This window comes from Chiloscyllium punctatum, chromosome 16 (genome assembly GCF_047496795.1).
Source record: "Chiloscyllium punctatum isolate Juve2018m chromosome 16, sChiPun1.3, whole genome shotgun sequence".
Taxonomy (NCBI): Eukaryota; Metazoa; Chordata; class Chondrichthyes; order Orectolobiformes; family Hemiscylliidae; genus Chiloscyllium; species Chiloscyllium punctatum.
Genome location: NC_092754.1, coordinates 37,241,005 through 37,313,093, shown reverse-complemented (window position 1 = coordinate 37,313,093; position 72,089 = coordinate 37,241,005). Strand labels below are relative to the sequence as shown.

Genomic DNA, 72,089 nt, shown 5'->3' with positions numbered 1-72,089 from the left:
CCTCATTTGTTAATCTGTCTGTCCGTATTGACTGATGCTCCTTTCACCATCTGGAGCTGGGAGTTAACTGTAGCGTGCAGCAAGTAATGTGAAACAGAAGCAGAGGCTACCCATTCCTTGAGTGCCGTTGAGTGATAAAATGGAATCTTGCACTTCCTTTAAGAGCATGAGGCAGGCCTACTGTGGAGAGGTGAGGGCTTACTGGGATTATCGATAGATTATTAATCCAGGGACCCAAGTCTTGGGGCATGCTTCCAAATCGCACCATGGCAGGTGATGGAATTTGCATTTGGTTTTAAAAGAAAATCTGGAATAAAGAGTCTGATGATGACCACGAAACCACTGTTGATTTTTGGAAAAAAAAAGATCTGGTTCACTAATGACCTTTAAGAAAGGAACTGCCATCCTTATCTGGTCTGGCCTACATGTGACTCCGGACCCACAGTGATGTGGCTGACTGACAACTGCCTTCTGGGTAATAAGGGATGGACAATACATTTTGACCAAGCCTGGAAGTCCCTCTTCCCGTTAATGAATTTTAAACAAAAGCAGTGACATTATAAGTTTTGTGACCATGGCGATGGCACTGTCCCCATGCCACTGGGAAACATTGAGTGATCCACTCACTCAATCCTGAGGTGTTTCTGGGCCTCCTTCTGCCACTGCTGGCATTTTACCAACAGCGAGGCATGTCCATGCCATTTGACCAACCATTAGCCATTTTGTGGGCTATGAGTTGTTTCTTATTGTTCACAAACCCCACGTCAAACAGATGTCTCCCCAACGCCCGCATCCTGTGGGACTCTGCACGATCAGCCAGCATGATCATCCCTTGCCCTCACAAACCCAACGCACCCCTGCAGCTAGCCAGGACCAACTTACCTTCACCTCTGACTCAACAGAGCGTCATCGTTAAAGATTACCAGTATTGGTTATTGCACTTAAACTTTTGTCCATTGGATAGTAGAACAGTTAGTGCACAGAAGGAGTCCATGTCAGCTCTCAGCAAGAACCACTCAGCTAGTCCAATTACTGCATGGTGGGCTGGTGCCAATGAAAGTCTTTGCTCTTATCTGGGAATTGGGGATACGGTTAACTTCAGTGACATTGGGCTGATAGAACATGCAATATTCTAACACTTGACTGACCCCACTCTGAATATAAGAGTTTGAATTGTCCTCTTTATAATCTTCTCTCTCTTTCTTTCTCTCTCTCTCTTTCTTTCTGCCAGCTGTGATCCCCATCCTGGGGTTGGGCTCTCAGAGGGATTGAGCTGGCTGTGCCAGTCTGGAAAAGGAGCATTCCTCAACTGGAGAAACTGCAGAAGCAGGTGAATATCCAACAATTGATCAACTTTGGTTGCTTCATCAATGACCCTCCCTTCATCATAAGGTCAGAAGTGTGGATGTTCACCAATGATTACACAATGTTCAGCACCATTTGTGACTCCTCAGGTACTGAAGCAACTCATGCCCAAATGCATCAAGATTTGGATAGAATCCTGGACTGGTTAACAAGTGACAAGTAGCATTCATACAATTGCCAGACAATGACCATTTCCAAGAAGAGCAACTTTAACCACTGTCCCTTGATGTTCAATGACGTTACCATCATTGCATCCTTCACTATCCACATTCCAGAGGGGTTGCCATTGACCAGAAACCTGTATAAAAACTGTGGCTACAAGAGCAGATCAGATGCAAAGAACCATGCAGTGAATAACTCACCTCCTGACTCCCCAAACAGTGTGATGGAATACTCCCCACTTGCCTGGATCAGATCAACCCCAACAACACTCAAGTTGCTTGACATTATCCAGGATAATTCCAGATTGTTTATTGGAATTGAATTCCATTTCCACCATGTGCCATGATGGGATTCAAACTCAGGTCCCTAGAACATGACCTGGATCTCTGGATTAATAGTTGAGAGTGCGTTGCCGGAAAAACACAGCAGGTCAGGCAGCATCCGAGGAGCAGGAAAATCGATGACGGACGCCAGCCCGAAATGTCAATTTTCCTGCTCTTCGGATGCTGCCTAACCTTCTGTGCTTTTCCAGCAACACACTCTCATCTCTGGGCTAATAGTCTAGCGACTATACCACTAGGCCATCACTGTCCCTAGGAGATGAGGAGGGTAAAGAAAACTCGCTGCTGAGATTGAAGTGGAAAGGAAGTCTGATTGTTACGGCTAAATGTCCAGGTGGGTTACATAGTGCATGAGGGGCCCAGTACTTGGGGTAATTTCAGAGCTGTTAACTGTTGTAGATTGTAGAAACCATTGCTTCATTGTTACAGCTCGGCTGGCCTGTCAGCCTCAGTACGAACATCATTTCACACTTGCATTTGTCACAGTGCATCAAGCGTTTCAAATGAAAAGAATAATAAGGCAGCAAATTGTCATCTATTTCCCCCGGAACACACTCAGGATCAGGAGATGCACCGAGGGATTTAAAAAGGGAAGACAGCAATTTCATAGAACATTAAGTCAGTCCTTGCTCAGTGATAAACAGTCATCCTGATGCTGTGTGGAATTTGGGGATTATCCCTGATGCTCCAGAGAATATGCGGCTTATCCCTTCAATGGGAAGAACCTCATGAATTTAGTGACATTGGATGTGCATAGCTCAGTGATTCTGTTGATAGTATTTTTTGATATTGAACTGGAGAAAGTCCTCAGGGGAGCAGTGGAGATTGGGGCCATGACTTATCTCAGGTGTTTTGTATATGATATTTTCAACAAAAAAAAAATTTCTATTCTTAAACTGCTGATGGAAAGAAATGATCCATTTGGCAACACAACTATTTTTGTTGTAACATTGGAGTGATTGTGACCAGAAGGCAGATATACAGTGAATAAATAAAAGCATTTTGTCATTTCTGAGCTGTGTTGATCCATTGGGTCCTGGTGCTAACCATCCAGTTAAAATCCAATTTCCACGTTGAACAAAAGGCAGCCCTTTGTCAGTGAAAAGGAGTGTATCTGAGTCAGATTTTCATCTCCGGTGATGTCCACACATGCTCCTTAGAATCTGTATAGTGTGAAAGCAGGTCATTCGGCCCATCAAGTAATCACACCAACCTTCCAAAGATGCATCCCCCTATCCCTGCATTCCCCATGGCTAATCCACCTCAGGTGCACATTCCTGACAGTATGGGGCAATTTAGCACGGCCAATCTACCTAACCTGTACATCTTTGGATGGTGGGAGGTAACCAGAGCATCTGAAGGAAACACACACAGACATGGGGAGAATGTGCAAACTTCCCCGAGATGTTGCCAGAAGGATGAATCGATCTCGGGTTGCTGGCACTGTCAGGCAGCACTGAGCCTCCTTGCTCATCTTTATCTTTATGGAATTACAAAAAGGAGCGAGATTCTGCAGGGATCTAATTCCCCTCATTATCCCTCATGGTCAACAGTCGCGCCTTAGTTGTCATCCTAACTGGAAATGGTCTGATGTGTTATTGATAGACATTACTGGCAGTCATTCTGTTATCACAAGGGGATCAGTGTGACTCACAGTCAGAAAGCAGTGAGAGCGTGAATGAGAAAGCTCATTATCTCTACATGAGGACATCAGTTTGATTTCCCAATGGGTAAATTAATGTTAAGTTCCCCACCTGGGAAATTAAGCTGGATTTTATGCTGTAACAGGTTGAATTTTATCTGCGCTAAACCTTGAAAGCGATCAATTGAGAACAGCCCCCATGACCCCTCTTTCTTCGCCCCCTCCTTTAGCTTTGTTCATCGAACTTTAAGTTACTAATTCCAGTGAAGGCCCAACTGCTCTTTAGGTGAATGCTTTGCATTTGGGCAACCTGTGCCTTTTGATCCAAATAGAGAAAGCTGAGTTTTTCCCTCTCAGATATGGCCAGAGCAATGGCAGATGTGATACAAAATGGAATATGAGAACTGAAAATCATTTGAAGTCAAGAAAAGTTCATTAGTTTTCCTCTCAGCTTTTAAATTTCAGAATCTCTCCTCTGACTTGCGATTAGTTTATTCCCCTGCATTTATATGTCATTAACATCCTAACTCACAGTTCACCCTATTCACAACACAACTCCAAATCTCATAGAACCAGCACAGAAACAGACCTATTGGTCCAACCAGTCCATGCTGACCATAATCCCAAACTAAACTAGTCCCAACCACCTGCACTTGACCCATGTCCTTCCAAACAGTCCTTATTAATGTAATTATCCAAATATCTTTTAAATGTTGTAACTGTACCCACATCTACCACTGGAAGCTCATTCCACACACGAACCACTTTCTGTGTGAAAAAGAAACAATAAAAATTCGATAGGTAGAACAGAGGAGGTCCCTTTTGGCTGCAGCTTACTGAATCCCTGCCTCGACCATCAGGGATCTGGTTCTTTTGTACAATGTACCTACGCGCTCTGTGGCCATCATCCTCTCAACCCTTCGCTCCAGCAACTAGGAAGCCCACCAGTCTCACCATCTCATCCTGCTCCCTCTCGGCCTGACTCAGGCGCCAGCTCAGACCTTCGACATGTTTCTTTGGAGTTGATGGACTCCTATGACTCTCATGCTTCAACCAGGTCTCTTAGTGCACCGGGACAGCAGTACATTCGTGTACTGAGGGTCCAGGGATGGGCCAGTCTTCCTGTGGTGGGACAAAGGAAGGGATCGAGGATGATAGAAATGGACATAATGGCCAAGCAGCAACAGGAGAGGTGGAGAGCTGTCCCCCTCGAGCGAGTAGGAATTTCAGAGTACAGAAATGATTGATAGTTTGGGGAAATGAGGTGGCTGGGTGGACCTGATGCACGCAATCATGAGGGTTGTTAATCTGTGAACCTGGATGAGGTGCTTGTGCAGTAACAGTGGGGAAATGGTGGCCCTCAATATCGCAGCAGAGGCGTGGAACCCAGACAGGACTGAGCTGATGAGCTCCTCTATCTTGATGGCCAGGAAAGGTCAACAACATGGCTGCACAATTAATGAGGTGGCATGAGAAAATTCACCCAGGGCCATGGTAGACCAGAAACGTACTCACCATTCTCTGATTTATCTGCATATCAGAACATTCAACCCAGACAGCTTGGTTAACAGACAGAATGATTATGTCACTGGGTGGGACCTCTGCATAATCAACATCTATAGAAAGGGACTCCAGAGAATCAAAGCAGAGACAGAGAGTATATCGGGTATCCAGATATTAAACCAGTGGACAGATACAGACAAACTCAAAGAGGCTTAATTGGAGATTGAGTTCTATTTCAAATTGAGCTGACATTTAAAAGAGAGAAGGTTCTGTTTCAGTTCTCCGTGAGGATATTCTGTCCCAGAGGGGGTTATGTGTGAATTCACCTGAATGAGACCAGGAGTCAGAGGATTGAGTGAAGAGGATGAGGTGCATAAGCTTGCATTTGTTGAATATGAAAAACCGAGAGGGTTGTTTATAAAGATAAATCCTCACAGGCCGGCCTTAAACCTGGACATTTTCAACTGTATGTGACTTTTGTCACACGTATATTTGCCCATTGGATCATCAGGGGAGGCTGAAAAACATGTATTTTTAAGGCATCGGAGATCAAGCTTGATCCCAATTCAATCAGTTTTTGATGTTGTTGGTGTAAGGTAGGATCTGTTGCCTGGTAATGGTATTGATATAACTCCAGAGAAGCTGGTATGCCATCTCCAAGTCACCTTTCATTTACACATGGACAGTCCTTAACACTGATCCAGCTCCCCCAGAGCCAGCTCTCAGAGCAAACAGAACCTCTGGCACTCCTGTTTATATCTGTCAGCCAGGGCTCTCTGATTGACCTGGTTAACAGCCCCAGTTAGGGAACTCATATTCTGTGAGGTCTTTCTGGCCAACCTGGTTACAATTACTCCCCCTCTGAGGGCACAGGCTGGATGTTTTGTTTTTGAAGCTCCTCTGGGATGTTTTTGCACCAAATCAGGTTCTTGTGGTGTGGGTGGTGTGTTACACACAGTAGCTCACCTCTTGCACCCGGAGGGTCTCAGAAAAAATTCATTCTCATCTTCAGGTGGCAAAGGCATTGAGGCAGTGACATCCCCTGTATCCATCTCAGATTCCGAGGTATCCTCATCACTTGACGGAAAGGGAAAACCCACTGGGCCTGGAATAGTTGGAAAGGCTCTAGAGGAGCTGGGCACACTTTGCTCCTGCACCATTTGTGGGTTTGCAGCTTTCATATGGTCTATGTGCTTACTCAGCACTGTGGCACCTACCCCAACTCTATACATCACTGGAGCTGACTGCAGGTTGACCATGCTTCTTCTCCATGCAGAACCATTCCCACGGTTTCTAGACCAAACTTCGCCCCTGATATAAACCGTCTCTCTCATTGTCTTGTGTCAGACACTGGTGTTGCTGATGCTATTTCACCCTCCCCCTTCAAGTCCAGGAAGATCAGATTTAACTTGATGCTGAGCTTCTTCCCATGAGCAACTCTGCTGGAGCTATCCCTGTAGTTGAATGAGAGGTGGTCCTGAAATCAAATAGGAACCAGGCCAGTTTGATGTCGAATGAAACTGCAGCTCAGAGACAGCTCCCAAAGTGAGCAGAACTCCTGATACTACTGTTTACATCTGTCAGCCAGGGCTCCCTGATTTGACCAACTTAACAGACCCAATCAGCCCCAATTCGACCAAGTTAACAGCCCCAATCAGGGAACTGAGATCCACATCATTGACCTCATTCCAATCACTACATAATGTTCCTTTATCGCATAATTCCAGGTTGCATTGGAGTCATGGGGAAAGATAATGGTTATATAAAGGAGCATTTTACAGGTCAGTGCTCTCAGTAGGGATTGGGAATGACAGTCTAAATATTGACAGGCCTGTTGGGAATAATCTGTAATGAACATTTCAGCCTTCCACGGTATACTTTTGCTCAGGAGGGTGCAACAATCAAGTATCTTTGAATCTCATGACTGGCTCACCCCTCAACTCTAAAGGGGTGAATGTCCTCCTTCTGTTCTGCAACAACTCTGTAATTCAGTGATACTCCATTTTATTAGGTTAGCTACACTTGACATTGTATGAACTGAGAGAGGGATTAATTGAATAACATAAATCTCAAATGATGCTGAGATGTGAAATTTCTTTTGTTTCTCAATCTCTCAGGCCGCCTATTTAGTGAGTGATTCACGCTCTATATAAACCAGCTGCATTTTTTAATATGTTCCTTTGTTGTAGTGTAATGACATTTGTGTAAATCATGGTGATGTAACTGTGATGGTGATTCGCACATGAATAAAAAAAAAAGACAGATAACAGTGTAGTCTACGATGAGCATGGGAAGAGGGAGGTCTTGGACACCACATCACAGAGCTCACTTTGAGAACCTACTGTGTCAGGGTGTAATGAAATTAGTAGGTAAAGAGGTAAAGAGCCTTACTTAGAGACAAACAGCAAATTGGCTTCAGGATGATGTGTGTGCAAACACTTAGAGTCCACAGATGATCGAGATTCCTCAATTTGCAAGTAGCAATGTTGGCTTCAGCAAAAATTTATAACACTGGTTATTTGGAATCTAATTCAACTCCCATTTGTTCTTGACCCCTCAGCCAACAGAAAGTCTGTCACCTCATCCCATTAGTCATTATTTTAAGCAGACTTATTCTATCATTCCACAGGTATATTTTGTGCCAAACAGAATACAGCAGAGAAATGTTTCTGACCTCAGAGACCCTAAAATAACTCCCAATCACCAGGTGTCGGTACCTTGTACCTTCTGCACCTTCTGCCCCGCGGTTGTGTTCTTAGGATCTGGTCTCCCCGGCTGGCGAAACTTCTGCACCAACCAACTTGCCTCAGGATGATACTTTACTCACAACTGAGAACAGAGAGAGACCGACTTTGTTTACAAACGTTAAATTGAAATACACCATTGCCTATCATCAGAGACCTTGCCATATCCCAACCGATTATTATCGCATGTTACAAATGTAATGTCTTTAATCCCTGATCGTTTCATCTCCTCTGGCCTCAGTGGCCCTGTCCATGTTGGCACTTCATGGTTTTCAGCTGTCTGTGACAGATGAATTGAACTTTCCATTAGTATTTGTTGTGAAGACTTGTGTCACTGTTTCTGGGCAGTCTGTTTCCTCTCCAGTTCGCTCCAGTCCTTGTGCACACTAGCTCTAACTATGCGTATCAACTCTGCTCCAATAGCCCTTTCATTTTATCCAACTCTCCAATCTAACATTGAAGTTTAAATCGTTAACCATAATTAACCGTAACCAAAAGGTGAAGTCCACAGCCTCTCATCTCTACAGGTGAAGTTGCTTTTTCCATTCTCTGTTCTCAATCACTTTCATTGAATCTAATAACAACTCCCATTTGTTCCTGACCCCTCAGCTAACACAAACAGTCTGTCACCCCATCCCATCCTGTCATCACTTTAAGCAGGCTTATTCTATTTTTCCACAGTGGTTCAGTGGGTAGCACTGCTGCCTCGCAGCACCAGGGACCTGGGTAGAATTCCAACCATGGGTGACAGTCTGTATCTGTTTCCTCCCACAGTCCAGAGCTGTGAAGGTTAGGGGGATTGGCCGTGAGAAGTTGCCCATAAAGTCAGGGATGTGAAGGTTAGATGGATTGGCCATGGGAGGTTGCCCATAAAGTCCAGGGATGTGTCCATGGGAAATGCAGGGTTACAGAGGAAGGGTTGGTATGGACTTGAGATGCTGCTTCCAAACTGTAGGTGTTCTGGGCAAAGAAATTCAATTCTTCAAATTTTATTTTAGTATGTCGATGCATCACTACCTCTTGGATTTCACACACTATACCTCTTGCAATGACAATTAGACTTTGATTAGCTTTACCTTATCAACCCGGTTAATGATTTGCATGTAGGAGTGGTACAAGATTTTAAAATTCTCTCTTATTTTGCAAAGCATCTGGCCCAGATGTCGATACTGAAAAAAAATCTGTCTTCTTTATATCAAATAAGAATGAAATGCTTCTTACAATAATGTGGATGAGTGGTAGCTCAATGGAACTTTTTAAATTGGACTTGGACTTCCCTACAGCAGGTGAATTTGAGAAATTGCCCTGTGGATTAGTATTAAAAATGGTGATTGGCTTGATAAACTCCAGAAATGGCATAATAGTTTAATACTAGGGTGGCACGGTGGCTAGCACTGCTACCTTGCAGTTCCAGGGACCCAGTTTCGATTCCAGCCTCAGACCCAACATTCTCTCTGTGTCTGCATGGGTTTCCTCCAGGTGCTCCAGTTTCCTCCCACAGTCTAAAAATGTGCAGGTCAGGTGAATTGGCCATGCTAAATTGCCCATAGTGATAGGTGCACTCGTAGGGAGTAGGGGAATGGGTCTGGGTGGGTTACTCTTCGGAGGGTTGGTGTGGACTTGTTGGGCCGTAGGGCCTGTTTCCACACCATAGGGAATCTAATCTAACAAAATTAGTGAAACTAAAACAGCCTTATCAACCTGAAACCCTGGTTTTTAATGTTCCTGTTGGTTTTTGATTGAAGGTTTGACCTCAACTGTTGATTTGTTTGCCTTTTCTCAGATGTTGTGGAACTCCTCTGTGTTCTTTGAAACATTTCCCTTTCTCTATTACAAGGGCTAATTCATGCAAAGAACTTTTGTAAAATCTCTGTAATTTTGGTAAAACCTTGAGCCTAGATATCAATACTAAGAAGGAAGCTTCTCCAAGTGTTCTGGCTTTGGCCTGTACTTTAGAATCTCTGAATGTCCACATTCTGACAATGGACTGGATACAGGAGTCAGGACACCTCTGTCTTTGCTACTTAACTAACATTCTTTGAGAAGACTAAAGAAATAATGGAACAATGGAGCCTCATGTTAAAATGGTACGCTCATTTTATTTGAAACAATAGTCTTTAACCCACATCCCAAAGATGCATTTGGGCAGCATGGTGGCTCAATGGATAGCACTGCTGACTCACAATACCAGAGACTCAGGTTTGATTCCAGCCTTGAGTGACTGTCTGTGTGGAGTTTGCACATTTCCCCGTATCTGCATGGGTTTCCTTCGGGTGCTCCGGTTTCCTCCCACAGTCCAAAGATTTGCAGGTCAGGTGGATCGGCCATGTTAAATTGCCCCTAGTGTTCAGGGATGTGTAGGTTAGGCGCTTTAGTCAGGGGTAAATATAGGATAATAGGGTAGGGGCATGGGCCTGGGTGGGTTACTCTTCCGAAGGTTGGTGTGGACTTGTTGGGCTGAAAGGCCTGTTTCCTCACTGTAGGGATTCTATGATTTAGCAAGTACTCCGCTTAATGCAAATGGAAGTCCTGATTGATCGTGTCTGTGAGCCTGGGTGTTTGCACAAAGAGCTGAATGTGGTTTTACTGCCTCCCAGGGTGAGGGAGTAGGGGTAATAGCAATTTGACAACCCTCTGTCAATTTCCTTTCACCCAGTGGGGTGATTAAAATTTGGAACTCACCATCTGTGTAAGTGATGTCGGCTTCTAGTTTGAACTCAGTAATTCACTGATTTTTATCTGGTTCAAATTACCTGGTTCTGCCACTGGACTTACTTAGGGAATGTGAAATGAAGAAGGCAGTAAACAGGTGTTTCAGAGCAAAAGAATCTCTGCATTTATTAAATACAAAAGGTAAGTATAATGCAAGAAATGAAGGTAAATGCCTTAAGGAAGTGAAATTGACACTGTCAGTTATACAGAAGACAATAATGAAATACACTGTTAAATTAAACATTGTTAGAAGCTTAACAGCAGTTTTAATCACAGAACTTTAATAGGGCTTCCTAACCTTTGGGATCCCTGCACTGTCACCACTGACCTTCCCCTCCCTGCTTCGCTAGTTTGGAAACTTTGGGGTCTTGGGGGTTTAGGCACAGCACTGGGAATAAATGTAATTTTGAAGTACAGCTGGCCACTCCCACTTGCCATACCCAGTGCCTTGAGGAAGACTTTGGCCGGTGTAGGCCTTCGGTCTGGGTTGAGTCCCCTGATGTGGTGGGATGCCTGTTGGAGTTATCGGGTGAGTGCTGGGTTTCCCTTACTTTCTGGTGGCTTCATGAGCTTGCACTTGCTTCAGGCTGTGTGTGAGGCCTTGTGGACTAGGTCAGGTCGGTGGTTCAGGGGGGTTGTCGGTTCTCCGATCTGCTGGTCATTGCTGGCTGCCCTTATATGGAACAGGCCGGTGTCGGTAGGGTTCGGAATTGCTATTGGGATCCCTCTTATGGAGATAGCTGTGGAGGGAGCTCTCGGAGAGATAGTGTTTGGGATTTCTCCTCCACAGATAGCTGTGGGATAGCTCTCTCAGGTGAGGTCAGGGCCTAACATTATACTGATTATGGGTCCATTATCCTCGCATCAAATTTGCACTTGCCACTGTGTTACTGGTGTTCCCTTTGAGGTCAACTGGATTCCTGACAGTTGAGAATATGAATATTGATTGAAGTTGAATGTCTAGTATCTTTATAGGCTCCTTAATGTCTGTGTTACATAGCCTGAGGTGTAAAAATTAGTTTCCATCTCAAGTGTTCGGTCAGGTTGATTGTTCTTTTAGAGTGAAGGTGTAAATTGGACTATCTGAGCTGAACAATGGTTCCAGGCTGGCACCTGTGTGTTTGTGTATTTTTCCCAGTGCTCAGCCCAGTTGCCCTCTTTCTTTTGAAAACTGCAGGGTTTTGGTCCAGTGGTGTAGAATATGGGGATTTTTGCTCAATCCTACAGTGGTGAAAGCATAAATCATCACAAAATATAAGGCGTATTTAGATGTGAACTTGTGATGCCAAGGCATACAAGACTATGGGGTCAAGTGCTGGAACACTTGATTAGCATATGGGATTAGCATAGTTAGGTGGTTGTATTTGACCAGCACAGAATTATTGGACCAAATGGTCTTCTCCTGTGCTGCAGATCGCTATGATTCAACTCAGTGAAGGTCATATTTCATAGAATCCCCACAACGTGGAAGCAGGCCATTCAACTCATCCAGTCCACACCAACCCCCTGAAAGGCAGCCCACCCATTTACCACTCACCCACCACGTACCTGTAATCCTGCATTCCTCATAGCTAACCTTACACATCCTTGAACACTATGGACAATTTTGCATGCCTAATCCACCTAATCTACACATCTTTGGACCATGGGAGGAAACCAGAGCACCCAGAGGTAACACGCACAGATACGGGGAGAATGTGCAAACTCCACAAGGACTGTCACCCGAGGGTGGAATCGAACCTGGGTTCCTGGCGCTGTGAGGTAGCAGCTAGCCAGCATACCGCCGTGAAGAAACTGCACAGCAATATTGGTGTGTCTGTTATTCTGGATGAGCCAGGATGGTTATGTCCCGATAATCAAATGGCTTATGGAAATCTCTACCAAGTATAAAGAAACTAGTGAGTCAACTGCAGTTTGAGGAGAGGAGTAGGATAATAACTGAGAGGATTACTGATTTCAAACAAGGTTTGTGGCACTTACTGATTGTGTTTCACTTGTGATTGCACACAACTCCAGGCAGTTACTTGGCAAGAAAGCTCCCCTCATTCTATAAGCAAATCGACCTGATGAAGGAACAGAAAGAATATAGCTGTCCTGCTACAGCAACATGACGACAGAGCAAATAACATAGATAACACTCAATGTACAAATGGAACATTGGTGACAAAGTGATTCATTGGGATGCATAGGGGCAAGCCATCCCATCAATCATATCAGGCCACAGGATCATTATGCATGTCACACACTAACCCTTTCTAATCAAGGTTAATGGTAATACAGGCATCCTCTAACACTTAGCCTAAAATAAACAGCTGTAATGCCTTGGCAATTCATTAATGCCATGGCTGTGTTCACAGCACAGGACATTCTGGAAAGGGATATTTATTGCTGAGACATTCCTGTTGACAAGAGATGATCGGACTCGGCCTGTGAAGCTCTTCAGAGCAGCCTTGTCGCATAAAATGCCTTTAGCAATTGTTATAAGCCTGGATGTTTAGCACAGAAACTGCTCCCTCAGTCAGAGAGAAATGTTGGGAAATTAGGAGATTAATTTCTTTTGAGACAATAACGTTTCGACCTGGGTTCAAATCCCATCTGCTCCAGAGGTATGTAACAATATCTCTGAACAGGTTGATTAGACAAAACAGGTTAAATTAAAAAAAGTTAAGAATTAAAATGAAAACAAAAAGTGATGGAGATCATAGCAGGTCAAGCAACATCCATGGAGATAGAGCAAGCTAGCTTTTTGAGTCCAAATGACTTTTTATCAGTGCTCATCTAGACTCAAAATGTGAGCTTGTTCTCCCTCCACTGATGCTGCCTGAACCCAGCGTGATTTCCAGCATATATTATTTTCACTACAGATTCAAGCATTTGCACTAACTTACTCTGTTTAAAAATTAAAATGCTGGATTAATGCTCGACATATTTCTCTGAGATTAGAATTCGGAATAGTTGTCCATAGTGTGTCATTTCCCAGTCTGATACTGACTTTCACTCAATAGCAGATACTCCTTACACCTCAGTGAATGTAAAGCTAGAAGTCTCAGTTATCCCCAATTTTAATAATGCTATCTTGAACCTCAGCCTGGGTTGAATATCAGGGGCTTTACAATTTTAAGCACAGACAGGAGCTTCATTGGTAGCAAAGGTTGTGTGTAAGGTGCACCTTATTGGAAGTATGAGGTGACAAGTTTACATTGGAAAGGTTGGTCACGTGGCCATCTGTAAACACTAACACCATTGAAACCTATAGCCCACTGCTGTGTTGAGTGAGTGCTGAATTGTCAATGGTCCCATCGATAAGATATTAAGAATTTCATGGGGTAGTCACCGAGGGAGAGTCTTCGTAAGCATCCCATTCTTCCCTCCCATGAGAAAAAAAGTCATCAAAGGAGTTGGCTTTCCTGTCAGCAAAGATTCTTTCTGACCCGCTGAATCTTTCTAGCATTTCTGTTTTAAATAACAACAAAACAAAACTTATTGACTGGTCACTTATTTCACTTGGGATCACAGCTACCCTACATAGTGCATGCCTATCAAACCAAAATTATTGCACGTGAGAAACAATTCATCAGCCGAGATTCTTGCGGATGAGATTCAGCTGGGGAAAATCCAGCTCCATTCTAAACAAATTCTAGTTTTGCTACTTGGGGAAGTGGGTTGGTCATGACTTATACATGACAAACTCAAACTGCGCAGGACAATATGAAGTCAGTGCTGAGTTCAAATAGACTCCATATTTCACTGTTAGATGTATCTTAACCAACAGTGAGGGGCAGTGGGGTCAAGAACATTTAACGTAAGTGCAAGTACTTCTTAAGTGTGACTATAAACTGTCAACTGTTATGTTATTTAAATCCCCTACCCTTTAAAAATAAAAATGATTCTCCCTGCATTAGTGTGAAGCAAACTCAGTAGCTATTTAAATCCCTAGCCCTTGGAAATTAAAAATATGTCATCTCTGTCAGTAAAATAAAAGTGATGTTCTAGTTGTCACAATAGCTATTTGTTGACATTTCCCCAAAGGTTATCATTATATCATTACTAGTGCTCTGCTGTTTTTCAGTGGGGGTTTGTAAGCTTTTAAAAAATTCTTTCACAAGATATGGGTTTTGCTGCCTGAGCCAACATTTATTGCCCATCTTGAGTTGCCCTACAAAAGGTCATGGTGGATTGCCTTCTTGAGCAACTGCCACCCATTTGCTGATTATGGACTTTTTGTGCTGCTCGGGAGGGACCTTCTGGATTTTGATCAAGTGACACTGAAGCAGCAACGATATATTTCCAAGTCAGGATGTTGATTGTCTAGGAGGGGAACTTGCAGGTGGTTTATGGAATTATTGAGAATGCGGAGAGGTTAGTAAATGATCTCCTGATTTTTTAGGGGAGTTATGGATACCCAATTGCTTATTTTGATAAAGTATTAGGTGCATGAGAGAATTTAATAAGGTTTAAAAGGAGTCTCATAAAAAGTTTTTTCATGACAGTAAAGGTTGTGGTAAATAATTTATTTGAACTCAACATGGCTCCTGATGTCCACTCATGACGGATATTGGATGAGAGTCATGGAGTCATAGAGATGTACAGAAGGGAAATAGACCCTTCAGTCCAACTTGTCCATGTCGACCAGATATCCTAACCTAATCTCGTCCCAGTTACCAGCACTTTATCCATACCCCTCTAAACGCTTTCTATTCATACATCCGTCCAGATGTCTTTTAAATATTATAATTGTAGGCTCCATCACTTCCTCTGGCAGCTCATTCCATACACACATCATCCTCTGCATGACCTTTTACATCTTTCCCCTCTCACCCTAAACCTATGTCCTCTAGTTTTAGACTCACTACCCTGGGAAAAAGACCTTGGCTATTCACCCTATCTATGCCTCTCATGATTTTATAAACTTCTATAAGTTCATCCCCAGCCTCCAATGGGGAATAAAGTAACAGCCTATTTGGCCTCTCCCTATCATTCAAACCCTCCAACCCTGGCAACAACCTTATAAATCTTTTCTGAACCCTTTCAAGTTTTACAGCATCCTTCCTATGTGAGGGAGACCAGAACTGAATGCAATATTCCAAAAGTGACCTAACCAGTGTCCCGTACAGCCGCAACATAACCTCTCAACTCCTATACTCAATGTTCTGACCAATGAAGGCAAACATATCAAATGCCTTCTTCACTATCCTATCTACCTGCAACTCCACTTTCAAAGGGACTATGAACCTTTGCTCCAAGGTCTCTTTGTTCAGCAACTTCCCAGGACCTCACCAGGACTAGATGGCTAATATGGAAAAAGTGGTGGTTAGGGACATGGGTTAGCAGTAAGTTGGTATTAGGGCAAGGTGGCATGAGGAATGCATGGGAGATGCAGGTTGAAGAGCGAACAATGAGGGCTAGAGGGCTTAATTTTTAATGAACAAATAGGGATGAAGTTCTGAAGAACCAAATTGTCCCTTCCAAAGAGCCCATGTGGCACTTGGCAGTCCCTATGATCTGCACCCAATATCTGCGTGACTGAGTCTGTCACATAGCTCCCCCACTTCTACAACTTGAATTCATTTCTTTGCATGGCAGGAGAATACAATTCCATGATAGTTCCACATCTCCATACTAGATTAACCACCTCAGTCTGTTATGCCCAAGGGTAGCTCAGAAATTAATACAAAGTCAGGAACGCTGAGTGTATTGTGTACTTTCAGCAACAGCCTGTTTATTTCATGTTGTGTGAAGTGTTCAGCTATTCATAGCCCTTGGTCAAATTTCTCATTATTATTGGGAGAAGCTGAAACTATTGTTTATAAAGGACTGATGATGGAGAGGAGATTTGATCAAGCTATTAAAAGTCACAAAGGATCTAGACAGAGTGGATAGAGATAAATTGCCCCCATTTGAATGGTTAAGAACCAAAAGAATTTACCAATTTAATGGTGATTGACAGGAGAGCCAATGGTGACATGAGGAAATATTTTATGCACTGAGTTACTAGGATCTGGGATGGTCTACCTGAGGGTTTGGGGAAGGTGCGTTTAATCTTGGTTTTCAAAACTTAGAGAGTGGTAGAGTCATTATTGTGCAGCACGGAAACAGACCCTTCAGTCCAACTCGTCAATACTAATCAGATATCCTAAATTGACCTAGTTCCATTTTCCAAATCCCTCTAAACCCTACCTACTCATGTACCCATCCAGATGCCTTTTAAATGTTGTAATTGTACCAGCCTCCACCACTTCCTCTGGCAGCACATTCCATACATGCATCCATGCATCACCCTTTGTGTGAAAATCTTGCCCCTTAGGTCCCTTTTAAATCCTTCCCCTCTCACCCTAAACATACGCCCTCTAGTTTTGGACTCACCTATCTTGGCAAATAACCCTTGCCTATTCACCCGAACCATGCTCCTCATGATTTTTGAAATTCGTTGAGAAAATACAGATAAATGTGAACAACGCCCTGACTTTTTCTCCACCGTGACTCAATAATGAACTCTGTGCTTAATATAGGCTGACAGTTCAGTGCATTAAGTGTGATCAGTATTGCCTGAGGTATTGACTTGCAGTCGAGAGTTAAACCTCAGACCCATTGATCTGCCTAAGTGGATGTAAAGCTTCCTGTGGAAATATTCACAGAACAGCAAATAACAGTTCTAATGTCCTAGCTCATTTTTGTGTTGGCTGTAGTTCACAAGTGCCCAAATAGAGGGGTGAGAGTTAAAATCTCAGATGATAATCCAATCTACTATGAGGGAATGCTGCACTGTTGGTAATGCCTTCTGCATGAGATATTAAACAAAGGCCTCAAGTGAATCTTGAAAATCCCATAATACTACCCAAAGGAGAGTAAAGGAGTGTCTCTGATGAACATTTTATCCTCCAAACCACAAAATTGATAGAAAGGTAGTCACTTAAGGGTCATTTGAATGCAATTTGTCTCCTGCAATAACTGCTAGAAAATACCAAAAAATACTTTAAAGTTACAAAAAAGAACTTTATCAATCATAAGGTTATTTGGAAAATCCTGAATTTGTGAAAGGCACTATTTAGTTGCATATTTATTCTTTCTTCAATCTAACTCCTTCAAACAATATCACTAAAAAGAGATTATCTGGTAAATTCATAATCTATCTCTGGGAGCTTAATGCACAGGTAAATAGCAATTTCCTTTGATAATACAGTAACAATGATTGCTCCTTAAGGGCAACTTTGGAAGATCTTGAGGACCATACAAATGTGGCTCTACAAATTCTTGAGGCATCCAAAAGTTAGGAATTACTGATTATGCTTTAACAGGAGCTTTAAACCAATAGAAACTTGTGCCAATTGTGGTGTCATGTGTTTTCTTTGCCATGCCTTATAAATAGAGATGGTACTATGTTTATACAGAGCAAATGAAGAGCATTAAGCATTTCAGCAACTGGGCCAAGGTTCAGAGTCATTAGTGAGAAGGACAGATGCAATCCTTCAATGATGGTGTTTACTGGATCTATGACACTATTAGACGCATCTGTTCAGAATCGAGTCCATGAAGAACGAAGAAGCAAAAAAGCTTGCATTCAGAGTGTGCCTTTTACAATGTCCCAAATGCTCGCACATCACTTCAGAATACAGAGATTTGCCTAAAAACTGCTGGGTTAGCTGAAATGAAGTTAAATGAAGTGAGGGAAAAAGAAAACATATAAAACCTGGTGATGACCTAGTGATTAGAAAGGCCACTCTTTTTAATGAGTTTCTGTGTTTTGCTAATGGAAAGTGTGTGTTTATATTAAGTGTTGTAACTCAGCTGTAATGGACTGGATTGTCACAGTCACTCTGGAAAAGCTGTATATCTGTTTAAAACAGGCAGAGTGAATCTGACGTGACAATATGACCTATTTATCAGCTGAATTTGAGATTGACATAGAATTGCGTTGTCTAAATATCATACGGTTGATTGTATGGCATAAAGGTGGTGATTAACTTGAACAAACTGGCCACAATTCAAAGCTTCTAAAGTTCAAGAGATAAGTCTTTTTCCAGGAAGGCATAAGCAAGCCTCAATGAGCAATTGATGGTCGATGACTGTTATGGACCAGACCAGACCAAACCACCTCAAAGTATTTTAAGGAGATAGTCTAGAATCTAACCTTTTCTTATTTTAAAGACATATGTGAAGTGTGTGTTCCCGATGTGATGCGACTGGTCAAACTACTCGATGTTAAACAAAACACAATTTATTTAAACACTGCAATTAAAGTATACATAAAAGAAAGAGGAATTCTGAATAACTTAACTATTGGAAAACTCAACTGAATAATAGACACAGTATCTACTACTAATTAGGTAAAAACAATGACTGCAGATGCTGGAAACCAGATTCTGGATTAGAGTGGTGCTGGAAGAGCACAGCAGTTCAGGCAACATCCAAGGAGCTTCGAAATCCTGATGAAGGGCTTTTGCTCGAAATGTCGATTTCAAAGCTCCTTGGATGCTGCCTGAACTGCTGTGCTCTTCCAGCACCACTCTAATCCAGAATCTACTATTAATTAACTGTTCCGATATAGTAACATACCATAAACACACCGTTTGGCATAAAGGCAAACTCAGACACAGATTCTACCATGCCGTTCTCCAAAGGAACAGGAAAAAAATATCAAGAGAAAATTCAGAGAGTGTTGCAACTGAGAGACAATCATTGAAGCTTCAATTCTTTCGTGTCCCCAGTAACTTCTGATGTTACTGAGAAAACCAAAGCCCAAATATCTAGATCTGTGAGAGCTGGCCACATCCATTCGGGCTGTTAAAAACCCCCAAGGCCTCCCAAGTTGTTTACACGGGTCATCTTCAGTAGCCAGCTTGGTACCTCTGCCTTACAACCTCATGTTAAAAACAATAACAGTGACAGCATCATCATAATGACACACACTTGTGAAGTTTACCAGTGGTCAAACTGATCATTTGCTGGAGACTGACAGCGGAAAATATTTTATGGACAGTTTGAATGTGTGGAGACAGAGTATATTGAAAGCTTGTCTCAGCGTGATAGTGAGTTAGTTCAGGTCTGGTCAATGGCTCGAGGTTAAGATGGAACAGACCTATCATCTGATTCCACATGTAGGATTCTATAATGATCCTATGATTCAATTAAACATCAAGTTTGCCACATATCCCCACTGTGAGGTTGCTGAGATGAAGTGCTGAAGTTGGGGTTACAATGAGCTTCAGTTTAAAACCATGTTGGTTTAATGGATGACAGATTGCAAGTCTTCGACACTTGTGATGATGCAAAGTAAAGCAAGAGTGAATCTTCAACATGTGAACCAGGTCGAGAGCTGGCAGAGTGGATCAGCCGGCACTGTTAATAGGCAAGCAATTAGTAACTTCAGCTTTACAACTAAGAGATGAATCCCTATGGTCTCACTTATGTCGGGATGGAAGGCAGAGAAATTGTGTAGAAAAATCAAGAGAAGAAAATCTAATGGGGCCTTTGTGTTGCTAAAATAGAATTGAGAAAAGACATGAGGAACCAACAGAGTGGAAAGAGTTTAGAGCCTAGAGGGGAGAGCTGTCCTTGCAGCTGGCCCAGTTCTGATTCACTTTGACTGTTAATAATTTGACTCAATCAGGTAACTGGCAGGTAGGAGAGAATGTGGCACACATCGTTTTGTGTCAAGCAGCGTGAGAGAAATGATAGAATGTTCCTTCACAGGTGAGATCACCTTGAAAGAGTGATTGGGCTGCTGTAAAAGACATGTTGTTTACTTTCAATATCAGAGCAGATCTGTACGTGATTGATGTTAACCAATTTGTATCTACAACCTCGGGTAATCCTATGACCTAATTTAGCCCAAATAGCACAGCAGCATTCATTCAGAGGCCAATTAATGCAGCATTTCAGCGTTGCTGAGGTATCGTCTCTTAAATAAAGTAATTAGCATTCACTAGATGGTGCTGTTATCATTCCCGAATAATGAAATTAAGCACTTGAGCTTATCCTTTATGATAAATAATGATACAGTTCAGTGATAGTATTTTGAATAGTCTCAGTGCAATGTTAATGTTCGGTTCATTGTCATAAAGCATTCATGGATACAAGTGACTGCATCATACAAGCAGGTTTATACACTATCCCAGTTTCTTCAAACTTGTCCTTGCTGATCTCAAGCAACCCAAGTGCACTGTCATTGCCATGTTTTTCTCCACTATAACTATCCTATGGCCTCTCCGAGCACAATTAGTCAATCGCAGCTGATGCTAAATAACGGGTAGTTTGCGGCTGCAAGATAGTCGCTGCTGAGAATCGGATTGGATTCATCCAAATTAACTTTGCCGAGGTGACTTAGCAGTTGGCAGAGAGAAGCCACTTCATTCTATTTTCCGAGGATAGTTCTGAGGTCAAACCCCACAGGATCTGCTTTGTTCAAAACACCTTGAACGTCACACCTTCCCTAGCGTAGACAAGATTTCAACTGAACATATTGTCACCAGATCCATCAGCAAAGTAACTCGAGACGCTATCCTGAAATATTATCCTCTCACAGCTGTTGCTATGTCAAATCTCACATCAGTAGATCAGCACATGTTTAAGCGACCTGCTCGTTGCATCATCACAGCATCACATCATGTGATTTGAGGTTCTAAAGATCTCCGGCTCCATCTTATCTCAGATCACTCAAAGCATGACACTCTTCTTAAAGCATTTTCTGTCACCTTGGTAGCTTATTGCCAGTCCAGACCCTTATTTGCCTGTGAGTCTAATTTTGGGCATAATAATTGTAATGAATGCCTGTTGAGGGTTTTCAAAACACAATATCCACACCCAACTTCTAATGTCACAAATAAAAACATTAGCATTATTACATTTTGAAATTTTTAAAATTCATTTTGTGAGATGTGGGTGTTGCTGGCTGGGCTGGCATTTACTGCTCGTCTGTAGTTGCCCTTGAGAAGATGGTGGTGAGCTGCCTTCTTAAATCGCTGCTATGGGTGAACCCATAATTCCATTAAGGAGGGAATTCCAGGATTTTGAGTAAGATACCTTTCAGGAGGCAAAAATAATTTCAAATCCAGTCGCCAGGCCGCTCTCGACAGGCTCCAAAGACCCTCAAGTAAAGATGGACACTAAACCCAGTTCTCATTGTACCTCAATATGGCTCTAAGCTTGTCATTTGGTCTTGGCAAAATGGATAAACACATATGAATAAAACAAATCTGCATTAGTTGCTGACATGATATGAATCTTCACACAAGATTCATGTGATCTCTTGGATCACCCGAAGTGAGTCAGAGAGGAATTTTCCAAATGTTCTTCTTATTGCCTCTAGGTGGTGCTTCTCTGGTGGTTTTGCCTCTACCAGGAGATTACATGGTTTTGTGGGGGTTGGGGTGGTGGGTGAGGGGGAAAGAGGGACAGGGGCAAAGGATAGAGACTGGTTGTCATGACTTTGCTGCAGACTGTGCATCGCTCGGTCCTTTGTCAGTCATCGTTGCACGTTTGTCTGATTCTATGTAAACCAATTTAACACCCTTCAGATGATCTGTTCATTTCTACAGTGAACAATGGATTTGATTACTTTTTATATGTACAATTTGTTCTGATCGCTGCACTGCTGCCGTTCTCTTACACATTGTGTATGCAGTTACAAAAGGATTGCAAATTGAATAGGCAGTTTGTTGACACATTTGTTAAATTGACATGATTTGTTACTCTGTTTGGGATCAGAGTGTCCTCTTTGATGAGCAGCTGATTATATACACAAGTCTAATATCTAACATCTTTTGGGGGAATATACGATAGAAGTGAGTTGGGAGCCAAGAATGGGGCTTGACTTCTTTGCCCTGCTGATGAAGGATTAACTTGTCAGAGAATCTGACACAAGGGTCTGACACTCCTTTTTCTATACAGCATTTATGCACAGCCCACAGAACCTTGTGAGTGACACCTGATACTTGAACCACTGCTCAGGTTAATGCCCATCAATCTCAGTTTGTGATACTGATAGATTTTGGTGTCTACATTGGACATTTATCAACTCGGGTGACAAAAGCAGTGACCCAACCTACAGGAGATTTAAACAGAATTACAGTGAAGAAGCATTGTAAACAAAATGGAACAAGAATGTCTCAGCTTGAGGGGCAAAGGTGAGTCCTGATGTTGTGCAACACTTGCCCCATCCAAAAGCTCAACTAATGGACAAGACGCAGAATGAAATATTAAAGCGATTTGTTCATTTGAGGATGGAGGAGAGGTCACACAGCGAGGTCAGTCAGTGACTGCCTTTCAAAAGTATGTCACTTGCTGTGAAGGGCTCTGGGACGTTTCTTCCTGCCCTTTTTAACACTCTTGACAACTCTACCGTGTGTGAGACTGAGTGAATCCTACATCTCTTCTTTTCAGGGACCAAGGAAACAAATAATATCTTTGTTTAACTTGTATCCAGTTACAAATTCAAGTAACAGTTAGTGGCTGAAATCACTGTTGCTGGGTGTAACATTGTTCTGGTTAATTCCAGAGTTGAGAGGGTTGGTTTATGAGGAGAGATTGTGTAGATTGGGACTATACTCATTGGAATTTCAAAGAATGAGGGGGGATCTTACAGAAACAAATAAAATTATGAAACGAATAATTAAGAGAAAACCAGGGAGGTTGTTTCCACTGGGGGGTGAAACTAGAACTAGGGGGCATAGCCTCAAAATAAGAGGGAGCAGATTTAGGACTGAGTTAAGGAGGAACTCCTTCACCCAAAGGGTTGTGAATGTGTGGAATTCCCTGACCAGGGAAGCAGTTGAGGTTACCTCAATGACTGTTTTTAAGACAAGGATAGATCGGTTTCTGAAGAGTAAAGGAAGTAAGGGTTATGGAGAGCGGGCGGGTAGGTGAAGCCGAGTCCACTGAAAGATCTTATTGAATGGCGGAGCAGGCTCAAGAGGCCGGATGGCCTACTCCTGTTCCTGGTTGTTACGTTCTTACAGCATGTGATTGAGAGTCTCTATTTAAGACTGGGCGAAGGTTGGGAAGAAGCAAAGGACAAGCAGGTTTTCTCCATCCTACTCAACAGGGTGCCATCTCTGGTGAGTTAAACACATAGCTCTTTTAGCTGTGGACCTTCCCCTGAACAGATCCTCCTCTGCTTCCTGGAGGACGATATGTGGTAGATATGTGGTAGAAATTAAAAGCTAAGGAGATAAACTTTGGAAAAGGGTAAGGAGCAGAATATGAAATATCGGGGGAATGTATCAAAAACATGATCAAAGAGAAAGGAAGGTGCAAGCACCAAACAAAGGTTTTCAATAGGTTTAAGTATCCACTGCTGAAAAAAAGTATTAACATTTTTAATTGTCAGAGATGTAGATTCATTAAATCCATCCATCTATTCAAGAATAGGAATGCGTGAATAATTGCAGTTGCTTTACCAAATTTAGTAACATCAGCACCTTACCGCTTACTCACAGTCTCCCAGAGACAGTGAGAGTGATAGCTCTTCTCATTTGCCAGATGTTCAGAATGTGACACTTTGCAAGTGTAACCTCCCTTTTTCCGGCTCTGATAGCTTTTACTTTTCAGAGTTTTATTTAAATAAACCAGTGAATTCTAAAAGGAGTAGATTAGGCCCAAACTAAAGGTGAAGATGTTATATATTTTATGTGTCCACAATGAAACCTGTGGAACAGAAAGTGCTTATCATTGACTATTGTGTGCGATGTGCCTGACACTGAATTGAAGCAGTGGGAGGTTTAGAATCTAAACCATCTAATCTGAAAAGCTTAGTGGATGAAATTCTCTCAACAGTAGGTAGGAGCTAATATAATTATAGATATTATGGGTTGCACATTAGTATTCTCCCTGACATGTCAATAGTCTATCCACTCAATATGAGCATACAATATTAGTAAGCAGGGAATGCCTAGCTGGTCTATCAATGTTCTTATCTCCCATCAGCACCTCGTGAGAAAAGCAGAGACAAAAAAAAATCACAATAAAGGCCTAGGGCCAAAAATGGACAAGCTACTCTGAAAAATTCTCCATGGGTTATCATTGAAACCAACACAGGAATCAATCCAGAACGCTTGCTATATAATGGGGAAGGCTGAGGCCAATGGTTTTGGACCCTACTTCAAACTCCAGTCGTTGACGCAATCCTTCTCCCAGACTGGCAACTATCAAAATCAGTTTGTTAATATGCTCGGTCCTTTGGAGGTGATCTTCCAACCATATATTCTACACCATCATAGAGACTGTCTATTTCCACCTCCATAACCTCACCCAGCTTCAGTACCATCTCAGTTTCTCTGTTGATAGAATTAATATAAACAATTTTGTGATTTCTCACCTTGCCCGCTCTCATGCCATCCTGACTCATTTCTATCATTCTATCCATCATTCTATGCTACAATTCTGCTGCCTGTGATCTACTCACTCCCAAGCCCTGTTCAGCCCTCATCCCCCGCTCTCTGACTGACATTACCTCTCCATCATGCATCAGCTTGACTTTTAAGGGCTCCTCCTCAATATGAAATGTTTTCAACTCTGCATCCCTTCATCAGGAAGTGCTTTTGCCTGAAATGTCGATTTTCCTGCTCCTCGGATGCTGCCTGATCTGCTGTGCTTTTCCAGCACCACTCTAATTTTGACTCTAACCTCCAGCATCTGCAGTCCTCACTTTCATCTATCCCTGTAATCTCCTCATACTTGACAGTTCTCTGAGATAGCAGAAGGTGAGGACTGCAGATGCTGGAGATCAGAGTTGAGAGTGTGGTGATGGAAAAGCACAGTAGGTCAGGCAGCATCCGAGAAGCAGGAGAATCGACATTTCAGGCATAAGCCCTTCATCAGGAATAGGCTTGATGCGTGGTGGAGAGGCAACGTCAGTCAGAGAGCTCGGGGATGAGGGACGATCAGGGCTTGGGAGCGAGTAGATCACAGGCAGCAGAGTAGGCCTATTCCTGATGAAGGGCTTATGCCCGAAATGTTGATTCTCCTGCTCCATGGATGCTTTTACAGCACCACACTCTCAAGCTCTCTGAAATACCTGTCCTCATTCCACTCTGGAATCTTTGATCTCTCACAGTTGTAATCTTTTCACCAATGGCACCCATGCCCGGCCCTCAAGGTCTCTGCAATATGACATACACTATACATGTGTATAACATCAGGAGGAGCATCGATTGGTTGGATGAGAAAAAACTGTTCTCCTTTGCTAAGGGGTCACCACCTTTGAGGTAGAGTTTGAAGATGAGCAGCAGGGGATTTGAGGATTTTCTTTTTTACACAGAGGATAACTCACTGCTTAAAAATGCTTCAGGAAACAAAGGAGACAGAGTCCCAGAGAACATGGTTTGGCATTTTAAATAGCAAACAGCAGCACCGTGGCCATGCCTTTTTTGAAAAAATTCATTCATGAAATGAAGATGTCACCAACTAGGCCAGCAGTTAAGAGCCAACTGCATTGCTGTCAAATGTAGGTCATTTTCCTTCCCTGAACCAGAGTGAACCAGAATGGAATTTTCTTCACCCCAACATTGGATTCATGGCCATCTTTAGACTCTTAATTCCATTTTTAATTTTGGATTCTACATCGACTTTACTGATCCTCAGATGCTGCTTGATCGGTTGTGGTCTTCCAACACCACACTTTTTGACTAAGTTGACCAACTACCAAGGCAGGATTTGAACCCAGGGCCCCCCTAGTTTTTCCTGGATTAAGAACCCTGTGATAATGTCACTAGGCCATCACCTCCCCCTTGTGTCTCGGTGAGCCTCCCTCCCCATATCTAGAATGATGTTGCTGCCATTCAGAGCACTCTATCCTGCGGCAGACGTGAGCAGTCGAAATATTTCCCAGCTCTTGCTGGGAGCGTGGATCAGGGCGTCAAAGTGATGGACAGTTTCTTCCAAACATTCACTGTGAACCATTCCAGCCAAGTCTTGAAAAATGCCAGTGGAGGAAGTCTGAGGGACTGATTCAGGAGGCTCCAGATTCACATAGGTCTGAGGATCTACAATTTTCCCACAACTTGGAACAGCAAGCTGCAGAATCTTCTCACTCTTGATCACAGAAACATTCTGTGTGAAATTTTCTGTTGAGTAATTTCCTGATTAGTTTTGTGTAATTATTTTGCTTTAATAACAGATAATAAGAGGCGTGCTTATTTCCCTCTGAACTGTTAAAACAGGTAATGTCACTGTGTCTATTTACAGGTTGAAAGATTCAAAACTGTCCTTTACAAATATAATGTGAGAAGTTCAGGTGTTTGTTTAGATAAAAAAAATCAAGTGAAGACTGTTTGATGTAGGCTCAGCATCATTCAGCCATTCATTAGCATAAGGGGTTAATTCTTATCATGTAATGCTATGCATTTCATCAAAGCAAATGCTGTTCCATCATATGATCTTGCTCTCCTATACAACCCTGTGCTAATGTGTAACACAACAATAAGAAGTATTCCAGTCAAGTTGTGCTTTCTTTATATCAGCAGTGTAAATGTTCCTTATGAATTATCAATACCAGGATATTGATACATTAACCTATCAAATCAGGTAAAGATTCACTCTTGTACATATCTAAACCAATCAGGTCAAATAAAGGTTCAGCGTGGTGCAGACCTTAACCAATCAGATTAGTTAACGGTACCGTCAAGTACAAGCATTAACCAATCAGACCAGAGAAAGACTCCCAACTTACTCAGATCAGATAGAATTTTGGCCTGGTCTGAGACATAGCCAATTTGATCAGAAAAGGTATGGGCTTTTCTGGTTTTTATCTAATTAACTCGAAAAGTTCCTCTATCCTTTACATGGTGCTGACACAATTCTCATGGAATATGAGGAGAACTAGCCATTTGGATACAGAACTGGCTCAAAGATAGAAGACAGAGGGTGGCGGTAGAGGGTTGTTTTTCAGACTGGAGGCCTGTGACCAATGGAGTGCCACAAGGGTCGGTGCTGGGTCCTCTACTTTTTGTCATTTACATAAATGATTTGGATGCGAGCACAAGAGGTACGGTTAGTAAGTTTGCAGATGACATCAAAATTGGAGGTGTAGTGGACAGCGAAGAAAGTTACCTCAGATTACAACAGGATCTTGACCAGATGGGCCAATGGGCTGAGAAGTGGCAGGTGGAGTTTAATTCAGATAAATGCGAGGTGCTGCATTTTGGGAAAGCAAATGTTAGCAGGACTTATGCACTTAATGGGAAGTTCCTAGGGAGTTTTGCTGAACAAAGAGACCTTGGAGTGCAAGTTCATACTTCCTTGAAAGTGGAGTCGCAGGTAGATAGGATAATGAAGAAGGCGTTTGGTATTCTTTCCTTTATTGGTCAGAGTATTGAGTACAGGAGTTGGGAGGTCATGTTGTAGCTGTACAGGACATTGGTTCGGCCACTGTTATAATATTGTGTGCAATTCTGGTCTCCTTCCTTTAAGAAAGATGTTGTGAAACTTGAAAAGGTTCAAAAAGGATTTACAAGGATGTTGCCAGAGTTGGATGATTTGGGCTATAGGGAGAGGCTGAATAGTCTGGGACTGTTTTCACTGGAGCGTCGGAGGCTGAGGGGTGACCTTATAGAGGTTTACAAAATTATGAGGTGCATGGATAGGGTAAATAGGCAAAGTCTTTTCCCTGTGGTCGGGGAGTCCAGAACTAGAGGGCATAGGTTTAGGGTGAGAGGGGAAAGATATAAAAGAGACCCACGGGGCAACTTTTTTACACAGAGAGTGGTATGTGTATGGAATGAGCTGCCAGAGGAAGTGGTGGAGGCTGATACAATTGCAACATTTAAGAGGCATTTGGATGGGTATATGAATAGGAAGGGATTGGAGGGATATGAGCTGGGTGCTGGCAGGTGGGACTAGATTGGGTTGGGATATCTGGTCGGCATGGACATGTTGGACCGAAGGGTCTGTTTCCATCCTGTACATCTCTCTGACTCTATGACTCTATAACTGATGTTAGTGAGAGCAACAACTAGTCAACTCCAATTGCATATGGTTCTACTATATTAGGATGTTGGCGGAAGGGGAAAGGAACACAGTCATGTTCCAAACACCCTAATAGTCAACTGATATTAGTAGAGGTCCCAAATTCTCAGTGTTCCTCTTGAATCATAGAAAGAGCCTGATTTAACACTTACCCAGAGCTTGGTAGTTGAATGTCAGTCAATATTAACTCATACAGTCTTCATGGCAATACCTCCAAAATCTCAGAGTCCATTTGACAACCAATCAGTACTCTACGCTCTTCTCCCATACTGTATAAAATAATGTTCTTTAGTTCAGTATTTCTTGTGAATTGTCCTGATGGTAATGTTTTGACAAAATGTATATTTTTCAACAATACTGAAATGCAGTACCACAAAACAGCTATTTGAAATAAGAAACCTTAATCCTTACTGATAGAAATATATCGAATCATGCATGCAAAATACCTCCCCTCCTCAGAATAAGAACATACTTTTGTAAGAATATTTCTAACCTTGTTGATTCCGACATTCTTTTTAAAAAGCAGTCATAGCTGTAGCTGACAGACGATGCCAAAGTGAAAAATAAATTGACTGTAGCACAAAGTTAAAAATCACACAACACCAGGTTGTAGTGCAACAGGTTTAATTGGAAGCACTAGCTCCTTCATCAGGTGGTTGTCTCCATATCATGACTACAGCACAGACATCCTGAGCTAAAGTCTGAAGTAATCCCATTACCCTGGGATAATTGTGTCTTTGAATGTGCTTCTTTGTTTTCCAGTGCAGTGCATCCTAGAGAATGGGGTAGAACGGTAAGCTTGTTCCCCAAAATCTGATGTGACTCATGATGCCATAATATCCACTGCAGTTAGAGCAAGGACGCAGCTCCCGAACGTATGCTGGCCAGAGTGGGGAACAAATCCTGCGCTGTGGCAACTAATCTGACCATAATGGCCATCCAATCAACAGAGCTGACAACACGTGACACACGGTAATTCCACATCACTGTGACAACATGCCTATTGTAGTCATGGATCTATAAGCAAGCGATAGAATCCCTACAGTGTAGACACAGGCCATTCGGTCCATTGAGTCTGCACCGAACCTCCACAAAGCATAAAGACCACACCCCTCCAAACTAGCCCGCATTTACCATGGCTGACCTACCGAGCCTGCAAATCCTGAGACACTACGGCAATTTAGCATGGCCAATCCACCTAACCTGCACATCTTTAGACTCTGGGAGGAAACCCACATTGACATGGGCAGAATGTACAAACTCCACACAGAGAGTCACCCAATGGTTGAATTGAATGCAGGATCCTGGTGCTGTGAGGCAGCAGTGCTAACCACTGAGCCACTGGTAGCAACTTCAAATTATTTTCCTCACATGCCTGACTAGGAATCTCTTCCACTCTTATTATTGGGATATTTTGGGAGGATTCACAAGTTCATAAGCTTTTTGTTTTGAGCCCATCTTCCTTGGCGATCAAGTCGAGGAGTGGAATTTGAACTTGCAGCTTCCAAATCGGAGTCTGAGGCAATGCCACATCACAGTAGACCCTCCTGGAATTAAATTAGGTTCTGCAATGTTATGAAGAAATCACTATTCACAAAGTTGTTCCTATTTATGGAGTAATTTGTGCTTAACCAGATGGAAGCAATTTGCCAGCAAAATCTGGATGACTGGATTCAGAACAATATACCACAGCGTTTTCAAGAGCCTTGCTGGCTTTTTTTAAAAGTAAACTTTCTGTCAATAAAATATCTACATTTTCTCAATAAAATTCTCACCAGTTGGCTTCTCCACTGGTATGACAGATTATCTCAACCCAATGCTCACGTCGCCTCTGGGTGGAAGGAAACAAAGAATTATTATCAAGTTGGAGTTTGATAATGAGCCTCAAGCATATGTATAAAGCTGCTTCATGCTTATTAAGATTCAATAGGACACTCTTAATGTCAGCTTGACTGTTATCATTATTTTAAGAAAGGTCTGAGAGCATTACATCCTATCTGTTACATAGCCGAACAAATTGACAGCTTAACTATAGAACCAAACAAAGCAGGCTGAAATCAGTTGCTTACGGAATTCAGAAAGCAGAGTGTACGGGATCACAGCTTGCAGCCTGTTTTTCTACGTCACAAGAAACAATAGACTCTGACAGAATTATTACAAGATAACATTCAGAGGATCATTCCACGAGTCTGTGGAAATGTTGCTTGCTGGGAATACCATTTTATTCCATCCAAAAATACACTTTATTCATAAAATTTGTAAATGCACATTACAGAGCTGTTCAAATGTGACATTATATACACTGCACACTGTTCGGTTTGTTTCAGTATAGTATGGAGCACTCGAAGGTGCCTCACTACACTTAGAACTTATGCTTACAAGTTGTGTTTCAGGGTGAACATGACATACTTCAGTTGAACGTATTACATTCCAGGTGACATGAAATATTTCACATTGCACATTTATTTCAGGTTAAACAGGACATATTTCAGATTGAACATAATATATTTCAGGTAACATGATATAGTTCAGGTTAAACAGAACATATTTCAAATTGAGCATATTATATTTCAGGTCAAACACGTTAGATTTCAGGTTGAACATATTATATTTTAGGTTAAACATATTGCATTTCAGGAGAGAGTGAGGACTGCAGATGCTGGAGATAAGCTTCAAGAGTGTGGTGCTGGAAAAGCACAGCAGGTCAGGCAGCTTCCGAGGAGCAGGAGAATCAACGTTTCAGGCATAAGCCCTTCACCAGGAAGGGCATATGCCCGAAACGTCGATTCTTCATATTACATTTCAGGTTAACCATTTAATTTCAGGTTAAACATGTTACAAATCAGGTGAGTCATTTTTTGGGTTTTTAAACTATGGTAAAAGGGTCCTTTCAGACTGTGGTCATTTCCATTCCATCTTTTTGGTGACTATCCTAAAGTCCTAATGCATCTCAGCAGGTAGTCCTGGCCATGTCCATACCCAGACCGATGACACAAAGAATAAGTATGTGGATAAGTATGGAATATTTCTGACGATGGATGACCTGTGAGTACTTTTCCTTGCTGGAGACATTAGATGCCTCTGTGGTGTTCAATTGTTCTGTGTTTGGTATGTGAGTCTGTCTACTATTGATGTTCACTGTGCTCGATTGATTTAATCTCAGTGTCAACTCAGAGAAAAGTAAACAGACAATTGAAAGAATTTGAGGTCAGTGTTTGAAGAATGGAAGAAACAATTTAAAGCTTTGTGAATAAAATCTGCTATTGACATAGAAACTAGTGTACTCTCTGCATTGATCCAAGATGTAAAATATACAACAGCAAAATCACTTTTTTAATGACATAAAAGATTGATTTTGGGGGAGTGAGGTGTCTTTGTGAGTTTATTTTCCTTCTTCACCCTTCAGTTCAAAATCCTGTGAGTTTCATAAATTGTTAGAAGCATAAACAGATCAATGTTAAGTGAGGGCCACAAGGAACCTGGGATTTTCTGATTTCAACATTCTTTTTCATACCCAATGACATTTATTCAAGAAGGAAACTCAGGACTAAAGGAGAAAAAAAAAACATGTGAATTAAAAGACAGAATGGGAAAGAGTAAAGAGAGGGAGAGAAAGATTGAGATAAAACAAAAAAGAAGAGGGTGGGATGAAGAGACACGTAAGAAAATAATCGAAGACAGTTCTCAAATTTTAGGCAGATGTATCAAAAGTTTGCTTGACAGCCTTGATGGTTCTGCTCCTTGGCTGGTATTAACAATGCCAAAGCTTTATTACCTTAAGTTCCTGAAACCAGTTCATTCCACTTTTACTCTTGTGTTGATTTCCAGCTCTTCCCTTTGTGTTAAGTGCTACGATGGACTGATCAGCATCCTTCTGGACCAGAAAAATCCTGTGATTCTGAAATCTGCTGCTACTGTCACTGGAAACTCTTGAATCAATACTGTTTGCCGGCATTGTGTTGAACATATGTCCCGATATATAAATTGACAACAGAGTTGGGTCAAAGAATTCTGAAAAGCACACCATTCGGGGTCACAGTTAGGATTGACATAATAAAACTGAACAGAAAGCATAAGAAAATCAATTTCTATAAGAAGTGCTGACAATAAATAATGTGAGTAAAATGTCCTGACAACTGGGAATAATATCTTTGGGAAGTCTATATTCTGTGGAAAATGATCAACAATTGAAAGATCAGATTCTGTAACATCTTGCAAAATCAACTGGATCCCACTCAGCTCTGTCCTTTCTTTGCGTCCTCCAACCACAAGGGATGAACTCAGATTTCTCCAGTTTCCTCATTTCCCCTCCCCCCACCTTGTCTCAGTCCCAACCCTCAAACACAGCACCACCTTCCTAACCTGTAGTCTTCTTCCTGACCTCTCTGCCCCCATCCCCTCTCCATCCTATCACCCTCACCTTAACCTCCTTCCACCTATCGCATTTCCAACGCCCCTCCCCCAAGTCCTTCCTCCCTACCTTTTATCTTAGCCTGCTGGACACACTTTCCTCATTCCTGAAGAAGGGCTCATGCCCTGAACGTCGGTTCTCCTGCTCCTTGGATGCTGCCTGACCTGCTGCGCTTTTTCCAGCAACACATTTTCAGCATCTTTTAAAAAGAACCTTGTTACTGATCTTATGGTTTGGTGCAGCACAACACCCTGGTCCCAGTGGCATTTATGGCCCTGAGAGTGATCACTGTTATTGAAGGGCTATGGGTAAGGAAGTGTGGTGGAGATACTAGTCTGAGTTACAGGGTCAGACTGGGAAAATCAGACATAGCTTAAAAAGGAAATAGCTGTGAACTGATCTAATTGTGGTTATCTAGAAAACAGAAGCAAACGTGCAGTGATGTTGTGGTAATGTTGAATTCCAGGCTAATGTTCTGTGTTAACGCTGCACTATATACTATATAGAATGGTGAAATTTGAATTCAATAGAATGTGGGATTTGGACCAAAACGCTACCCCACTGATGCTTGTGTAACCACAATGGATTTTTGTAAAGACCATCTGGTTTAATAATGTCCTATAGGCAAGGAAACTGCCATCCTTACCTGCTCTGATCAACATGTGGTTTCACAGCCACAACAATATGGTTGACTTTTAAGTGCCCTCTGGGCAATTAGAGATGGGTAATAAATGCTGGTCTGCCTACTGATGCCCCCATCCTGTGAACACATTTTAAAAAATAGAAACGATTCATATAAGTCTGAAATAAAGAGATAACATTGCAGATGCAGGAAATCTGGAAAAAAAAACCACAAAATGCGGGAGGAACTCATCAGGTCTGGCAGCATCTGTGGAGAGAGAAACAGAGTTAATGTTTTGAGTCAAGTATGACTCTTTGGATATAGGAGATTAACAATCTTGGACTTGGCTGTGATGTACACACCTATTTCTCACCAGAGGGCAAGTGTTGGCCAAGGAAATGGCTCCATAGTACAGGGGTCATGAGGTTAATGGTAGCAGCCACTCAGCACTATGGGTACACTGGAACCATAGAGCCATGGAAATGTAGAAAGGCATAGGACATAAGGAAGCCATTTGGCCCATTTTAACTGTGTAAACTGAAGAAACCAGCCACCCACCATATTTACCAGAACCTAACTAGACTGAGTAACCAACCTAATATATCGTGGATCCTTTTAACAATGGGCAATGCTTTCAGCAATTGTGTCAACTGAGCAGTCTCTTTCTTGTTCACACTGTGACCAGAAACCAAGCTGATTTGAAAGTATTCTAGAAGCTTCTTTGTCTCTAAATTAAAAGTTCAAAGGATGGGAAATTAGCTTGTTTTGTTTTTGCCATTGTTTATAAGGTGCACAACCTTATCAACATTGGCATTATCATTGTTATCTGTTATTTTGTACAACCTGTCCTGGAGCTGAGAAGGATCACCAATTCCCAAGAGGGAACCAAGGATATAAGAGCAGTAAATGATGGGAAGGGTTAGAGAATGCAGGAAATGCAAACCAGCAGAAAGATCAAAGAGTGGATACTTTTCTTTGGCTAATTTGCAGATAAAAATCAGAGAGAAGGAAATGAACAAGTTACTGGAGAGATTACTCATTAACCAGTGGAAAGTAGGCCCAATTTTAAGCCTTTCCCTGTGCTGGGGGCCAGTCTAAGATGACAGGGAATTCAAAGATTCGTAGCGTCCAACTCATCCACACTAGCCAGATATCCTAAATTAATCTGGTCCTATTTCTCTCTGTATCCTTCCTATTCATATACCCATCTAGATGCCTTTTAAATGTTGTAATTATACCAGCCTTCACCTCTTCCTCTGGTAGCTTATTCCATATATGAACCACCCCCTGCATGAAATAGTTGCTCCTTAGGTCCCTTTTAAATCTTTCCCCTCTCACCCTAAACCTATGCCCTGTAATTCTGGATTCCGCTACATTGAGGAAAAGACCTTGGCTATTTGCTCTATCCCATGCCCTCCCCTAATTTTATAAACTTCTATAAGATCAGCCCTCAGCCTCCGACTAAAACGAGGGCAGTTTGACCTGACTGCTGCTCTGATAGGTCAGAATATTAACCTGCTCAGTTGAGTGGGTAAGAGGAATAATATTACATGATTATAGCATCAATCTCAGGGATTATCAATGACAGGAAGATCCAAATCTATAGAAACAGCATCAAAATCTTGGGGTCTCCTGCCACGTCTTGTTCCAAAGTGGGCATTACTTGGATTCTGCTGAGGATTTCTGCCTTGCTGTGATAATGTTGCAGTGAAATCCAATGTTGTTCTCTCGCCCATTGAGAAAGAAAAGTTGTGAAATGCTGGACGTTTGATTCCGTGGTAGATGAAGTATGTAAACCAATTGAACAAAGTTCTGCCTTTTGTGACCCATCCTCTGAGATCAACTCAACTCTCCATGATGTCCTGTGGAGGAAAATCCATAATGCAGGCTGAGAGCTGAACTCCCACTCCCAGAGGCAGGAATGAGATTTTGGGTAATCTCCAGTGCCTGTTGTTAGAGTGAAAATCAAAGGGCTTGAAACTGATGGTTCAGGATGGGGTGGGGTGGGCATAGGATAAAAGAGTCACCTCAGCCATTCTTCATCACAGGAGGCCTACTTGCCACAGGTTTCATTTGGGCCTGTATCTGGGAAAGCAGCCTGAAATAGGTGGGCTGGCTTCCCAACCTAGGCGCTGTGTGTGAGAGAGTGTGGTGTATATGAGCATGTGTGTGTGTGTGTGTGTGTGGGTGTGGGTGGGGGGGGAGGGGGGGGGAGGTGAGCAGTGTTTGAGAGTGTGTGTCGGGGTGACTGGTGTGTGTGCGCGTTTGTGCGTGGCGTCTGCCTGTCTGTGTGTGCGTGCGCCATGTCTCCTGAACATAACCTGGGTCTCTGGATTAATAGGTTAGTGATAACACTACTTTGGAGATCAAACTGGTGTATGGAATGGAATGGAACTGAAGTTGATCTTGCAGCTTGTATCACATAATGGGTGAGTTTATGAGCTTTGGAAGTGTTGCCTAAGGAGACTTGGTGAGTTGTTACAGTGCATTTTGTAGATGGTACTCACTGCTGCCACTATATCTCAGTGCTAGAGGGGGTGGTGGTGGAAGCCAGGGCGTCAATCAAGTAAGCAGCTTTGTCCTGGATGTGTTGAGCTTCTTGAGTATTATTGAAGCTTAAACAAAAGATACGGTTGTATTGGATGATTAATCTCCTTCAGCAGATACCAGAATTGTTCAGGATACAGTGTTTTGAACTCTAGGATTTATCAGAGTCATCAATAATCCTTGTCTCCTTCTCATATTATCCTAGGACAATAACAATTCTATATGAAAGATGCAAATTTCAGAAGTAAAGAAACAGTTAACCCAATATAAAGCTGATTAATTACCCTTCGTAAAGCTCAGACAGTGTGGAACTGTTTGACCGTGTGCAGTGGACTGTGGTGGATGCAATTGCGTTTTGGTTCAATTGCTGCTTTGTCCAGCTGCCTTTCATATTATACTTTGCAGACGGTCCTTTTATTTTATTTCAAGCTGTCAGAGTAGAATCCAGAGAGAATCTCCAGGATGATGTGTTACAGAAGCATCCAGCATCTTCTCCATGGTAACTGAGATCTATGGTAAATCCCACATGTGATTGCTTTGTAGCCATGGAGAACTCCTACAGATCCCCAGTGTGATAAAGCGTTGATACCGGAAGGAGGTTTTTATTATTAATGGTATTTTGGCATGACAGAACACCCCTGAGCTAAGGCATATAATAACTTATGTTAATATCAAATGCTATGCCCTGTTTTAATATTAATCCGTTAAGTCCTGTTTTGCCTTTTAAATCTCAGTTCACAGTGCAGCAACTTTGAAATGATATATTTAGAGATTGGGCTGTCGCTCTTTGCTGCCCCATGTGGACGGATGATGTGAGAGGTGCCGGTGTCGGACTGGGGTGGACAAGGTCAGAAGTCACATGACACCAGGTTACATCAGCTTCATCAGGTGAGCAGAACTCTGAAAGCTTATGATTTCAAATAAACCCGTGGACTGTAACCTGGTGATGTGTGACTTCTGACCGTGTGAATTGTTCAGGGATATGTCATTTGAAAGATCCTCAATACGGACAGAGGTCTCTGGGCAGAAATGTCCTGGCATCAGCGGAGTGCCTGATTCTAATGGAATGTGAATTTATGGAATTCTTTACTGAGGGCTGTTAAAGCTGGGCCATTAAGGCAGCAATAGGCAGATTTTAATCAAGAATGGGAATTAAAGGTTATGGGGAAAAGGCAGGAAAGTGGAGTCAAGGGTTATCAGATCAGCTGCAATCTCAGTGGACAGCAGAACAGTCTGAATGGGTTGAAAGACCTAATTCTGTTCCTATATCATATGGTCTTACAGTCTATGAATGAAACTACAGTTGAAGTTGATCATGCACCTTGTGTCTGCATAGTGGTTGAGTTTATAAGTTTATAAGCTTGCCTAAGGAGATTTGGTGAGTTGCTATGGTGCTTCTTGTAGTAAAAAAACTTCTACCGCAAAGGGTGATCAAGATTTGGAACTCTTTTCGAGTTGATGTTCCAAAAGAGTTCCAAATCTTGATCACCCTTTGTGGTAGAAGCTTTTTCTTCCTACCAGATACACCATAGCAACTCACCAAGGTTGAGAAAACATGATCTGGTTCACTAATGCTCTTTAGGGAAGGAAACTGCCACCATGGTCTGGCCTACATATGACTCCAGACTCTCAGCAATACTCTGGGCAATTAGGGATGTGTAATAAATACTGCCTGGTCTCATCCTGTGAATGAATGAATGAAGAACTGATTATTAATACAATGTCAGTTTATTTTTTCAGTGGTTTTAGGAGCATTTTGGATTGACCCCTGGCTCAAGTGGTTGACAGAAGATTAGTCAGAAGATTAATCTGCAGTCAGAAGATTAAGAGTTCAAGTGCAACCCCAGTCAGTGAAAATGAGTTGCTGTAATTTGGCATAGACTCCAGACCAGACAGGCCTGTACCTTTAAGAAGGTCACATGACATCATAACATGCAACTTTTTAGTAAAAAGATACGTGTCTCCCCTTCAGTGAGGTGCTCAGTGTAATGAAGGTAGTATTGTGTCTCCTGTCGTTCAGTTGTGTGTACTTATTGCATAACAATAACAGAAGGATCAGAATCGAGAATATGTGTTATGGACTAGACCAGATCCCTTCAGGATACTTTAAGAAGGTAGCTTAGACCCTACCTTTTTCTTATTTTAAAGGTAAATGTGAAGTGCCTGTTCCATATGTGAAGCAGCTGGCCAAATTACTCAATGCTAAGCAAAACACAATTTATTTAAACAGTATTGTTAAAATACAAACAAAGGAAAGAGGAATTTAGAATAACTTAACGATGGGAAAACTTAACTGACTAATAGATACAGTACCTCCTACTAATTAACTGTTCCAATATTCCATAAACACATCCCTTGGCAAAAAGGCAAATTCAGACACAAATTCTTACATACAGCTCTCAATGCAAGAAGGGAAAAAATCAAGAGAAAATTCAGAGAGGGAAGCGGCCAAGAGATATTCACTAAAGCTCCCAATTCTTTTGAGACCACAAACAGCTTCTGGCTTACTGAAAAAAAGCCAAACCCCAAATATTTGGATCTGTGAGAACTGGCCCCACCCATTCAGGCTGCTCCTATTGTTCCAACTTTTAAAAAAAGGCCCTGCACGGTGATTACTTAAATCGTCTTCAGTTGCCAGCTTGGCAACTTTGCTTTACAAATGCTGTTAAAAAAAACAGGAGAAAATAACTTTTTAAACTGACAGCATTGTCACATATGTAGTTAAGTCTTTGATATTATAGCTATTATATTAGAGGCAGCACAATGGCACAGTGGTTAGCACTGCTGCCTCACAGTGCCAGGGTCCCAGGTTCGATTCCAGCCTCAGGAAACTGTCTGTGTGAAGTTTGAACATTCTCCTCGTGTCTGCTTGGGTTTCCTCCCATAGCCAGGTGAATTGGCCATGTTAAATTGTCCACAGTGTTAGGTATGTTAGTCGGAGAGAAATGGGTCTGGGTGGGTTACTCTTCAGAGGCTCAGTATGGACTGGTTGGGCTGAAGTGCCTGTTTCCACACTGTAGGGAATCTATGTAAATAGTATTGATAATAAACTTCAAGATATCTACCTCAATAAGATCCACATTTCTGTGGCATGCTTTACTTAGATATATAGAAAACTACAAAACCACATCATAGTGGCAGCAAACTGGCACTAAAAGCTAGTCGTGTAAATTAACTAATGGCAGTAGGTGGATGTGAAAGACTGAACTGGCACCGTGCTGATTATGAATAGGTTTTTCTAACAGTTATCCATCAAGGTACCTGAGTTCAGGGCAGATGTTACAATTCCAACCATGCCTAAAGTGCTAGAACCAAAACTAAAGATAGTGAACCTGTGCTGAAACACCGAGTTCTTCTTCCCCCTCTTTCAGTTTTGTTTTTTCAGAAAAGCTCATTGAAAGATGTCAACATGACAGCTCTAATATAAGAAACTGATCCAATGGCAAAATGCAGTTTAAAACAATAGAAGTAGCATGTTACATAGGAAGAATTCTGACTTGTGCCCAGGCATTAGTCAATGCTGCTACTTGTTTTTTACACAAAATGGTGCATTGTAGAAAAAATGGCACGCATATCATCCTATGAATGTCACCTACAGACCTACATCATTTAAAGGGACAAAGACATTTAATAAAAGAGTAAAAGGAAGAGAAGGTAACACAAATAAAAATGACAGAAAATGCACTACAGTTCAATATGCAGATTAAAGATCATAATGTTAAACAAAAGAAAAAAGGAAGAGCAGATACCTCACTATGGATTGGCAATCCATGGACATTCCATCAGATAATCAGTTATATAAAGAAATAATTTATCTTTGTAGAACAGAAGCTGCTAATGACCAACAGTCAATTAGACTTCTTTTCACCTCGGGCACTGAAAGGTTAAGAAGAATAAAATACTCCAGTATTTCTGTGGATGTCTGCAAAAATCCAGACAAAACTTTTAGAAGATCAACTTAAAGGTTGAGTCAACTTTGGGATACACAGGCATTAATTTATGTCAAACCGGCACCTGTTAGATGAATTAATTGACCAAATCATAGGCAGGTATTGATGCACAAATGTGAAAGCTAATTTCACTGAAGCTAACTCAGTTATGGAAATGGTTATTGCCAGTAAATGTATCAAATCCTTCAGAAAAGCACTTTTGGAAAAGACAGAAATTCATCAAAAGTCTTAGTCTCCAAATAATGATTTGACATCCCAGTGGGGTACTTGGATGCAATGGGAATGCTGATAGCCCCCTCTTCATCACTATACTGGTCCTCCAGGTTGTAACTGTCAGCAAAGCTAACATTTTTAAATAAACAGAAATTGCTGGAAAAGCTCAGCAGGTCTGTCAGCATCTGTGGAGAGAAATGAGAGTTAACATTTCAGGTCCGGTGACCCTTCCTCAGAAACATTAACTCTGATTTCTCTCCACAGATGTTGCCAGACTTGCTGAGCTTTTCCAGCAGTTTCTGTCTCTGTTTCTGATTTACAGCATCCATAGCTCTTTCAGTTTTTACTGAACAATATTTTTAATCATTCATGAAAAAATGGATCTTACTGGCATTTTCCATTAGTGGGTGGCACGGTGGCACAGTGGTTAGCACTGCTGCCTCACAGCGCCAGAGACCCAGGTTCAATTCCCGCCTCAGGCAACTGACTGTGTGGTGTTTGCACGTTTTCCCTCGTGTCTGCGTGGGTTTCCTCCAGGTGCTCCGGTTTCCTCCCACAGTCCAAAGATGTGCAGGTCAGGTGAATTGGCCATGCTAAATTGTCCGTAGTGTTAGGCAAGGGGTAAATGTAGGTGTTTGGGTGGGTTGCGCTTCGGCGGGTCGGTGTGGACTTGTTGGGCCGAAGGGCCTGTTTCCACACTGTAATCTAATTTAATCTAATCTAAATAGCCTTGAGAATGTAATGGTAGGCCCATTTTCTTTAATGTAACTGAGTGGCTTGTTTGGTTATTTCAGAGGGCAGTTACTAATCAACTTACTAGAAGATTCAGTTGTGGGTGTATAGGATTGACCAAGAAATGGGTTTTTATGAGAACCCAGCACTTTCAAGGTCAATGTGACTAATACAAGCTTTTCATTCCAAATTCATTTAATTATCTCCTCCAGCTGCCCTAGTGGAGTCTTAACTAACATCTGGTTCACTCGTACAGGTTTGTGGATTAATTCTTCAGTAATCTGACCACTGTGGCAGTGTACCTCGTAACCTATCCATGTAGTGGGGCTTTGTTACCAAAGCAATCTGCTGGGTGTAGGTGAAATAACTCCACAGAGGCTGGTATCCCATCACCAAGTCGCCCTTTATTTGCACGCAGAGAGTCCTTGACGCTGATCCAGCTCCCTCAGAGCCAGCTCATAGAGTGAGCAGAACCCATAACACTCCTGTTAATATCTGTCAGCAGGAGCTCCCTGTTTGGATGTGGTTAACAGCCCCAATCAGGGAACTCATATTCTATGAGGTCCACCTGGCTGTCCCCTTACAAACACTGCTGTGAGAAGCAGTAAAATGACAAGGAAGAGAAGAAGCAAAGACTCTGATATACTCTCCATTCTCAGGTAACGGGACTCGTGAGACATGCTGTTGGGACAGAACAGAGATCACAGTCTACAGAAAACACCAAAGTAGAGGACTCACCGAATCGAAGTGAGTGACCTTACCTACTACCCATTGTCATTTCAGTGAAATGTAAATATTGATAATAAGATGCAAGATTAATTTTCTGTTGTTACCATCACTCCCAGCAGCCAAACCTGCTCCTACGTGTATCTTCCTGTTATGACAGCAGAGTGAAGCTCAGAAGAACATATTCCATGATGCTGGATTAACATGTCAGTGAGACCTCCTTCATTCAGTTCCATGTGGTCCACATACTGCTTCACATCAACCTTCATTTTCTTCCCTCTTAGGAGGGTTTGGCAGGCAGTTCAAGAGCCGAACGTCCTTCTGCCCTATTTATCCCAGTCGGGAACAGGCAGTGAAATACAGGAGAGACCCGGCAGCAAACCAGGGTACTGCTGGCTCAGAGAACACAGAGGTACCCACGCAGCCACTCCAGTTGTCTGGCCAATCAAAGAGACTATTACAACAGGATTGAAAGTTTCAGAATAGCAGCAGTACTGAGAGGGAGTGCTGGAGCTTCACGGGAGTCTGAATTAGGACAAAGTGCTGCGAGAACATCAATAGTGTGCCAATCTGCTGTGAAAATGTATATGGTACGACAATAGCATCAGCTTTTTTTATGTGGAATAAACCAGTGTATGATTTAAATACAAATGCAAGCCCAAATCAGAGAAACAATTAACCCATCACCTAAGTCCACAAACCAGGTAACATCATATTGAGAACTGACATCCTTGTTTATTCTTAGCCTTTACTGTCACTGGGTTTTCATCCCCATCTCTGCTCAAAGTATTGAGGACTGTTGTCAAACTGTCGCTCTATTGTTCTCGCTTATGTGTGGGAAGCCCTTCATTTTATAATCAGACTGCGTCGTGATGATTAGGAGAGAAAAAAACCTGCAGGCTTTTCAAACATGCTTGCAAATCTTCTGTGCCCATTATAGGTTTTATTTTTAAAATGATATAGAAGAATTAATTCAGATATTGTGGATTCTATGAAGAACCACAGCTATAGAAGTACTTTAATTTCAGACGAATGAGTTGTGTATCAGAGAGGATTTACAGCTGAGATTGATTGAGATATTTCACAATTCTTAAGAACCGCATGCCCTGGTAAAGTGGCTTCTGTAAAAAACATGCTGTTGTTAAGGATGCCTAATGCCTTGCATTTAAATATTTTTTAACCTGAAAGTGGGATGTGGGCATTGCTGGCTGGGTCTGTCCCCAGTTGCCCTTTGGGATGGTGATGGTAAGGTACCTCTTGAATTGCTGCAGACTGTTTGCTCTAGGTGGACCCTTATGCCCTTATGGGAGGGAATTCCAGGATTTTGACCCAACATCAGTGAAGGATTGGTAATATGCTTCCAAGTCAAGGTGGTGAGTGGCTTGGAGGGGAACTTGCAGGGAATGGTGTTCACATTTATTTGCTGCCCTTGTCTTTCTAGTTGGCAGTGAACATGAAAAGTGACTACCTCAGGATCTTCGGTGAATTTTTGCACTGCACTCTGTAGATAGACACTGCTACTGAGTGTTGGAGGCGGACTGACTGAATGTTTGTGGATGTGGTGCCAATCAAGTGGGCTGCTTTGTCTGGATGGTGTCAAGCTTCTTGAGTGTTGTTGGAACTGGACCCATCCAGGCAAGTGGGGAGTATTCCATCACATTCTTATCTCGTGTTTTGTAGATGGTGAACAGAGGAGGTAACCAACACGTTGCAGTACTTCTAGATTCTGACCTGGTGTTGTAGCCACAGCATTTATATGGTGAATCTGGTTGAGTTTCTGGTCAATGATAACCTCCAGTATGTTGACTGTGGGGGATTCAGTGATGGTAATGCATTTAATGTCAAGGGGCAGTGGATAGGGTGTCTGCTATTGGAAATGGTCATTGCCTGGCATTTGCGGGGCCAGAAAGTTGCTTGCCACTTGTCAGCCCAAGCCTGGATATTTTCCAGATCCTGTTGCATTTGAACATGGACTGCTTCAGTATGTGTGGAGTCGAAATGGTGCTGAATGTTGTGCAGTCATCAGCGAACATTCCCACTTCTGACCTTATTGTGGAGGGAAGGTTATTGATGAAGCAGTTGAAGATGATTGGGCCTAGGACACTAACCTGAGGAACTCCTGCAAGAGATGTCATGGAGCTGTGTGCAAACTGCATTCCCTACAGTTTACAAATGATTAATTGCCTGAAGTCATAAATGGAGCTATACAAATGCAAGTGTTTCTTTTTTAATGTTATGTTGCATAAGGATAGTCCCACTTCTTGTTAATAGGAAACTTCACTTAAATAGGGACAGTCTATAGAGTGGGTTAAAATATTTATCTGCATAGCCCTGAACAAAGGCGAACACCCTGTCAATAAAGCAGCACAATAGGAATTGCTGTAGTTACATGAGCCTACATCTCAACAAATGAGTTTTTTGACTCCCACCCATAGGATTTAGTATGGGCGTTATGAGGATACACATTAATTTGCAACATCAATCATCAAGCAAACACATTGATGAATGTTTAACTGGCATCGAACTGAGACACGCCGCTCTGAATACAAATCTTAACTTCCAAATTACTTTTGTCGCTTGCAACTGTTTTTCAATATTTTTATCATGCCTTGCAACGGCAAGATTTTTTTTTCAGGCTGAGTGCTGTCAAAGTGTTTTGACTGTGGCTTAAAACTTGCAGCCATTATAATTGGCAATTTGATCTGTGTATTCTGTCCAAATTGGCTTTGCTATTAATGAGAGGAATTTTGTGTTTGGCCATGCAAAATGGGCAAGAATAAATCTTCTGCCACTTCATGATCCACCTGAAAATATATTGGCAGCATAATCAATGGAGAGGAGAATGGGGCAAAATGTAAAGTGGCCAACAATTTGCTATTGCCAATTTCATTTTATTGTCTAAAGTCAACTTCACCTTTGATCTATTCCCACTCTAAAGCTCATGGCTATGTCACAGTTTGACAGCTGAAAGCAACTGAGGGTTGAACCTTACTCAGTGGTGACTACAGATTAGCCACTAACTTGATCTCTGCTTCTCTTCAGTATTTAGTGTCACTGCCCTAATTAACCCCCATACAAAGTCATTTCGCTGCTTGAAAGCACACTTAGAAAATGTAGGAGTCAGTGATCCTGAGCACTCAGTGCTTACAATGACTCTAAGTTTGTGACAGGTCAATTGGTCACTCCAGCTGAGTGGGGGTGAAGTCCGGATGAAGTTAAGTTTTGTAAAAAATAAATGAAAGCGCAGAGGAGAAGCCAAATGTCTCCAAATTCAAGCAAAGACATTGACGAGGCTTCGGCTGACTGCTCACAAACAACGACAAATGAGATGCATGTAATATGTTTTTTCAATGGATTTCAACAGCAAAATAAGAACAAGTGCTAGAAAGCAGTTAGAAATAGTAGCAACAGTAGTAATGCATTTACACTACTGTGCATGAGCAGGAACAGGTTTTATTAAGTGTAACTATATACAGAGGATGGTAAGAGACGACATCTTATTTGGAGCCCTCCAGAACCAGTCTCTACTTCCAGGTGACCTAATTTCACTATGCAATCATTCCTTTCTCACCCCTTCTGGCTATACTCAGATTGAAAGCGCCATTGACTCAATAATAATGCATAAAAGTATGTTAGGGCAGAGCGAGGTTGGATCGTTAGTGATACCCTTTCTCACAGAATGTTATGAGCTGGTAAAGCTCGTTGGCAGCTCAAACTGCAAATGGAGCTTCACTATTCCTTCAGACGCAAGCGAGCTCACGCCATTCCTAACTGAGGTGGGTATCACTTCATTCACGCAGTCAATACCTGGTTAAATCAACCTGGTCAGTGCATTAAGTACAGGAGTTGGGATGTCATACTGTGGCTGTACAGGACCTTGGTTAGGCCACTTTTGGAATACTTCAATTCTGGTCTCTCTCCTGAGGGAAAGATGTTGTGAAACTTGAAAGGGTTCAGAAAAGATTTAGAAGGATGTTGCCAGGGTTGTCGGGTTTGAGCTATAGGGAGGGGTTGATGAGGCTGAAATAGTCTTTCCAGATGAAGCAGCATTTCACCTGTTCCTTCTCCACTCTTGAGTACAGAGGAACCTCAATTATCCGAAGGACTCGGGCGAGCAGTATTTCCTTCGGTTAATTGAATTCTGGATAATCAAATGCCAAATAACTATGTTTAGCTGAGCTTCAGGACCTTACAATCTTGCTGGATAATCCGATATTCAGATAATTGAGATTTGCTGTATTGTGTTTACTGAAACCAACATGGCCTCCTCCACATTGGTGAAACCAAATGCAGACTGGGTGACTGCTTTGCAGGACCCCACCGTCCCATAGCCGGTCTGACTAACACAGCCCTCTACTGGCATGTCTACATATCTGTCCTTGACATCTACAATGCTCTAGTGAAACACAGCACAAACTGGAGGAACAACATCTCATCTTCACACCAAGCAGTTCATAACCTTCTGGGCTCAAAGTTGAGTTCAACACCCTCAAATTGTGAACCCATTCCTTCCCTTTCTTTTGGCTTTACTTGTTAGATTCTCTGTCACCATGTCCTCTCTCCCTTCCCCCCCACCCCAGAGGAACTGTCTGTTCTTTCCAGTCTGGAATGTAGACACACCATTGCTCTCTCATTCTCACATTCCAATGACTTAATCTGAACTAGCAACATTCCTTCTCCCCAGCACTCTAACCATCCCACCCCTCATATTGCATAAATGCTACCCACTGCACACTTCACTTCAGCTCTGATGAATCGTCAGCTAGACTCAAAGCATTAACTTGCTTTCTTTCATTGGATGATGCGTGACCAGCTGAGATCTCCAGCATTTTGTGTTTTCAGTTCCGATTCCAGCATCAGCAGTAATTTGGTCCTGAATAGGCTGGGATTATTTTCCCTGGAGCATTGGAGACTGAAGTTTATAAAATCATGAGGGGCATGGATAAGGTGAATAGCTAAGGTCTTTCCCAGGATAAGGGAGACCAAAACTAGAGGGCGTAGGTTTATGCATGGAATAAGCTGCCAGAGGAAGTGGTGGAGGCTGCTACAATTACAAAATGTAAAAGACATCTGGATGGGTATCTGAATAGGAAGGGTTTGGAGTGATATGGATTAAATGCTAGCAAGTGGGACTAGATTAATTTAGAAGAGCTGGTCAGCATGGTCGGGCTGAACTAAAAGGTCTGTTTCCTTCCTGTCTACCTTCCATGATTCCATGACCAAGCTGATTGCCTGGACTAGTCATGATTATCTAAGGGAACCAGCAATGAACTTTGCAGTTATTTTTTTCCCAAATTGATCGATTTTCATGGTTGTTTACCTCATTCAGGAGATTACATGGCTCTAGGGAGAGTGGGTGTTATCTTCAGAAAGTCAGGTGTCGAAGGACAGGAGCCAATCATTGACTCACTTTTATACGTGCTTATTTTCAGAGTTACACAGTACAAGTACCACTCTGTTCCTGTTTATAGGCACACTGGCGAATCTCCAGTTGATGTTCACCAACTCCACAGCATCAAATACAATTAGGACATGGTTACCAATAAGGGCTATAGATTGTGATGCAGATATTGGTGAGGGAGAGACTGACTAGATCAGAAAAGCATAAATGAAACAGGAGAATGCTGTGGATGTTGGGAATCTGAAATTACAAACAGAAATCACTAGCAACTCTCAGCTGGTTGAATAGAGAGAAACATAGAGTTAATGTTTCAGGTCTGTGACTGCTTGTGAAGTAAGGGTTGTTGTTAGGAAAAATTATTACTTACAAGTGTGGAGGAAAGGTTTCACATTGTAGTGATTACCTGAGGCAAGGTCCCTTTAAAGCAAGACAGTTCAATCTTTAAAATGGATGAGTTATTGAATTCATAGCCAGATGATGACTGTTTATTTTATGTCTCCTGGTTAATCTGCCAGTTTAGCTTTAAGAGATAACATCACTCATGATATTGTCACTGTATCAAACCTTATGCCCAGAGTATATCATGATCTCAGACTCCATCTTGCCTTGAATCCAAAGAAGCAGGATACTCTACTGGAAGCATGCTGCTCTGCTGTAACCTAACAACTTAATTTTAATCCCCAAATTTATATGCCTGAGGAATGTAATGTTTGTACATAATAGTTGGTTGTGGTAAATGTCTGTTAGATTCTTCAATAGTGTGTTATTTGTTTGGGTATATTTCTTTTGGCAGGGATTAACATGACTGACCTGTTTCCTGAAGCTAACATTTTCAGAGTTTGTAAAGTGTAACAAACAGCTGTTCAGTCAAGTTCTGAATCCTCTGATCTGTCCAAAGACTCGCTTTTTTTTAATACATTGGATTTCGATTTTGGGCTCGGTTTTAGACGGTGAGATACAATTTCTGAAATGTTGTTGCAATCTCTTGGAATGGACCTTTTAATTAAATGAGAATTAAAGATCAAATAGTAATCAGACAGAAAGAAAGCAATGATAGAATCCCTACAGTGCAGAAAAAGGTAATTTGGCCCATCAAATCTACAGTGACCCTCTGAAGAGCACTGCACCCAGACCAAGCCTACCCTATCCTATAATACCTTATCTCCCTTCGCTAACCCACTTGGCCTGCACATCCCTGAACACTATGGGGCAATTTAACATGGCCCATCCACCTAACCTGCACATCTTTGGACTGGGGGAGAAGATCAGAGCACCCGGAGGAAACACACGGTGACACAGGGATAACATACAAACTCCACACAGACAGTCAACCGAACGTGGAATCAAACCTGTGAGACAACAGTGATAACCACTGAGCCATTGTGGATATTGGATGAGGTTAACATTCCTCAATATTTTTTATGATAACTTTGTTTTATGTTGATAACTTGTCATTTAGCAACCAACATGACAGAGCTGCCATATTTCAAAAGATATTGTTATCGAAATATTTATGTGTATTTCAGCATTGGAATACAAAAGCTAATGGCTTGCAAAACTGAGTAGTTTGGGGTTGAGTGCAGTTTGCATTCAAGAGAACATCACTTATGTTATGTCAGTGGCTAAAACAGCTTGAGTTCACTGTGTTTCCCAAAACATTGCCCAAGAAAATTGACAGGACATAATAGCTTCTCCTTCCTTTAAGCTTAGAGTGTGCTGCAATTTGAAATCTCTTGTGTTGTTTATGGGATGTGTGCATTTCTGTTAAAGCTCACTGGAAATGAATGGAGGAAAAGCATTAAGATTGAATAGTCTGCCCTTTTGCACCTGTGTGTCAGCAGAGCTCAGTATTAAAACCCTCTCCATAAGCCTGAGACTAGACAAACTTAAAAAGTACAACTCACACCATTTGCTCTACAAACCATATGGGGTTTCAACTTATTGAGGAGTGTAAGGGTTTTAAGATAAGCTGTCAAAACATTGATAGCGAACAAAGTTACGTGTTGAACACTCTGCTAATTCACATGTTTGCAAATTTGTCAGTGTGCTATTTAAGAATTTGGCTTTGAAATTCATCTTCACAGGACCTATCTTTCAATACTAAATGATCTCCTAAGTTTCCAAGATGCTGGGCAAGAAACTCATGCACATGACAAGTTGGACATTAACTGATAAAGACTAAACATTTTGCATGATGTGGAGATTGGAGGGCTAGAGTGGACAAAGTCAGAAGTCACATGATGCCAGGTTATAGTCCAACAGGTTTATTCGAAATCACAAGCGAAGTGTCAGGCAAAGTGTCATCTGGTTCACCTGACGAAGGAGCAGCACTCTGAAAGCTTGTGAATTCAAAATAATCTTTGCATGTATTGCTAACACAGAAGGTAGGAGTTAGGCTCTTCAAATGCAGGATTGGATGCCTGTGAGAGATCTAGAGCACTCTCCACTGCAGCTGGGAGCGGGTACTGTACAGCAAAACCTGGACTACCTGAACTCCTTAAAGGGAGCACTGCTGGCTGCATCAACAGGGCCAAAGCTTGTTCCCTGGACTTGTCTTTCTAATCCCACTTTCAAATCACACTTTCAAGTTACTACCAACCAACGACACCACTCCCTGAACCCCACCCCCCCGAAAACATTGCTGCCCACTTCCTTCCCTCAGCCCCAAGCACCGATACAACTTGCCGAGCTTCCCAAACTTCCTCTTCCTGAACTGCCTGAGCACTACTCCCGCCCATGTCAGTCCGATGCAACATCACATTGAAGGAGTCACCAAGGGTGATGCAGTCTCCTGTCCGCAATTCATTGGGAGCCGAGTGGCATGCACCAGCCAATGGGTGTCTGCAGCACTCCATGTCAACAATACAGAATGCCAGCTTTGATATTCTGTGGACCTTTGGTCTCACCATGAAGCAAATAAAATTACCACACCCTCCCACCAAGAAAGTAGGGTGAGCTGAGATTCCAAGGCTGTCATTTATAATATGGGTCATTAGTCATGTTCTGTGCTCCACGCCATGAAGATACTTCCTGAAGGTAATTAACTTTCACATATAGGCATAAATGTTTTGGTTATCTGTATCTATATTCATATTGGAAAATCTCTAATGAGAAACTATTGCTTAATATTGTAGGGTAATTAAGAAATAACCGTTTATTATGAAATAGCTACCTGTTACTCTGGTAGCTATTTAGGGAGCTTAGTAACTATATCTCGCATCTGGTGTTTATTCCCTTAGTGCATAATAATTCTTTCATTAGTTGAGCTGAGAACATTTGCTTCTTTGTCTCAGGCATGTTCTTATCATAACTGTCTCAGATGGTTGCTGCTCAAGGCCCCCTTTAGTGGCTTTGGAGAAGGTTTGTTCAAAGGTAGCATTTTTTTCTTTCCTTAAAGGATGAGTCAGACTGTTAGTCTCATTCATCTACTTTCAGGCATCTTGTGTTTTACTGCTATTCTGGGCTATCCTTTTTTGTCAGCCATTTTGTGTGAGCAGACATGAGCCATTTTGTTATTAGCAGGGTACAGGTCACTCTTACATTAATGCTAACACACTCCTGAACAGAAGTCTCTGATACCAATTAGATATATCACTGCAGTGGAACACAAAGCTCAAACAAATAACTGCAAGCTGAGTTTTAGCAGGATAGACTACATTCTGAAAGATGGATAGAAGAGAGTGGGATCATCATCGTGTAGAGGTAACCCAGATGGGCCAGGCCAATGCTTTGGAGGTTTGCTTTCAAATCCCACAGTAGCTGGTGGAGTTTCAATGTTTTGACAGTCATTCGGGCAATCATGAATGTGCATAAATCTGCCATCCTTATCCAGGTGGAAGTGGGTACTGCAGACGCTGAAGATTAGAGTGGTGCTGGAAAAGCACAGCAGGCCAGGCAGCATCCGAGGAGCAGGAAAATCGACATTTCAGGCAAAAGCCCTCCATCCTGATGAAGGGCTCCTGCCCGAAACGTCAATTTTCCAGCTCTTCGGATGCTGCCTGACCTGCTGTACTTTTCCAGCAGCACTCTAATCTTGACTGCCATCCTTATCCAGGCTGGCTTGCATGTAGCTCTAAAGTCCAGCAATGTGACTGACCCTGAGCTGCCCTCTGAAAGTCTGAGCAAACCACTGAGTTGAAGAGGAAATGAGGGACCAGGAACATGTGCTGACCTAGTCAGAACATCCAGATCTCTGGAAACAAAATTCAGGTTTCTTCTTGTGGTGTTGATATGAAAACTGACAGCCAATGAGTTAGTTTGATACTGAGTCACTTCAACAATAAAACACAATTCTCAGAAACATGACCTTGTAAAGTGTGTTAACTCTATGGGCTACTTCAGACTTTAACAACCATAAATCATGGTGTATAAAACAATTTCAATCCTCCTGCCTAAAATGTCATGCTTTTGCATATGCTCAGCATGAGCCAACCCTGACCCTGATCCCTCTCCAAGCCCTTTCCAGTCATGATGCGTTATATTCACATTAGAAATTAACCTGAATCTCACCCCCACAAATGTAGGTTTTGCTTATTAATCCCCAATAATTGGATACAGAAGATCAAGCAGGCTGTGTTGTGGAGATGTGCAGGAGTCTAAGACATGTTCACTTGGAGAGTCAGAGATATTTTACTGTGCAGAAGGAGGTCCTTTGGCCCATCATGTCCACACTGGACACCAAACATCCATCTATTCCAATCCCATTTGATAGCACTTGGCTTGCACCCTTGTATCCTTTCAAGTGCACATCTGAATAGTTCTTATTTGTCTTGAAAGTTCATCCTCTACTACTCTTTTCGAGAGAGAGAAAAAAAAACTGCTGATGCTAGAATCGGAAGTAGACAGGCAGGAGGCTGGAAGAACCCAGCAAGCCAGGCAGCATCAGGAGGTGGAGAAGTTCTTCAGGACCATCCTTTTCAGCAGTGAGTTACAGAGACCCACAACTCTTTGGGTGAAAACTTTTCTTTTCAGGTCCCCCGTAAATGCTCTGCACCTTATCTTAAAACTAGGTGCCCTGGTTATTAACCCCTCAACTAAAGGGAAAAGTTTATCCTTTTCTACTCTGCATATGCCTCTTGGAACTCACTACTTTCAATCAGATTCCCCTCTCAGCCTTCTCTGCTGTAAGGAAAACAATCCCAATTTCTAATTGCTCTTTATAGCTGTATCACTCCATCCTAGGCAACATGCAGGTGAATTCCTTCTGCTCCCTCTCCATGGCAATAGCACCCTTTCTCTTGTGAGGTGACCAGAGTACACAGTACCCCAGCTGATGTTAGTTGTAGCTCTTTGTATTGAGGCAGTTGGCAGTTCAAAGTGGTGACCATCTACACCCACACCAGCAGCCCACTTTTATAATTGGAGTATAAACCAAACTTGTTCTTAGAGGGAATTCTTTTGGCACACATGCCAATATGGAAGAGGTTAACCATCACTCCCTTGACATTGAATGACATTCCCATCTCTGTATCCCCCATTAGCTCAAGATTTAGGGATCAAATATTCAGGTATGAGGTCAGGAGAGAATTCTGTCTTAAAGTAACTGTTTATAATTTCCAATCCTGAGGAGTTGTTGAAAATATTGAAACCTGAAATAGATACCTTTTTGAAATCTACAGAGCAGATGAGGATGTGGAGTTAGAGATTAGCAATGATTATATCGAATGGTGGAACAGGCTTGATGGGACATATAAAAACTTTTCACTGTATCTTTAGAAGACGTGACAATAAATAAATTATTCAATAATTCATATGGGCTACTCTGGCTCCCATTTCTTGTGAACTTGTATCAGCTATTACCATGCATTAGTGCCCGTTGTGGTTCAATGGTATCACCCTTACTGTCGCATTAGGGGATTGCAGCTTTAAGTCTCAACGCAGATGGTGGAATGTTAAATATATTCAGTAGAGATGTACAGACATTTTAGTGTAGTATTCAACAGATATGACAATGTCTGAGATGCAGATATTCAGATGAGACATAAATCAAAAGCCTTTCTGACTTGGCAGCACCATGAAACCTTTTACCTTCATCTGTTCGGGAAAAAGCTCCAGGAATCAATCCTCCCTTGTATCCTGGTTGACACTTATCTCTGGACCAACATCAGTGAACCATATTACTTGATCATTATCACATTACCAATTCTGACGGTGGTGGGCTGTAAGTTGGCTGCGTTGTTTCTGATACTACAACAGTGATTTACACTTCACGATGATTAAACTGCTATTGAGGGAACCTGAGGTTAGAGTCATAGAGTAATGCAGCAGATCCTTTGGTCCAATTTGTCCCCACCAACCAGACATCCCAGTCTGACCTAATCCCAATTGCCAGCATTTGGTCCATATCCCCCTAAATGTTTCCTATTCATATACCCACCTAGATACCTTTTAAATCTTGTGATTGTTCCCAACTCCACCACTTTCTCTGGCAGCTCATTCCATACACACACCACCTTCTATGTGAAAAAACTACCCCTCAGGTCCGATTTATAAGTTTTCCCTCTCATCTTAAACCTATTCTCTCTAGTTTTGGATTCCCTCACTATAGGAAAAAGACCTTGGTTATTCAGCCTATCCATAACCCTCATATTCTTATAAACCTCTATAAAGTCAGTCCTCAGTACCCAACACTCCAGGGAGAAAAGCCCCAGCTTATTCAGCTTCTCACTGTAACCCAACTCCCAGTCCCAGCAACATCCTTATAAATCTTATCTGCACCTCTTTGACAACATCTTTTCTATAGCAGGGCGACCAGGATTGAACGTAATATTCCAAAAGTGGCTGAACCAATACAGCCACTTCATGATGTCCTAACTCCGATCCTCAAGTTCGTAATAGCTTTTACATAAATCTGGCTTTATTTAGGTGTTACTTTACAATTGATTCAATCAATTAATGACAATCAATTCCAATCCCTTTCTAAGTTTGCTGTGCAATTCCATTCCTCTTGTACCTGCCTCACAGAAGACCTTTTCCAATCTGCATTGTCCATACTGAATTCTCAGCCAAACACCCATCTCTCCCCATCTCTCTAGATTTGTGACACCTAGAAATTGGAGCATCACTCCTTTCACTAGCCCAATATGTCCGGCGCACTGAACACAATGTCTCCCAGAATATTTAATCTACTATATCAATCAAGTATTTCTGAAATAAAATGGAAGTATTCTACTGGCAAATTGATTTTGTTCCAGGGTATGATTGATGAGAGAGTGAAACAAATTTTCGTGCTTTTTGTTTGCAATCACTTTTGATGGGGAATCTCTCGGAACCTGAAAAACGCTGGCAAAAGGTTTACAAAATTAAAGAAGTTTCTGCTGCACCGACCACATCAATAATTTAGCCAAACTGGTTCATAGGAACCAAGTTTGTAAGACATCACCACTTCCTGAGACACAACACTCTTAAAAAAAATCCTCCTCGTCTTTCTCTTCCTGGAATGATAATGCCTAATTTTAAAACAGTGTCACATATTTGTGAACTCATCTGCATCTGACATTGTCGAAAACATTAAGAAGTTATAGTGTTTTGTCACTCTTTTAAATTCTGGTAGAAATAAGCCCAAGCTGTCCAGTTTATCCTCACAGAACAACCTACTCAATCTGGGTATCAAACTAGTAAAGATTCTCTGAACCACTTCCAATGCATTTAAGTCCTTCCTCGAATAAGGAGATTAAAACTGCACACAGTATTCAAGATGTGGTCTCAGCAATGCCCGGAATAACTGAAGAATAACCTCCTTACTGTTATGTTCAATTTCTCTCTTAATAAGGGAGAACAACCTATTAGCATTACTGATTACATACTGCATAACCTTTGTGACTTACACACTTGAAAACTCTCTTTTCATCTCAGAATCCCACAGTCGCTAAGTAATTTTCTGCATGTTCATTCTTCCTACCAAAGAAGGCAAATGGGACTAGATTAGGTTATGATATCTGGTCAGCATGGACGAGTTGGACAGAAGGGTCTGTTTCCGTGCTGTACATCTCCATGACTCCATAACTCTAAAACATAATTATGTTTTCCACTACACCATCTCCCTTCAAGTCTCTGTCTCCACAAATTTAGGTGGTCTGAGGTCTCACAATTTTTTCAGAATGTGTTCTCTTTGAACTTGGAGATTGGTAAATCATTGATTTGAGGATATTGTCCTTGGTTCAGATCTTGACCTTGTTTGGTCTGTAAGCTGTCTATCCACGAGAGGCCCTCTAATCCCTTGGATGTCCATGGATGACATAAATTCTTGCTAAATCAGGATGCTTCCTGATAACATTATCTGGGCAACCTTTAATCTCAGGAATTTCCATCCTGAAGAACACAACTGGGTGGAATCAAGTACATTTTTCTTTGCAGTTATCTAGAATTTCCAAGCCAGGTACCCTCTTCATTTTGGCCATTTCCTAAATCTGTGCACATCTACATTGAACTATAAACTTTAACTTATCGAGTTGATTGGATGGTTTCATTCATCCTCTGGAATTGTTGTACAGGTGTATCAGACTTTTTCTAATCCTCACGGGAGAATTGATGTTTCCTGAGCATTATCTCTGCCACTGGTACCCATAATTCTGTGTTGGAAGACAAAGCTTTGAAATATTCCTCTTCAACTTGTGTTATCTCTTTCTGACACCTAATTCAAATCTGCTCTCATAATGTCTTCTGAAAATAGTATTTTCTTCATTTAAAAATTCCTGAATGAGTTTGAGTGGGTTGTACTGCTGATTCTTGTTGTCATTCTTTGTTTCTGCTCACAAACTTTGATGACTTCTGTCACATGAAGGTTCTCCAACGAGAATAAAAATTAAAAACAGTTCCTCCACTAGTTTATTGTCTCACATTTCCTGCTCATTGACAGAATGGTCCAATTCTCTTCTACCAACATGGATAATGTCAAAAGATGCTTCTTTTTTATATTCTTGCCATTGACTGTAGTGGAAGCCAATTACATTTCCTATTATTTATCTTAACTATTTGGGTAATAACAGTTAGGTTGAGATCAGCTGCTCTCTGACTGACATGTGATGATCGTCTGAGGATCCTGGGATTGTATTCATTAGAGTTTAGAAGGTGGAGGGGTGATCTAATGGAAACTTACAAGATAATGCATGGCTTAGAAAGTGTGGACACTGGGAAGTTGTTTTGAATAGGTGGGGAGATTAGGACCTGTGGGCATAGACTTAAAATTAGAGGGGATCAATTTAGAACGGGTTGATGGGCCAAATGGCCTTGCTTCCACTCCTACGTCTTATGGTCTTATGGACTGCCTTCTTACCCTTCTCCTGTTCGATGTCTCTTGGAAGTCCTCTTTGCTCAGCTCAAAGACGTTGGCAACAAAATTATACATGCAGGCTCAAAAGTGAGAAGTGTGATTGTAGATCTTCAATCACTTTGGCTTTTTCTGTTGTTGAATTGCCTGTAGCAAACCTTTTATCTAATGGTTTTGCTATTTTGATAATGTGGTTTCACCTCTGTATGCTGTAACCTCTGTTTCCTCAGTCACAGTATTCATTATCAATAGGCTGCAACTTTTGCCCCAGGTCAAGCTTAAAATGAATGAGATATCCATTGACATAAACAAATTCCATCAAACACAAGTCATTTGGCTCTTTTAGGAATGCACTGAGTGTCTTTTCTGTAATGGATGACAAGGTGGCTCAGTGGTTAGTACTGCTGCCTCACAGTGCCAGGGTCCCAGGTTTGATTCCAGCCTCAGGCAAATGTCTGTGTGGAGTTTGCATATTCTCCCTGCGTTCCCTCTGGGTGGTCTGGTTTCTTCCCATGATCCAAAGATATGTAGGTTAGGTGAATTGGCCACGCTAAATCGCCCTTAGTGTGAGGTGCATTAGTCAGAGGGAGATGGGTCTAGGTGGGTTACTCGTTAGAGTGGGCTGATGGGCCTGTTTCCACACTGTAGGGAAATCTAAACTTTTAATGCTGGTGGTTCCATGACGTTATCATTTTTATGTGAGTAGGCACTTTATATTTTGCTGCTTGGAACTTACTTCTGCACATCCTCTGGAAGTGATCTATACAGCTTTACAGCTTTACCATTATTTCATTCATAGCTGGGCATTATTTGTGTTTTTAAGATTATTATTTGTTCCACTTGAACCTGACTCTTCTTAATTGCCCTATGGCCTTCTCTCTACCTAAATTGTTATATATCTCTTGTGAGTGTTTATATTTTATAAAGTGGATATATTCTGTTGCTGTTCTATGGCAAGTTTGTTCTTCTCAGCTGAGGATTAGTGTGTGCTCAGCTTCCGGCACAATAACACAGCTTTCCCCAAAGTCAAAATTCTTTGGACTGTTACACAACTGTCAAAGGTCCATTTAATAGCTCCAACAACAATTCAGTCTGCAAATTCTCATTACAAAACTCTCCAGTTACAGTTTTCCAATACTCTGTGGAGATCTTCAATTAAATTATTTTCAGTTTCCCTTGGATATTGAACTCCTTTTAGAACATTAGTTGTTCTCATTAAAATAATTGTGAATTGCATGAAGAATGTCTTTGAGAATATCTGTGTCTTCTTTTAAGGTTTAGCAATTTGCAAGATCATCAGCAATGAGCCCTGTTGAGTACAATGTTGTATTTACATGTTCAGCTTGTGATTCATTATTTAGGTTTGAAGTAATTCTGGATATTAAGAACTGTTTTATTTTCTAAGATGTCCGATCCTTTATTCTGATTGGCTCATATCTGATATTAAACCTTGCAGGTATTATAATTTCATCTGCTGTATCTTCCTAATGAGAATATTTATTTTTCTCAGTTTGAAGGTTTAAAATTCTGCAGTACCTAAATGCTGCTACAATCTTTTGCCATGAAGACATTTACTCATGTAAATAGCCTTGTTGTTCTATTTACCGCACTTAAAATATTTTAAACTGTGCTAAATGGCAATTCTATATCCTTTTTCATCTTTTGTAGCTTTTAATTCTGTGAACTGGAAATATTGTGTAGATTCTCTGCTTGCTAGGGGTTTCCTGTACCTTTGAGCTCAAACTGGATCTGGTTTCTATGGCCAAAATAAAAATATCCCACCTTCATGCGGGCAAAAGTGATGGTTTCCCCCATTTTGTGGTTTACTGCACATGATCAGAAGAACCCTGGTGTCATACACATAGGTGACAGGGCACATAGACAAGATGGGTAAGAAGGCATATAGGGTACATGTCTTTATTACCTGAGTTAAAAATCACACAACGCCAGGTTATAGTCCAACAGGTTTATTTGGAAGTACAAGCTATCGGAGTGCTGCTCCTTCATCAGATGGCTAGTGGGACAGGATCGTAGGATACAGAATTTATAGCAAAAGATCATAGTGTCATACATTGATGCAATCTATTGAACAAACCTGGACTGCTGTTAAGTCTTTCATCTTTAAGAATGAGTTGCAAGTTTCGGTTCATTAATATGCGAATCCCAGGACTTCTTTCAAGTCACATTCCCGAAAAAAAGTGACATCTCAGCTCAGACAATGTATCAAAGGTGTGAGCTTAGAGTGTGTTTGTATTTAATTCCTGAGGCAGACTGGTTCTGTTTCCAAAGTAGGAATTTATTAAATGTCACATGGATTGACTACCTGCATTGACTGCTGACAGATTGTGTACTTTTTGAACAAAATAGAATGCATATGCAAATACAATTCTACAAGTACAATTCACCCCACAGACTTATATGTCTGTGTGTGTGTGTGTGCGTGTGAAAGAGAGACAGAAAAAGAGAGAGAGAGAGAGAGAGAGTGTATGTTTGATAGAGTGTGTGTTTGTGTGATGGACCATATTCCTGTGAGAGGGAGTGTGTATGGGTGTGAGTGTGGGGGGTATGTGTTTGTGTGCCTGAGAGTGTGTGTATGAGGGAGGGTCTGCGTGAGTGTGAGAGTATGTAAGAGTGTGTGTGTTTGTGTGCTTGTGTGTGTGAGCGTGTCGTGGGGTCACCTGTTGTGTGACATGAACCCAAAGATCTGGTTGATGCCCTCCCCATGGGTGCGGAACATGGCTACCAGCCTCTGCTCGGCCATTTTGTGTTGTTGCATACGCCGAAGCCCGTCTTGGAGGACAGTCACTGGAGAAAAGACTTAACAGCAATCTAGGCTTGTCACATCAGGTGTATGACACTTTGCTCTTTTGCTATAAATTCTGTATCCTATGATCCTGCCCCACGAGCTACCTGATGAAGCAGCAGCACGCCAAAAGCTTGTACTTCCAAATAAACTTGATGTTGTGTGATTTTTAACTTTGTCCACCCTGTTCAACATCGGCTCCTTCACATCGTGTTTATTATCTGAGGCACAGAATATGAGTTCAAGGAGTTCATGCTGAACTGGAAGTCACAACTGGAGGACTGTGTGTCCAGTTCCAGTCACCACATTATATGAAGGTTGTGGTTGCTATAGAGAGGGTACAAAGGAGATTCACCAGGGTGCTGCCTGGACTGGAGGAGCCATGAGGAAATTTTGGATAGGTTGGTGTTGTTTTTCTTGAAGCAGCAATGTTTGAGAGGAGACCTGGCAGAGGTGTGTAAGATTATGTGGGATGTAGATAAGGTGGATGAAAGCCACTTCTTCAGTTAGTGGAAGGGTAATTAACCGGAGTGTGTGGGAGCATAAATTTAAACTGAGAAGTGGGAGACTAAGAGGAGGAGTCTTTTTTTTAACCCAGAGGGTGCTGGGAGTCTGGGACTCAGTGCCTGAAAGGATGGTTCGAATTAAAAGCTCTCATACCATTAGAGATGTATTTAGATATTCATCTGTGTGACCATAGCCACTGGGGTTACAGGCCAAGAACTGGAAAATGTGATTGGTGTAAACAGATCTTCATTTACCGGCATGGACACAATGGGCCGAGTGGTCTTCTTCTGTGCTGTTAAGGTCTATGGGGCTGTAAGACAATAAGTCATTTTCCCCAATATTATCTATTGTAACACAGCATCAAATCTTTTTCAATGCCACTCCTGAGAAGCTTTTAGGATGTTTATTATATTAAACTTGATATTTAAATGTAAATTATTATTATTTTCCAGCTGGATTTACACTATCAAAGAGTTATGTGCTTGAATTACTCAATCACTCTGTTCATCCACATCTTCAGAATCTTTACCTTCAATCCTTGCTTCCCTGCTCCTCTCAAAAGCATCGTGCCTGATTCCTCCTTGATACCTGCCGACTCAAATCACCAGATTTCGAGACTGTATAGTCGGTTCTGCTATAGCACGGTTCCTCAATGTGAATGGGCTATTATGCGATTGAAGAATTTAGACCATTATTTGTAGAATGCAAACTTTCTTTACCTGTATTGGCTATAATGTCCCATTAGTTGCCATCGCACAATTTTCTTTTAACGCAAGATCGCATGAGTGTGGTGCCATTACATTGTATCGGAACCGACTGTGTCGGCTACAATGCTACAGCAATCCAGTCAATGGTTTTGATTATTAAACTTTCATTTTCAAGATTGGCAAGTCAACCTGTTAGTGAAGACCATACAGAACAACTGATAACTTCAATTAATACCTCAGTTATCAAACAGCTCGCAGTCTTATTGTACTGATTATTAAATCCCAGCAAGTGCCTCGTCAGTTGGTGATGCTTTCAAATGTGGTGATTTCTTATTTATGTGTTTATTTATTTATCATCTCATATATCTAGAAAGATATTGTGAAAAGTGTTTTGTCACCACAATCCACAAGGGGGTGGCACAGTGGCTCAGTGGTTGGCACTGTTGCCTCACAGCGCCAGGGACCTGGGTTCGTTTCCACCCTCAGGCAACTGTCTGTGTGGAGTTTGCACATTCTCCCCGTGTCTGCGTGGGTTTCCTCCGGGTGCTCCAGTTTCTTCCCACAGTCACATGGATGTTCAGGTGAGGTGAATTGGCCATGCAAAATTGCCCATAGTGTTTAGAATGTGTAGTTTAGGTGTATCATTCAGGGGAATGGGTCTGGGTGGGCTACTCTTCAGAGGGTCAGTGTAGCTTCATTGGGCCGAAGGGCCTGTTTCCACACTGTAGGGATTCTATGAATCCGGTACCATTTTGAGTTACAAAAAGAATTAAATGAAATTACATGAATAGAGTTAATCTTCTGTACATAGATCTTCAAACATAGCTCCAGGGCTTATCCAAGGTGTTCTGGTCCTCAAGGAATCCCCAGAAACAGCAATGACAACCTTACCAGGTGTCCCACTCCAGGCATCATTATCACCATAGGTGATTAGATTAGATTCCCTACTGTGTGGAAACAGGCCCTTTGGCCCAACAAGTCCACACCGACCCTCTGAAGAGGAACCCACCCAGACCTATTTCCCTCTGACTAATGCACCTAACACTATGGATAATTTAACATGGCCAATTCACCTAACCAGTACATCTTTGGACTGTGGGAGGAAACCAGAGCACCCAGAGGAAACCCACGTAGACACAAGGAGAATGTGCAAACTCCACACAGACAGTCCCCAAGGCCGGAATTAAATGTGGGACCCTGGTGCTGTGAGACAGCAGTGCTAACCACTAAGCCACCATACCACCTTGTTGATGACCTGCCGAGTCTACACTTCAGAAACTGCAGCCATCCCAGCCAGTGGCCTACTGAGCACCCCTTTGGCTTCACCACAATGTCAGTCAGGCAGCTCCAAGGAGTCCTGGGTTTTCTGGACCTGCCACCTCCTTTACTCTCAGCCAATGATCACCCACTATTCTACCATTTCTGTACTACTCCTTGCTGGCCTACTGTGTTATGGAGTGACCACTCTCTCATATGACTCATCCAGAAATCTCTCTCCTTTTTATATGGGACATAGCGAGGTACATCACTATTCCAAATCAGCTACATGTTGTTCAAGGATTGTCCTCAGACACCAGGTGCCTGGCAATCCCCTCCTCAGTAGCACTGACAGAGCTGACTTGTCCCAGAATGTGCCCAGTCGTTTCTCACCAGTACCCTCTGTTTCTTTTTTCATTATTTGAGCTGCAACAGAGCAGTGAAATGTCCATCTATCTTTAAAAAAAGACTGTACACAGAAAAATATATATCGAAGAGCCTCATTCACACAATCACGTATTGGTATTGCTCATTTTGAATCTCTCAACCAATTTGATTGTCTGTAATGAGATGCACATTTTGCAGGAGATGTTGTGTCACAGGCAATACTCACCATAAGATGCCCTTACACTGCCACTGGATCTCTCCCACATATCCAGTGTTTACAACTGGACAAGGAGATCTCAGCAGCTTCACGCTTCATTTAACAATGTATCATATTCTATAAATTCTAGCACAGCACAAAGATACCAACTGCACCACTTTCATTCCAAGCTGCCATTCCAAGTTCCTGCACTTGCCCTTATTGTCATAGTCATACGGCCTGGAAACAGACCCTTCAGTCCAATCAGTCCACGCTGACTAGATATCCCTAACTAAACTAGTCCCAGCTGCCTGTGTTTGACCCTTATCCCTCCAAACATTTCCTATTCAGGTGCTTCTCCAAATGTCTTTTAAATGTTTTAACTGTACCTACATCCACCTCATTCTCTGGCAGTTCATTACTCACACGAACCACTCTCTGTATAAAACTTTTGCCCCTCATCTCCTCTTGAAAATATGCTCCCTCATTTTGAATTCTCCCATCCGAGTGAAAAGATTCTTGTCATTCACCATATCAATGCTCCACATAATTTCATAAACCTCAATAAGGCCACCTCTCAACCTTCTATGCTCCAGTGAAAATGTTACAACTTTTCCAGTCTTTTGTTATATCTCAAAGCCTCCATTTCCAATAATGTGCTGTTAAAACGTCTCTGAATCCTCTCCAGTTTAATAATATCCTTCCTATAACAGGGTGACCAGAACTGCACAGAACTCCAGAATGGGCCTCACTAACATCCTGTACAACCATAATGTGATGTCCCAACTCCTGTACTTAAAGTTCTGAGCAATGAAGGCAAGTCTGCTAAACACCTTCCTTAACCATTGTATCTGCATGTGATGCAAATTTCAAAGAAAGATGTACTTGAACACTTAGCTGTCTCTGTTTAACAACACTACCCAGGGCCCTAACATTAACAGTATAAGTCTGGCCTTTTGTTTGTTTTACCAAAATGCAATACCTCGCATTTATGCAAATCAAAAAGTGTTCAGGGATGTGTCGGTTAGATGCATTAGTCAGGGCAAAATGTAGGATAACAGGTATGGGTAGAATACTTTGGGGTGGCACAGCGGCTCAATGGTTAGCACTGCGGCCTCACAGCACCAGGGACCTGGGTTCAATTCCCACCTCGGGCAACTGTCTGTGTGGAGTTTGCACATTCTCCCTGCGTCTGCGTGGGTCCCCTGGTTTCCTCCCACAGTCCAAAGATATGTAGGTCAGGTGAATTGGCCATGCTAAATTGCCCGTAGTGTTAGATTCATTAGTCAGGGGTAAATGTAGAAGAATGGGTCTGGGTGGGTTGCTCTTCGGAGGGTGGGTGTGGACTTGTTGGGCCTGTTTCCACAGTGTAGGGAATCTAAACTAATCAAACTCCATCTGCCACTCCTCAGCCCATTGATCAAGATCTCTTATGTTTATGAATTTCAGGGAAAGTCTCCATCTCCCCATTTGCCCTATGAACGGTGTTACCAAGTTCAAATGCATTTCAATAAGAACAAGAGGTAAAAAGTGACAGTAAGATAAAACAAAGTTCTGAGGGTGCTGGAGATCTAAAATAAAGGCAGAAAGTGCAAGAGAAACTCAGCAGGTCCGGCAGTATCTATGGAAAAATACTTCATATTTCGGTTCTAATCTAACAGTTTTGAAAATGTCACACCAGACTTGAAACTTAAACTCAACCTCTCTCTGCACAGAGGCTGCCTGACCTGTTGAGTTTCTCCAGCACTTTGTGTTTAAAGGAATTACAGTGTTCTCAAACTAAGGAGGAAAGTTTAGGAAAGAACTTAGATTGATATATCACTTTTCACAGAATCAGGCTGTCCTGAAGGAATGTTACTGCCAATGAAACAGTTTTAAAGTGTGGCTGCTGTTGTAATGCAGGGGATGTGATGGTCAATTTGGCATTGCAAGCTGCCATTAATATAACGTCCAGTGAATCTGATTTTTTGGAGTGGATTGAAGACAATTCTCAGGCACCAGAGAGATCCCTCTTGCACATCTTTAAAGTCAGGCCGTCAGCTCTGATCCATCCATGTGAGAGAGCAGACAGGGTTTCAGTCTCGATACTGGCCCGTTCCTCAGCTCTGGAAGTTAGCTTGGATTTTGTGCTTAATTTGGACCCTGGGGTGTACTTAAATTCAAGAGCACTTAACTGCAAGGTAAGAAATTTACCCATTCAGTTACACCTGATCTTGCTCATCATGCACACACCTTCTAGAATCAAAACTTACTTTCTCTGCATTTCTTCAGATGGTGCTATAATATTTTTAGCAATAGCAGTGTCAACTGGGACTTTATTATCTTCAGATGCACCTTGTAGCTCCTCTTGAAGTTCCTTGGACATGCTCAAGTCTTGGAGGGCACCACAATCTTTTAACGTAGAAATGGCTACAGGCATTGAGGGTGAGTCCAGCTGTAGAAATGTCAAGATTAGAGTCATGTTGGAAAAGCACAGCAGGTCAGGCAGCATCCGAGGAGCAGGAAAACTGATATTTCGGGCATTACCCGAAATGTCGATTTTCCTGTTCCTCAGATACTGCCTGACCTGCTGTGCTTTTCCAGCATGACTCTAATCTTGACACTCATCTCCAGCATCTGCAGTACCCACTTCCACCCAGTGGTAGAAGTGTGTCATTCTAACTGAGGGCCTAAAATCACAAGAACATTCTTGCAGCTATTCACTGAGTATTGCTGAATTCATCACTGTCCCTTTTGACAAATAATGACAGCAAAGTTTGATCATGGCCACAGCATTATTTAGCAAAATTACATTGTCAGAAGTCACACATCACCAGGTTATAGTCTAACATTCACTTCACCTGAAGAAGGAGCAGTGCTGCGAAAGCTTGTGGTTTCAAGTAAACCTGTTGGACTATAACCTGAGTGTTGTGTGATTTGTGACTTTGTCCACCCAAGGCCAACACCAGCACACAAACCTGCATGGGGAAAGTAAACTTCACTTCCTCTTCCACTTGCAGTAATAAGTGCAAAACACATCTAGAGGCAAATATTCCTGTGTTATGGATCAGGAGTGAACAGAGAAGGGAACTAAATGTCACTAATCATCAACAATTTAGCAAGGGAAATGTAGAACTGATAGCTGAACTTGGAAGGGATGAGAAGAGAGCGTAAATAATTTCAAGCAATGAAAAACTCAAGTCTCCGATGAAATGGGAAGTACTGTACATGAATGGACTAAGGAGTTCTGATAAAGAACTAATAGACATCATCCATTGGCTGACGGGCAGGATAAAGCTGAGCCCATAGTATTGGGTGTTGAAATGGTGTTCTACTTGATCCTATAAGGTGCCCATGCATTGAGGCATGTTAAATAGATTCCATGTAGCGAAAACACGTCTCTCCCATATGACTGTCACATCAGTGTTGTGAAGGGTTCGAATTTGTAAACATTCGAGCAATTCGACTTGAAGTGCGAGTACTGAATTTGGATGCCATTTAGCAGTGCTAGCACTCACACAGCTTTGATCAAAGTATTTCACCTGTAACTCAGTGTTTGGCAGGTGAAAGCAGCGTGAGTCAGTACATCATATAGCATACTCAGGATTTGAGTCAAGTAAATGACATTAGGTGCTCGGTCTGAAAGGACTAATGTTTCTGCCCTGTCAGGTGACTGGCTTAATTTTCTCTTATTCATTCTTGAGATGTTGGCATTGCTGGGAAGACTGGCATTGAATTCCCATCCTTAACTGATTTGATACATTTGGGGAGCATTATCGGCAATGTCTTGATGGGAGTTAAACAATGGTTGCTTCGGTTAGCAATTAGGTCAGACAGAGTGGCAATAGTCTCCTTCTCATGGGAACATCATTACAGAACGTCCTTTGTGGAGTAGATCTTTAACACTTTCACTAATGAGCTATAGTAGAACCTTAACTCACTGAAGAATAGATTGACTGTAAACTATTGAAGTTTGGATTTTGAATACACCAAAGTCTTAAATTGATCTTTATGATTAGAATGTGGTGATATTTTCTTTAAGCAGAGAGAAGAAGATCTTTTTCCCTCTCTCAAAGAGCCACGCGTCTTTGGAACTCATTCATCAAAAGATAGTGGAAATGGAGTCTTTGGATGTGTTCAAGATTTAAGGTGGAAAGGTCATTGGTAAAGCAAGAAGACTGAAGGATTGTCAGAGGAATGCAGAGATGTGGAGTAGGCTTGACAATTGGATCAGCCATGAACTTACTGATGACAGAATAGACTGGAAGGGGCAAATAACTTATCCCCTGTTCTAGCTTAAATGTTCTCAGACTTTGAGTCTTTGATCTAGACAGAAAATTTTTTTTTTGGATATTGTGAGCCATGTGGTTTGACTATTTCGATTAAATAACTGGTGCGAGTCAGAGAGTCAGGTGTTAGTGACCAGAAGAAATCAAAATGGTCAAAAGTTCTCACAAAATATTTGGTCATTAAAATGGATGAACAGGGATCTTTGAGGCACATACGGTGAAGTTTACAATCTAAACTAGCATGCTAGGGAAATGTCACACTGTCAAAGACATTGTTCCTTAGCTCAGTTGCTGCAGTGAAATTGGACAGTTCAAAGACCCAAAGGGGAAGGGGTCAAGGCAGCAGTTGGTGTGCATTATACAGGAGATGAGTGTGGCCAAGGCTGATGAGAGAAAGTTGTTGGTGAATTGCTGACTGATATTGGGTCAAGGTGGGATAAGGGAGAAACAGAGAGTGAAAGAGAGAGAAGGAGAAAGTTGAAAGAGTGGGATGAATCTTGTGGAGACGATGGGAATCTCAGTAACCGCCTGGACAGCTGTTGAGAGATCCTAGTCAATTCTTTTAAGGGAAGGCCCAAGAAGTTAAGATCTAGTCGGCATTCAGCAGGCCAGTGGTGGAACTTCCTTCAAGATTTAAAGACCAGAAATCTCCCCCACTGGAGTATTGTCAACTTCTGATTGGCACTGTAAGACGATGGTGATGACACCTACTCAAGGATCATGGTTTGAAATCTTCACTGAGTTTAGGATTTGACTTGACCCAGTCAATTGCATGTGTGAATTCTTAATTTCCAGTAATGATGATAACCATTCAATTTTCGAGGTGCCATTCTGTTACACACTTCTCAAGATCAGGTCAATGGTTGGCCCATGGACTATTTGGTCTTTGCATCTACGTCAGGGTGGATTCATTCTCCCATTCTCACACCAGTTTTTCATTCACACTATATTCCATTCACTGCAGCATGATTATATGATGACTTTGCAAATGTTTTTTAGTTTGAAAGCCGCTACATACTTTGTTTGTTTTTACTGAAAGATGCACTTCTGTCTGTCAGGTACCACGGGCAGTCAGCTCTGTGCAGACATTTCCTCAATGGCCTCATATCTTCATAACTCAGTCTGTTTAAACACCTACACCTGACCTGGATGGGGCAGAGCTGGACTGAGGCTTGATTTCTGTTCTGAAAAATCTAGTCAAAAAGATCTTTCTTTAAAAATTATGCAGTCTAAAGTCTCACCACTTTATCAAATACCTTCAGATCACAGAAAATGGGAACATGCACTGGCCATTCATCCTAATTCAATATTAGCATGGCAAATTTTCCATCTCAATTTCATGTTCCCACTTTCACTCCCGACACCATTTAAAAGCTAAATAAATCAATGTCTTCCTTGAATGTATTCAGTGACTTGGCTCCCACATAATTCGGTGGGACAGAGTTCCACAAATTCACTCCTTTTGAGTGAAGAAATGTTTCCTCCTCTCAGTCCTAAATGGCCTACCCTATATCCTAAGACTGTGACCCCTAGGTCTAGATTCCCAGTTGGGGAAAACATCATTTCCACATGGTTTGTCCAGCCCTGTTAGAATTTTATACATTTCAATTAGTTCCCCTAACTTTCTTCTAAACTGTAGTGAATCCAGGCCCAGTTGAACAAATCCCTTCTGAAAGAAAAGAAGTCCCGGTATTAGATTAGATTACCTACAGTGTGGAAACAGGCCCTTCGGCCCAACAAGTCCACACCGCCCCGCCGAAGCGTAACCCACCCATACCCCTACATCTACCCCTTACCTAACACTACGGGCAATTTAGCATGGCCAATTCACCTGACCTGCACATCTTTGGACTGTGGGAGGAAACCGGAGCACCCGGAGGAAACCCAAGCAGACACGGGGAGAACGTGCAAACTCCACACAGTCGGTCGCCTGAGGCAGGAATTGAACCCGGGTCTCCGGCACTGTGAGGCAGCAGTGCTAACCACTGTGCCACCGTGCCGCCCACTATTAACCTGGAAAAACTCCCACTGTTCTCTCTCTTTGACAAATATCTCTTTTCTGAGGTAGGGAGACCAAAACTGCAAGAAATATTCTGGGTGTGGTCTCAACAAGGTCCTGTATAACTGCGGTAAGACATTGTTGCATCTGAACTTAAATCCTCTAATAATGAAAGCTAATGTACTGTTTACCTTCCTCATGTTTGCTGTACCTGCCTGTCAACCTTCACTGACTCCTGTGCATGGACACCAACATCCCTTTGTACATCCACACTTCCCAATGTATCACCTAATACAGGCTTTATAACAGACTCTAATATTTCCCCAATTGCCAATCTTAAATAACTGGCCTCAAGTTACCTGTTTATTGTCCCATTCCCTTCTTCAATAAGGATGTTACATTGACAATGTTTCAATCCTCCACGAGTGTTCCATAATTTGATTGATTGATGTCACATGGACCGAGATGCAGTGAAAACTGTTGGCATTTGGCCCCATTGAGTCTACACTGACCTCAAAAGAACATCCCACCCAGAGCCATCTGCCTACCCTATTGCTGTAAACCTGCATTTCCTATGGGACGGCACGGTGGCTCGGTGGTTAGCACTGCTGCCTTACAGCGCCAGAGACCTAGGGATTGATTCCAGCCTCAGGTGACTGTATGTGTGGAGTTTGCACATTCTCCCTGTGTCTGTGTGGTTTTCCTCCAGGTGCTCTGGTTTCCTCCCACAGTCCAAAGATGTGCAGGTTAGGTGAATTGGCCATGCTAAATTGCCCATAGTGTTAGGTGCATTAGTCAGAGGGAAATGGGTCTGGGTGGATTACTCTTCGGAGGGTCGGTGTGGACTTGTTGGGCTGAAGGGCCTACTTCCACATGGTAGGGAATCTAATCTAATCTAATCTGACCAACCTACATATCCTTGGACACTATGGGGCAATTTCCCACGGCCAATCTACCTTACCTGCACACCTTTGGACTGTAGGAGGAACCAGAGCACTTGGAGGAAACCCACGCAGACTCAAGACAGAACATGAAAACTCCACACAGACAACTGCCTGAGAGTGGAGTCAAACCCATGTCCTGTGAGGCAGTAGTGCTAACCACTGAGCCACTGTGCTATCCAATTTTGGAATGGGTATTCTATTGCAACCTTGACAGCAACATCTGCTTGAAATTATTCAAAGAAACCTAACTTACCGTCACCATAGAGCTTGAAGTAGCTCAGAATGCACCAGGATTTTGAAATGACCTCTCCAGTTAATATTAATTATTCCTTATGTATTAAATTGTCTATAAAGTGTGTACATGTGTAAGTGGCAGGCTATCGCACCATTGCTGCTCACCTTTCACATTATTTGAAAATCTATAAAGCTTTGTCAGTCATTTGAGACGATGTTGCGAAAGATCTTTCTCACAAGTAACACAGCCAGAGGATATATACCTGTCATAATATTCTATTAAACACTACAAATCTGGTGAATTAAATGCTTTTGTTAGGCAATGAATACCACAGATTACTATAGAATATTTTCTCGCATGTAACCTTTTCATCCTCTTTTAGTTTGAATGGTACATTAAACCAAGGTCCCAGTGTTGCCCTCAATCTAGTGTCCTCTCTGATGCTTCTAACATTTTGAAAAATGGAGGCTTTATGCCTGTTGGTCTGACTAATATACATCCTGCCACAAATCTTGCGAAGAAAAATCCGATTATTATCACACAGCTATCTCTGGGATATTGTTGATCGGCTGCTATGTTTTAACAGTGATTACATTTTGAAAGCATTTCATTTATTGCAAAGTGCTTAGGGATTTCCTTAGGGTATAAACAGGTGATATATAAATCAAATGTTAGATTAGATTAGATTCTCTACAGGGTGGAAACAGGCCCTTTGGCCCAACAAGTCCACACTGGCCCTCTGAAAAGTAACCCATCCAGACCCACTTCCCCCTGACTTATGCACCTAACACTATGGGCAATTTAGCATGGCCAATTCACCTGACCTGCACATCTTTGGACTGTGGAAGGAAACCAGAGCACCCAGAGGAAATGGGGAGAATGTGCAAACTCCACACAGACAGTTGCCTGAGGCTGGGATTGAATCTGCGTCCCTGGTGCTATGAGGCAGCAGTGCTAACCACTGAGCCACTATGCTGTCCCTTGTCTGTTTTTATGTCAGTTTGACACAGTACAATAGTCCAGGAATGAATTGGAAGCTGGAATCCCATGTGAAGCAGGTTTATCTCTGGTGAACAAGGAATTAGTGGCTGGTTACATTTTGACTGAAATAACTGCGATCACCTTGATTGAAGTCTTGAATCTGCGACGTTACAACCTTTGTGAATGAAGCTGGAAGCAAAAATCTCTCACGAACATACTTTGCCACAGCATGTGATGAACTGAAATAGCCACTTCTTGCTAAAAATACCACATTCTGGAAGCTCTGTGGTAATTTTACTTTGACGCTAAGCTGTAGCAGAACTAATTGGAGATAATTGGAAAGTAAAGGATGGACATAAGGAGCTCCCAGGGTCACTGGTGAAATCAGCCGTCTGATGTTGTGGCCAGTCACAGAGAAGCTGCTGGATTGTATCCTCGTGGGCTCAGAGCGTGGGGGTATATCAGCCCAGTTATCGGGGTCTTGGGATCTAAGGGGCCTGTTATGCTCAGGTCTGGAGTATGCCTTTGTGCTCAATTAAAGGACTGGGAGTTCTGGGGCAGGAGTTGCAGCTGGTTCATTCCATGATTTCTGTAATGGTCCCTGATCGAGGGGAATCCACATTTAAGGAACATGCAAACAAAATAAATTGTTTCATCTCTTTTGTTTTCTTCAGCTGTCTTTCTGGTTTGCTGCAAAAGGAATGAATAAACTTAAAGGTTTTCACAGTAAAATGGAAACTGCAACAAGCCTACCACTTGCACAGAAAGGTTAACAATGGTTGAGCTTACTTCCCACAGCTCCCGAACTCTGAAACATTAATACAGGATTCTCGAATCCAAATTAAAACTGAAAGAACTGTGGATAATGTAAATCAGAAACAGAAACAGCAATTGCTGGAAAAGCAAAGCAGCTCTGGCAGCATCTGTGAAGAGAAATCGGATTAAACGCTTCGGGTCCAGTGACCTCAGAGTTAGGGAGACGTTAACTCTGATTTCTCTCCACGATGCTGCCAGACCTGCTGAGCTTTTCCAGCAATTTCTGTTTTTGTTGGTAATTTAGAATATTTCCCGTCTCTTCGGTTCACATTCTTAAAATGAATAAACTTGACAATCATTTCCAAATCCTCATACAACTTTACAGTGCAGAAGCAGGCCCTTCAGCCCATCATGTCCATACTAGTTTTCAAGTATCTAGTGATTGCAATCCCATTTTCCAGCACTTGGTCTAAACGTTTATATGATATGATGCTTCTAGTGCTCATCCAAATATAACAAAAATGTCTTGAGGGTTCATGCCTCTATTACTCTTTGTGGCAGTGATTTCCAGATACCCACAATCCTTTAGGTAATTTCATTTTCCTCAAATCCCATCTAAACTTTCTGCTCCTTAAAAACTGTGTCCCATTTATTGACTCCTTGTCTATCTTCTCCCTGTCTATCCTATCTATACTCCTCAGAACTTTGCGCACCTCAGTCAGATCTCCCTCAGCCTTCTCTGCTCTAAGGAA

At 42.0% G+C, this 72,089-nt stretch overlaps 1 long non-coding RNA gene across 1 annotated transcript; it reads left to right on the top strand.

Annotated features, from left to right (window-relative positions):
* Positions 1–36,806: 36,806 nt before the first annotated feature.
* On the top strand, positions 36,807–42,758 carry LOC140486859 (uncharacterized). Its single transcript, XR_011962642.1, has 3 exons — positions 36,807–36,895; positions 41,562–41,649; positions 41,748–42,758. It is a non-coding gene; the product is annotated as an uncharacterized lncRNA (long non-coding RNA).
* Positions 42,759–72,089: the final 29,331 nt, after the last annotated feature.